Raw genomic sequence first — 72,089 nt, 5'->3', positions numbered from 1 at the left:
ATAGTTCCTATGAAATCTAACAAGCATGTCTACGACATCCATGGTTTATTTTAGAATTTTTAAAAAGGTCAAAATGGGGGTTAAGTAAATTTCCTTGTTAATTTACGGATTTTACTCGTTTTTGACCCTTTTTCTTTCACTAAAAAGGGCTTAAAGTGGTCGAGGCTTGTCGAATCAAAGCATGTAATAGTTCCTATGAAATCTAACAAGCATATATTCGACTTCCAAGGTTGATTTTATCATTTTCAAACACGGACAAAATGAGGGTTAAGTGAATTTCCTTGTTAATTTACGGATTTTACTCGTTTTTTACCCTTTTTAAGTCACTAAAAAGGTCATAAAGTGGCATAGCCTTATCGAATCGAAGCATGTAATAGTTCCTATAAAATATAACAAGCATATATTCGAATTCCATGGTTGATTTTATCATTTTCAAAAATGGACAAAATGAGGGTTAAGTGAATTTCCTTGTTAATTTACGGATTTTACTCGTTTTTGACCCTTTTTAATTCACTAAAAAGGTCATAAAGTGGCCAAGCCTTATCGAATCGAAGCATGTAATAGTTCCTATGAAATCTAACAAGCATATCTACGACATCCATGGTTTATTTTAGAATTTTTAAAAAGGTCAAAATGGGGGTTAAGTAAATTTCCTTGTTAATTTACGGATTTGACTCATTTTTGACCCTTTTTCTTTCACTAAAAAGGTCATAAAGTGCCCATAGTTCCTAGGAAATCTAACAAGCATATCTACGACATCCACATGGTTTATTTTAGAATTTTTTAAAAAGGCCAAAATGGGGGTTAAGTGAATTGCCTTGTTAATTTACGGATATTACTCGTTTTTGACCTTTTTTCTTTCACTAAAAAGGGCTTAAAGTGGTCGAGGCTTGTCGAATCGAAGCATGTAATAGTTCCTATGAAATCTAACAAGCATATATTCGACTTCCAAGGTTGATTTTATCATTTTCAAACACAGACAAAATGAGGGTTAAGTGAATTTCCTTGTTAATTTACGGATTTTACTCGTTTTTGATCCTTTTTAATTCACTAAAAAGGTCATAAAGTGGCCTAGCCTTATCAAATCGAAGCATGTAATAGTTCCTATGAAATCTAACAAGCATGTCTACGACATCCATGGTTTATTTTAGAATTTTTAAAAAGGTCAAAATGGGGGTTAAGTAAATTTCCTTGTTAATTTACGGATTTTACTCGTTTTTGACCCTTTTTCTTTCACTAAAAAGGGCTTAAAGTGGTCGAGGCTTGTCGAATCAAAGCATGTAATAGTTCCTATGAAATCTAACAAGCATATATTCGACTTCCAAGGTTGATTTTATCATTTTCAAACACGGACAAAATGAGGGTTAAGTGAATTTCCTTGTTAATTTACGGATTTTACTCGTTTTTTACCCTTTTTAAGTCACTAAAAAGGTCATAAAGTGGCATAGCCTTATCGAATCGAAGCATGTAATAGTTCCTATAAAATATAACAAGCATATATTCGAATTCCATGGTTGATTTTATCATTTTCAAAAATGGACAAAATGAGGGTTAAGTGAATTTCCTTGTTAATTTACGGATTTTACTCGTTTTTGACCCTTTTTAATTCACTAAAAAGGTCATAAAGTGGCCAAGCCTTATCGAATCGAAGCATGTAATAGTTCCTATGAAATCTAACAAGCATATCTACGACATCCATGGTTTATTTTAGAATTTTTAAAAAGGTCAAAATGGGGGTTAAGTAAATTTCCTTGTTAATTTACGGATTTGACTCATTTTTGACCCTTTTTCTTTCACTAAAAAGGTCATAAAGTGCCCATAGTTCCTAGGAAATCTAACAAGCATATCTACGACATCCACATGGTTTATTTTAGAATTTTTTAAAAAGGCCAAAATGGGGGTTAAGTGAATTGCCTTGTTAATTTACGGATATTACTCGTTTTTGACCTTTTTTCTTTCACTAAAAAGGGCTTAAAGTGGTCGAGGCTTGTCGAATCGAAGCATGTAATAGTTCCTATGAAATCTAACAAGCATATATTCGACTTCCAAGGTTGATTTTATCATTTTCAAACACAGACAAAATGAGGGTTAAGTGAATTTCCTTGTTAATTTACGGATTTTACTCGTTTTTGATCCTTTTTAATTCACTAAAAAGGTCATAAAGTGGCCTAGCCTTATCAAATCGAAGCATGTAATAGTTCCTATGAAATCTAACAAGCATGTCTACGACATCCATGGTTTATTTTAGAATTTTTAAAAAGGTCAAAATGGGGGTTAAGTAAATTTCCTTGTTAATTTACGGATTTTACTCGTTTTTGACCCTTTTTCTTTCACTAAAAAGGTCATCAAGTGCCCTACCCTTATCGAATCGAAGCATGTAATAGTTCCTATGAAATCTAACAAGCATATATTCGACTTCCAAGGTTGATTTTATCATTTTCAAACACGGACAAAATGAGGGTTAAGTGAATTTCCTTGTTAATTTACGGATTTTACTCGTTTTTGACCCTTTTTAAGTCACTAAAAAGGTCATAAAGTGGCCTAGCCTTATCGAATCGAAGCATGTAATAGTTCCTATGAAATCTAACAAGCATATATTCGAATTCCAAGGTTGATTTTATCATTTTCAAAAATGGACAAAATGAGGGTTAAGTGTATTTCCTTGTTAATTTACAGACTTTACTCGTTTTTGACCCTTTTTCTTTCACTAAAAAGGTCATAAAGTGGCCTAGCCTTATCGAATCGAATCATGTAATAGTTCCTAAGAAATCTAACAAGCATATCTACGACATCCACGGTTTAGTTTAGAATTTTTTAAAAAGGCCAAAATGGGGGTTAAGTGAATTTCCTTGTTAATTTACGGATTTTACTCGTTTTTAACCTTTTTTCTTTCACTAAAAAGGGCTTAAAGTGGTCGAGGTTGTCGAATCGAAGCATGTAATAGTTCCTATGAAATCTAACAAGCATATATTCGACTTCCAAGGTTGATTTTATCATTTTCAAACACAGACAAAATGAGGGTTAAGTGAATTTCCTTGTTAATTTACGGATTTTACTCGTTTTTGATCCTTTTTAATTCACTAAAAAGGTCATAAAGTGGCCTAGCCTTATCAAATCGAAGCATGTAATAGTTCCTATGAAATCTAACAAGCATGTCTACGACATCCATGGTTTATTTTAGAATTTTTAAAAAGGTCAAAATGGGGGTTAAGTAAATTTCCTTGTTAATTTACGGATTTTACTCGTTTTTGACCCTTTTTCTTTCACTAAAAAGGGCTTAAAGTGGTCGAGGCTTGTCGAATCAAAGCGTGTAATAGTTCCTATGAAATCTAACAAGCATATATTCGACTTTCAAGGTTGATTTTATCATTTTCAAACACGGACAAAATGAGGGTTAAGTGAATTTCCTTGTTAATTTACGGATTTTACTCGTTTTTGACCCTTTTTAAGTCACTAAAAAGGTCATAAAGTGGCCTAGCCTTATCAAATCGAAGCATGTAATAGTTCCTATGAAATCTAACAAGCATGTCTACGACATCCATGGTTTATTTTAGAATTTTTAAAAAGGTCAAAATGGGGGTTAAGTAAATTTCCTTGTTAATTTACGGATTTTACTCGTTTTTGACCCTTTTTCTTTCACTAAAAAGGTCATAAAGTGCCCTACCCTTATCGAATCGAAGCATGTAATAGTTCCTAGGAAATCTAACAAGCATATCTACGACATCCATATGGTTTATTTTAGAATTTTTTAAAATGGCCAAAATGGGGGTTAAGTGAATTGCCTTGTTAATTTACGGATTTTACTCGTTTTTGACCTTTTTTCTTTCACTAAAAAGGGCTTAAAGTGGTCGAGGCTTGCCGAATCGAAGCATGTAATAGTTCCTATGAAATCTAACAAGCATTTATTCGACTTCCAAGGTTGATTTTATCATTTTCAAACACGGACAAAATGATGGTTAAGTGAATTTCCTTGTTAATATACAAATTTTACTCGTTTTTGACCCTTTTTAATTCACTAAAAAGGTCATAAAGTGGCCTAGCCTTATCGAATCGAAGAATGTAATAGTTCCTATGAAATCTAACAAGCATATCTACGACATCCATAGTTTATTTTAGAATTTTTTAAAAAGGCCAAAATGGGGGTTAAGTGAATTTCCTTGTTAAGTTACGGATTTTACTCGTTTTTGACTTTTTTTCTTTCACTAAAAAGGGCTTAAAGTGGTCGAGGCTTGTCGAATCAAAGCATGTAATAGTTCCTATGAAATCTAACAAGCATATATTCGACTTCCAAGGTTGATTTTATCATTTTCAAACACGGACAAAATGAGGGTTAAGTGAATTTCCTTGTTAATTTACGGATTTTACTCGTTTTTGACCCTTTTTAAGTCACTAAAAAGGTCATAAAGTGGCATAGCCTTATCGAATCGAAGCATGTAATAGTTCCTATAAAATATAACAAGCATATATTCGAATTCCATGGTTGACTTTATCATTTTCAAAAATGGACAAAATGAGGGTTAAGTGAATTTCCTTGTTAATTTACGGATTTTACTCGTTTTTGACCCTTTTTAATTCACTAAAAAGGTCATAAAGTGGCCTAGCCTTATCGAATCGAAGCATGTAATAGTTCCTATGAAATCTAACAAGCATATCTACGACATCCATGGTTTATTTTAGAATTTTTAAAAAGGTCAAAATGGGGGTTAAGTAAATTTCCTTGTTAATTTACGGATTTGACTCATTTTTGACCCTTTTTCTTTCACTAAAAAGGTCATAAAGTGCCCATAGTTCCTAGGAAATCTAACAAGCATATCTACGACATCCACATGGTTTATTTTAGAATTTTTTAAAATGGCCAAAATGGGGGTTAAGTGAATTGCCTTGTTAATTTACGGATTTTACTCGTTTTTGACCTTTTTTCTTTCACTAAAAAGGGATTAAAGTGGTCGAGGCTTGTCGAATCGAAGCATGTAATAGTTCCTATGAAATCTAACAAGCATATATTCGACTTCCAAGGTTGATTTTATCATTTTCAAACACGGACAAAATGAGGGTTAAGTGAATTTCCTTGTTAATTTACGGATTTTACTCGTTTTTGACCCTTTTTAATTCACTAAAAAGGTCATAAAGTGGCCTAGCCTTATCGAATCGAAGCATGTAATAGTTCCTATGAAATCTAACAAGCATATCTACGACATCCATGGTTTATTTTAGAATTTTTAAAAAGGTCAAAATGGGGGTTAAGTAAATTTCCTTGTTAATTTACGGATTTTACTCGTTTTTGACCCTTTTTCTTTCACTAAAAAGGTCATAAAGTGGCCTAGCCTTATCGAATCGAATCATGTAATAGTTCCTAAGAAATCTAACAAGCATATCTACGACATCCACGGTTTAGTTTAGAATTTTTTAAAAAGGCCAAAATGGGGGTTAAGTGAATTTCCTTGTTAATTTACGGATTTTACTCGTTTTTAACCTTTTTTCTTTCACTAAAAAGGGCTTAAAGTGGTCGAGGTTGTCGAATCGAAGCATGTAATAGTTCCTATGAAATCTAACAAGCATATATTCGACATCCAAGGTTGTTTTTATCATTTTCAAACACGGGCAAAATGAGGGTTAAGTGAATTTCCTTGTTAATTTACGGATTTTACTCGTTTTGACCCTTTTTAATTCACTAAAAAGGTCATAAAGTGGCCTAGCCTTATCGAATCGAAGCATGTAATAGTTCCTATGAAATCTAACAAGCATATCTACGACATCCATGGTTTATTTTAGAATTTTTAAAAAGGTCAAAATGGGGGTTAAGTAAATTTCCTTGTTAATTTACGGATTTTACTCGTTTTTGACCCTTTTTCTTTCACTAAAATGGTCATAAAGTGCCCTAGCCTTATCGAATCGAAGCATGTAATAGTTCCTAGGAAATCTAACAAGCATATCTACGACATCCATATGGTTTATTTTAGAATTTTTTAAAATGGCCAAAATGGGGGTTAAGTGAATTGCCTTGTTAATTTACGGATTTTACTCGTTTTTGACCTTTTTTCTTTCACTAAAAAGGGCTTAAAGTGGTCGAGGCTTGCAGAATCGAAGCATGTAATAGTTCCTGTGAAATCTAACAAGCATTTATTCGACTTCCAAGGTTGATTTTATCATTTTCAAACACGGTCAAAATGATGGTTAAGTGAGTTTCCTTGTTAATATACAGATTTTACTCATTTTTGACCCTTTTTAATTCACTAAAAAGGTCATAAAGTGGCCTAGCCTTATCGAATCGAAGAATGTAATAGTTCCTATGAAATCTAACAAGCATATCTACGACATCCATATGGTTTATTTTAGAATTTTTTAAAATGGCAAAAATGGGGGTTAAGTGAATTTCCTTGTTAAGTTACGGATTTTACTCGTTTTTGACTTTTTTTCTTTCACTAAAAAGGGCTTAAAGTGGTCGAGGCTTGTCGAATCAAAGCATGTAATAGTTCCTATGAAATCTAACAAGCATATATTCGACTTCCAAGGTTGATTTTATCATTTTCAAACACGGACAAAATGAGGGTTAAGTGAATTTCCTTGTTAATTTACGGATTTTACTCGTTTTTGACCCTTTTTAAGTCACTAAAAAGGTCATAAAGTGGCATAGCCTTATCGAATCGAAGCATGTAATAGTTCCTATAAAATATAACAAGCATATATTCGAATTCCATGGTTGACTTTATCATTTTCAAAAATGGACAAAATGAGGGTTAAGTGAATTTCCTTGTTAATTTACGGATTTTACTCGTTTTTGACCCTTTTTAATTCACTAAAAAGGTCATAAAGTGGCCTAGCCTTATCGAATCGAAGCATGTAATAGTTCCTATGAAATCTAACAAGCATATCTACGACATCCATGGTTTATTTTAGAATTTTTAAAAAGGTCAAAATGGGGGTTAAGTAAATTTCCTTGTTAATTTACGGATTTGACTCATTTTTGACCCTTTTTCTTTCACTAAAAAGGTCATAAAGTGCCCATAGTTCCTAGGAAATCTAACAAGCATATCTACGACATCCACATGGTTTATTTTAGAATTTTTTAAAATGGCCAAAATGGGGGTTAAGTGAATTGCCTTGTTAATTTACGGATTTTACTCGTTTTTGACCTTTTTTCTTTCACTAAAAAGGGCTTAAAGTGGTCGAGGCTTGTCGAATCGAAACATGTAATAGTTCCTATGAAATCTAACAAGCATATATTCGACTTCCAAGGTTGATTTTATCATTTTCAAACACGGACAAAATGAGGGTTAAGTGAATTTCCTTGTTAATTTACGGATTTTACTCGTTTTTGACCCTTTTTAATTCACTAAAAAGGTCATAAAGTGGCCTAGCCTTATCGAATTGAAGCATGTAATAGTTCCTATGAAATCTAACGAGCATGTCTACGACATCCATGGTTTATTTTAGAATTTTTAAAAAGGTCAAAATGGGGGTTAAGTAAATTTCCTTGTTAATTTACGGATTTTACTCGTTTTTGACCCTTTTTCTTTCTCTAAAAAGGGCTTAAAGTGGTCGAGGCTTGTCGAATCAAAGCATGTAATAGTTCCTATGAAATCTAACAAGCATATATTCGACTTCCAAGGTTGATTTTATCATTTTCAAACACGGACAAAATGAGGGTTAAGTGAATTTCCTTGTTAATTTACGGATTTTACTCGTTTTTGACCCTTTTTAAGTCACCAAAAAGGTCATAAAGTGGCCTAGCCTTATCGAATCGAAGCATGTAATAGTTCCTATGAAATCTAACAAGCATATATTCGAATTCCAAGGTTGATTTTATCATTTTAAAAAATGGACAAAATGAGGGTTAAGTGTATTTCCTTGTTAATTTACGGATTTTACTCGTTTTTGACCCTTTTTAATTCACTAAAAAGGTCATAAAGTGGCCTAGCCTTATCGAATCGAAGCATGTAATAGTTCCTATGAAATCTAACAAGCATATCTACGACATCCATGGTTTATTTTAGAATTTTTAAAAAGGTCAAAATGGGGGTTAAGTAAATTTCCTTGTTAATTTACGGATTTTACTCGTTTTTGACCCTTTTTCTTTCACTAAAAAGGTCATAAAGTGCCCTAGCCTTATCGAATCGAAGCATGTAATAGTTCCTAGGAAATCTAACAAGCATATCTACGACATCCATATGGTTTATTTTAGAATTTTTTAAAATGGCCAAAATGGGGGTTAAGTGAATTGCCTTGTTAATTTACGGATTTTACTCGTTTTTGACCTTTTTTCTTTCACTAAAAAGGGCTTAAAGTGGTCGAGGCTTGCAGAATCGAAGCATGTAATAGTTCCTATGAAATCTAACAAGCATTTATTCGACTTCCAAGGTTGATTTTATCATTTTCAAACACGGTCAAAATGATGGTTAAGTGAATTTCCTTGTTAATATACAGATTTTACTCATTTTTGACCCTTTTTAATTCACTAAAAAGGTCATAAAGTGGCCTAGCCTTATCGAATCGAAGAATGTAATAGTTCCTATGAAATCTAACAAGCATATCTACGACATCCATATGGTTTATTTTAGAATTTTTTAAAATGGCAAAAATGGGGGTTAAGTGAATTTCCTTGTTAAGTTACGGATTTTACTCGTTTTTGACTTTTTTTCTTTCACTAAAAAGGGCTTAAAGTGGTCGAGGCTTGTCGAATCAAAGCATGTAATAGTTCCTATGAAATCTAACAAGCATATATTCGACTTCCAAGGTTGATTTTATCATTTTCAAACACGGACAAAATGAGGGTTAAGTGAATTTCCTTGTTAATTTACGGATTTTACTCGTTTTTGACCCTTTTTAAGTCACTAAAAAGGTCATAAAGTGGCATAGCCTTATCGAATCGAAGCATGTAATAGTTCCTATAAAATATAACAAGCATATATTCGAATTCCATGGTTGACTTTATCATTTTCAAAAATGGACAAAATGAGGGTTAAGTGAATTTCCTTGTTAATTTACGGATTTTACTCGTTTTTGACCCTTTTTAATTCACTAAAAAGGTCATAAAGTGGCCTAGCCTTATCGAATCGAAGCATGTAATAGTTCCTATGAAATCTAACAAGCATATCTACGACATCCATGGTTTATTTTAGAATTTTTAAAAAGGTCAAAATGGGGGTTAAGTAAATTTCCTTGTTAATTTACGGATTTGACTCATTTTTGACCCTTTTTCTTTCACTAAAAAGGTCATAAAGTGCCCATAGTTCCTAGGAAATCTAACAAGCATATCTACGACATCCACATGGTTTATTTTAGAATTTTTTAAAATGGCCAAAATGGGGGTTAAGTGAATTGCCTTGTTAATTTACGGATTTTACTCGTTTTTGACCTTTTTTCTTTCACTAAAAAGGGCTTAAAGTGGTCGAGGCTTGTCGAATCAAAACATGTAATAGTTCCTATGAAATCTAACAAGCATATATTCGACTTCCAAGGTTGATTTTATCATTTTCAAACACGGACAAAATGAGGGTTAAGTGAATTTCCTTGTTAATTTACGGATTTTACTCGTTTTTGACCCTTTTTAATTCACTAAAAAGGTCATAAAGTGGCCTAGCCTTATCGAATCGAAGCATGTAATAGTTCATATGAAATCTAACAAGCATGTCTACGACATCCATGGTTTATTTTAGAATTTTTAAAAAGGTCAAAATGGGGGTTAAGTAAATTTCCTTGTTAATTTACGGATTTTACTCGTTTTTGACCCTTTTTCTTTCACTAAAAAGGGCTTAAAGTGGTCGAGGCTTGTCGAATCAAAGCATGTAATAGTTCCTATGAAATCTAACAAGCATATATTCGACTTCCAAGGTTGATTTTATCATTTTCAAACACGGACAAAATGAGGGTTAAGTGAATTTCCTTGTTAATTTACGGATTTTACTCGTTTTTGACCCTTTTTAAGTCACCAAAAAGGTCATAAAGTGGCCTAGCCTTATCGAATCGAAGCATGTAATAGTTCCTATGAAATCTAACAAGCATATATTCGAATTCCAAGGTTGATTTTATCATTTTAAAAAATGGACAAAATGAGGGTTAAGTGTATTTCCTTGTTAATTTACGGATTTTACTCGTTTTTGACCCTTTTTAATTCACTAAAAAGGTCATAAAGTGGCCTAGCCTTATCGAATCGAAGCATGTAATAGTTCCTATGAAATCTAACAAGCATATCTACGACATCCATGGTTTATTTTAGAATTTTTAAAAAGGTCAAAATGGGGGTTAAGTAAATTTCCTTGTTAATTTACGGATTTTACTCGTTTTTGACCCTTTTTCTTTCACTAAAAAGGTCATAAAGTGCCCTAGCCTTATCGAATCGAAGCATGTAATAGTTCCTAGGAAATCTAACAAGCATATCTACGACATCCATATGGTTTATTTTAGAATTTTTTAAAATGGCCAAAATGGGGGTTAAGTGAATTGCCTTGTTAATTTACGGATTTTACTCGTTTTTGACCTTTTTTCTTTCACTAAAAAGGGCTTAAAGTGGTCGAGGCTTGCAGAATCGAAGCATGTAATAGTTCCTATGAAATCTAACAAGCATTTATTCGACTTCCAAGGTTGATTTTATCATTTTCAAACACGGTCAAAATGATGGTTAAGTGAATTTCCTTGTTAATATACAGATTTTACTCATTTTTGACCCTTTTTAATTCACTAAAAAGGTCATAAAGTGGCCTAGCCTTATCGAATCGAAGAATGTAATAGTTCCTATGAAATCTAACAAGCATATCTACGACATCCATATGGTTTATTTTAGAATTTTTTAAAATGGCAAAAATGGGGGTTAAGTGAATTTCCTTGTTAAGTTACGGATTTTACTCGTTTTTGACTTTTTTTCTTTCACTAAAAAGGGCTTAAAGTGGTCGAGGCTTGTCGAATCAAAGCATGTAATAGTTCCTATGAAATCTAACAAGCATATATTCGACTTCCAAGGTTGATTTTATCATTTTCAAACACGGACAAAATGAGGGTTAAGTGAATTTCCTTGTTAATTTACGGATTTTACTCGTTTTTGACCCTTTTTAAGTCACTAAAAAGTTCATAAAGTGGCATAGCCTTATCGAATCGAAGCATGTAATAGTTCCTATAAAATATAACAAGCATATATTCGAATTCCATGGTTGACTTTATCATTTTCAAAAATGGACAAAATGAGGGTTAAGTGAATTTCCTTGTTAATTTACGGATTTTACTCGTTTTTGACCCTTTTTAATTCACCAAAAAGGTCATAAAGTGGCCTAGCCTTATCGAATCGAAGCATGTAATAGTTCCTATGAAATCTAACAAGCATATCTACGACATCCATGGTTTATTTTAGAATTTTTAAAAAGGTCAAAATGGGGGTTAAGTAAATTTCCTTGTTAATTTACGGATTTGACTCATTTTTGACCCTTTTTCTTTCACTAAAAAGGTCATAAAGTGCCCATAGTTCCTAGGAAATCTAACAAGCATATCTACGACATCCACATGGTTTATTTTAGAATTTTTTAAAATGGCCAAAATGGGGGTTAAGTGAATTGCCTTGTTAATTTACGGATTTTACTCGTTTTTGACCTTTTTTCTTTCACTAAAAAGGGCTTAAAGTGGTCGAGGCTTGTCGAATCAAAACATGTAATAGTTCCTATGAAATCTAACAAGCATATATTCGACTTCCAAGGTTGATTTTATCATTTTCAAACACGGACAAAATGAGGGTTAAGTGAATTTCCTTGTTAATTTACGGATTTTACTCGTTTTTGACCCTTTTTAATTCACTAAAAAGGTCATAAAGTGGCCTAGCCTTATCGAATCGAAGCATGTAATAGTTCATATGAAATCTAACAAGCATGTCTACGACATCCATGGTTTATTTTAGAATTTTTAAAAAGGTCAAAATGGGGGTTAAGTAAATTTCCTTGTTAATTTACGGATTTTACTCGTTTTTGACCCTTTTTCTTTCACTAAAAAGGGCTTAAAGTGGTCGAGGCTTGTCGAATCAAAGCATGTAATAGTTCCTATGAAATCTAACAAGCATATATTCGACTTCCAAGGTTGATTTTATCATTTTCAAACACGGACAAAATGAGGGTTAAGTGAATTTCCTTGTTAATTTACGGATTTTACTCGTTTTTGACCCTTTTTAAGTCACCAAAAAGGTCATAAAGTGGCCTAGCCTTATCGAATCGAAGCATGTAATAGTTCCTATGAAATCTAACAAGCATATATTCGAATTCCAAGGTTGATTTTATCATTTTAAAAAATGGACAAAATGAGGGTTAAGTGTATTTCCTTGTTAATTTACGGATTTTACTCGTTTTTGACCCTTTTTAATTCACTAAAAAGGTCATAAAGTGGCCTAGCCTTATCGAATCGAAGCATGTAATAGTTCCTATGAAATCTAACAAGCATATCTACGACATCCATGGTTTATTTTAGAATTTTTAAAAAGGTCAAAATGGGGGTTAAGTAAATTTCCTTGTTAATTTACGGATTTTACTCGTTTTTGACCCTTTTTCTTTCACTAAAAAGGTCATAAAGTGCCCTAGCCTTATCGAATCGAAGCATGTAATAGTTCCTAGGAAATCTAACAAGCATATCTACGACATCCATATGGTTTATTTTAGAATTTTTTAAAATGGCCAAAATGGGGGTTAAGTGAATTGCCTTGTTAATTTACGGATTTTACTCGTTTTTGACCTTTTTTCTTTCACTAAAAAGGGCTTAAAGTGGTCGAGGCTTGCAGAATCGAAGCATGTAATAGTTCCTATGAAATCTAACAAGCATTTATTCGACTTCCAAGGTTGATTTTATCATTTTCAAACACGGTCAAAATGATGGTTAAGTGAATTTCCTTGTTAATATACAGATTTTACTCATTTTTGACCCTTTTTAATTCACTAAAAAGGTCATAAAGTGGCCTAGCCTTATCGAATCGAAGAATGTAATAGTTCCTATGAAATCTAACAAGCATATCTACGACATCCATATGGTTTATTTTAGAATTTTTTAAAATGGCAAAAATGGGGGTTAAGTGAATTTCCTTGTTAAGTTACGGATTTTACTCGTTTTTGACTTTTTTTCTTTCACTAAAAAGGGCTTAAAGTGGTCGAGGCTTGTCGAATCAAAGCATGTAATAGTTCCTATGAAATCTAACAAGCATATATTCGACTTCCAAGGTTGATTTTATCATTTTCAAACACGGACAAAATGAGGGTTAAGTGAATTTCCTTGTTAATTTACGGATTTTACTCGTTTTTGACCCTTTTTAAGTCACTAAAAAGTTCATAAAGTGGCATAGCCTTATCGAATCGAAGCATGTAATAGTTCCTATAAAATATAACAAGCATATATTCGAATTCCATGGTTGACTTTATCATTTTCAAAAATGGACAAAATGAGGGTTAAGTGAATTTCCTTGTTAATTTACGGATTTTACTCGTTTTTGACCCTTTTTAATTCACCAAAAAGGTCATAAAGTGGCCTAGCCTTATCGAATCGAAGCATGTAATAGTTCCTATGAAATCTAACAAGCATATCTACGACATCCATGGTTTATTTTAGAATTTTTAAAAAGGTCAAAATGGGGGTTAAGTAAATTTCCTTGTTAATTTACGGATTTGACTCATTTTTGACCCTTTTTCTTTCACTAAAAAGGTCATAAAGTGCCCATAGTTCCTAGGAAATCTAACAAGCATATCTACGACATCCACATGGTTTATTTTAGAATTTTTTAAAATGGCCAAAATGGGGGTTAAGTGAATTGCCTTGTTAATTTACGGATTTTACTCGTTTTTGACCTTTTTTCTTTCACTAAAAAGGGCTTAAAGTGGTCGAGGCTTGTCGAATCGAAACATGTAATAGTTCCTATGAAATCTAACAAGCATATATTCGACTTCCAAGGTTGATTTTATCATTTTCAAACACGGACAAAATGAGGGTTAAGTGAATTTCCTTGTTAATTTACGGATTTTACTCGTTTTTGACCCTTTTTAATTCACTAAAAAGGTCATAAAGTGGCCTAGCCTTATCGAATCGAAGCATGTAATAGTTCCTATGAAATCTAACAAGCATGTCTACGACATCCATGGTTTATTTTAGAATTTTTAAAAAGGTCAAAATGGGGGTTAAGTAAATTTCCTTGTTAATTTACGGATTTTACTCGTTTTTGACCCTTTTTCTTTCTCTAAAAAGGGCTTAAAGTGGTCGAGGCTTGTCGAATCAAAGCATGTAATAGTTCCTATGAAATCTAACAAGCATATATTCGACTTCCAAGGTTGATTTTATCATTTTCAAACACGGACAAAATGAGGGTTAAGTGAATTTCCTTGTTAATTTACGGATTTTACTCGTTTTTGACCCTTTTTAAGTCACCAAAAAGGTCATAAAGTGGCCTAGCCTTATCGAATCGAAGCATGTAATAGTTCCTATGAAATCTAACAAGCATATATTCGAATTCCAAGGTTGATTTTATCATTTTAAAAAATGGACAAAATGAGGGTTAAGTGTATTTCCTTGTTAATTTACAGACTTTACTCGTTTTTGACACTTTTTCTTTCACTAAAAAGGTCATAAAGTGGCCTAGCCTTATCGAATCGAATCATGTAATAGTTCCTAAGAAATCTAACAAGCATATCTACGACATCCACGGTTTAGTTTAGAATTTTTTAAAAAGGCCAAAATGGGGGTTAAGTGAATTTCCTTGTTAATTTACGGATTTTACTCGTTTTTAACTTTTTTTCTTTCACTAAAAAGGGCTTAAAGTGGTCGAGGTTGTCGAATCGAAGCATGTAATAATTCCTATGAAATCTAACAAGCATATATTCGACTTCCAAGGTTGATTTTATCATTTTCAAACACGGACAAGATGAGGGTTAAGTGAATTTCCTTGTTAATTTACGGATTTTACTCGTTATTGACCCTTTTTAATTCACTAAAAAGGTCATAAAGTGGCCTAGCCGTATCGAATCGAAGCATGTAATAGTTCCTATGAAATCTAACAAGCATATCTACGACATCCATGGTTTATTTTAGAATTTTTAAAAAGGTCAAAATGGGGGTTAAGTAAATTTCCTTGTTAATTTACGGATTTTACTCGTTTTTGACCCTTTTTCTTTCACTAAAAAGGTCATAAAGTGCCCTACCCTTATCGAATCGAAGCATGTAATAGTTCCTAGGAAATCTAACAAGCATATCTACGACATCCATATGGTTTATTTTAGAATTTTTTAAAATGGCCAAAATGGGGGTTAAGTGAATTGCCTTGTTAATTTACGGATTTTACTCGTTTTTGACCTTTTTTCTTTCACTAAAAAGGGCTTAAAGTGGTCGAGGCTTGCCGAATCGAAGCATGTAATAGTTCCTATGAAATCTAACAAGCATTTATTCGACTTCCAAGGTTGATTTTATCATTTTCAAACACGGACAAAATGATGGTTAAGTGAATTTCCTTGTTAATATACAGATTTTACTCGTTTTTGACCCTTTTTAATTCACTAAAAAGGTCATAAAGTGGCCTAGCCTTATCGAATCGAAGAATGTAATAGTTCCTATGAAATCTAACAAGCATATCTACGACATCCATATGGTTTATTTTAGAATTTTTTAAAATGGCAAAAATGGGGGTTAAGTGAATTTCCTTGTTAAGTTACGGATTTTACTCGTTTTTGACTTTTTTTCTTTCACTAAAAAGGGCTTAAAGTGGTCGAGGCTTGTCGAATCAAAGCATGTAATAGTTCCTATGAAATCTAACAAGCATATATTCGACTTCCAAGGTTGATTTTATCATTTTCAAACACGGACAAAATGAGGGTTAAGTGAATTTCCTTGTTAATTTACGGATTTTACTCGTTTTTGACCCTTTTTAAGTCACTAAAAAGTTCATAAAGTGGCATAGCCTTATCGAATCGAAGCATGTAATAGTTCCTATAAAATATAACAAGCATATATTCGAATTCCATGGTTGACTTTATCATTTTCAAAAATGGACAAAATGAGGGTTAAGTGAATTTCCTTGTTAATTTACGGATTTTACTCGTTTTTGACCCTTTTTAATTCACCAAAAAGGTCATAAAGTGGCCTAGCCTTATCGAATCGAAGCATGTAATAGTTCCTATGAAATCTAACAAGCATATCTACGACATCCATGGTTTATTTTAGAATTTTTAAAAAGGTCAAAATGGGGGTTAAGTAAATTTCCTTGTTAATTTACGGATTTGACTCATTTTTGACCCTTTTTCTTTCACTAAAAAGGTCATAAAGTGCCCATAGTTCCTAGGAAATCTAACAAGCATATCTACGACATCCACATGGTTTATTTTAGAATTTTTTAAAATGGCCAAAATGGGGGTTAAGTGAATTGCCTTGTTAATTTACGGATTTTACTCGTTTTTGACCTTTTTTCTTTCACTAAAAAGGGCTTAAAGTGGTCGAGGCTTGTCGAATCAAAACATGTAATAGTTCCTATGAAATCTAACAAGCATATATTCGACTTCCAAGGTTGATTTTATCATTTTCAAACACGGACAAAATGAGGGTTAAGTGAATTTCCTTGTTAATTTACGGATTTTACTCGTTTTTGACCCTTTTTAATTCACTAAAAAGGTCATAAAGTGGCCTAGCCTTATCGAATCGAAGCATGTAATAGTTCATATGAAATCTAACAAGCATGTCTACGACATCCATGGTTTATTTTAGAATTTTTAAAAAGGTCAAAATGGGGGTTAAGTAAATTTCCTTGTTAATTTACGGATTTTACTCGTTTTTGACCCTTTTTCTTTCACTAAAAAGGGCTTAAAGTGGTCGAGGCTTGTCGAATCAAAGCATGTAATAGTTCCTATGAAATCTAACAAGCATATATTCGACTTCCAAGGTTGATTTTATCATTTTCAAACACGGACAAAATGAGGGTTAAGTGAATTTCCTTGTTAATTTACGGATTTTACTCGTTTTTGACCCTTTTTAAGTCACCAAAAAGGTCATAAAGTGGCCTAGCCTTATCGAATCGAAGCATGTAATAGTTCCTATGAAATCTAACAAGCATATATTCGAATTCCAAGGTTGATTTTATCATTTTAAAAAATGGACAAAATGAGGGTTAAGTGTATTTCCTTGTTAATTTACGGATTTTACTCGTTTTTGACCCTTTTTAATTCACTAAAAAGGTCATAAAGTGGCCTAGCCTTATCGAATCGAAGCATGTAATAGTTCCTATGAAATCTAACAAGCATATCTACGACATCCATGGTTTATTTTAGAATTTTTAAAAAGGTCAAAATGGGGGTTAAGTAAATTTCCTTGTTAATTTACGGATTTTACTCGTTTTTGACCCTTTTTCTTTCACTAAAAAGGTCATAAAGTGCCCTAGCCTTATCGAATCGAAGCATGTAATAGTTCCTAGGAAATCTAACAAGCATATCTACGACATCCATATGGTTTATTTTAGAATTTTTTAAAATGGCCAAAATGGGGGTTAAGTGAATTGCCTTGTTAATTTACGGATTTTACTCGTTTTTGACCTTTTTTCTTTCACTAAAAAGGGCTTAAAGTGGTCGAGGCTTGCAGAATCGAAGCATGTAATAGTTCCTATGAAATCTAACAAGCATTTATTCGACTTCCAAGGTTGATTTTATCATTTTCAAACACGGTCAAAATGATGGTTAAGTGAATTTCCTTGTTAATATACAGATTTTACTCATTTTTGACCCTTTTTAATTCACTAAAAAGGTCATAAAGTGGCCTAGCCTTATCGAATCGAAGAATGTAATAGTTCCTATGAAATCTAACAAGCATATCTACGACATCCATATGGTTTATTTTAGAATTTTTTAAAATGGCAAAAATGGGGGTTAAGTGAATTTCCTTGTTAAGTTACGGATTTTACTCGTTTTTGACTTTTTTTCTTTCACTAAAAAGGGCTTAAAGTGGTCGAGGCTTGTCGAATCAAAGCATGTAATAGTTCCTATGAAATCTAACAAGCATATATTCGACTTCCAAGGTTGATTTTATCATTTTCAAACACGGACAAAATGAGGGTTAAGTGAATTTCCTTGTTAATTTACGGATTTTACTCGTTTTTGACCCTTTTTAAGTCACTAAAAAGTTCATAAAGTGGCATAGCCTTATCGAATCGAAGCATGTAATAGTTCCTATAAAATATAACAAGCATATATTCGAATTCCATGGTTGACTTTATCATTTTCAAAAATGGACAAAATGAGGGTTAAGTGAATTTCCTTGTTAATTTACGGATTTTACTCGTTTTTGACCCTTTTTAATTCACCAAAAAGGTCATAAAGTGGCCTAGCCTTATCGAATCGAAGCATGTAATAGTTCCTATGAAATCTAACAAGCATATCTACGACATCCATGGTTTATTTTAGAATTTTTAAAAAGGTCAAAATGGGGGTTAAGTAAATTTCCTTGTTAATTTACGGATTTGACTCATTTTTGACCCTTTTTCTTTCACTAAAAAGGTCATAAAGTGCCCATAGTTCCTAGGAAATCTAACAAGCATATCTACGACATCCACATGGTTTATTTTAGAATTTTTTAAAATGGCCAAAATGGGGGTTAAGTGAATTGCCTTGTTAATTTACGGATTTTACTCGTTTTTGACCTTTTTTCTTTCACTAAAAAGGGCTTAAAGTGGTCGAGGCTTGTCGAATCGAAACATGTAATAGTTCCTATGAAATCTAACAAGCATATATTCGACTTCCAAGGTTGATTTTATCATTTTCAAACACGGACAAAATGAGGGTTAAGTGAATTTCCTTGTTAATTTACGGATTTTACTCGTTTTTGACCCTTTTTAATTCACTAAAAAGGTCATAAAGTGGCCTAGCCTTATCGAATCGAAGCATGTAATAGTTCCTATGAAATCTAACAAGCATGTCTACGACATCCATGGTTTATTTTAGAATTTTTAAAAAGGTCAAAATGGGGGTTAAGTAAATTTCCTTGTTAATTTACGGATTTTACTCGTTTTTGACCCTTTTTCTTTCTCTAAAAAGGGCTTAAAGTGGTCGAGGCTTGTCGAATCAAAGCATGTAATAGTTCCTATGAAATCTAACAAGCATATATTCGACTTCCAAGGTTGATTTTATCATTTTCAAACACGGACAAAATGAGGGTTAAGTGAATTTCCTTGTTAATTTACGGATTTTACTCGTTTTTGACCCTTTTTAAGTCACCAAAAAGGTCATAAAGTGGCCTAGCCTTATCGAATCGAAGCATGTAATAGTTCCTATGAAATCTAACAAGCATATATTCGAATTCCAAGGTTGATTTTATCATTTTAAAAAATGGACAAAATGAGGGTTAAGTGTATTTCCTTGTTAATTTACAGACTTTACTCGTTTTTGACACTTTTTCTTTCACTAAAAAGGTCATAAAGTGGCCTAGCCTTATCGAATCGAATCATGTAATAGTTCCTAAGAAATCTAACAAGCATATCTACGACATCCACGGTTTAGTTTAGAATTTTTTAAAAAGGCCAAAATGGGGGTTAAGTGAATTTCCTTGTTAATTTACGGATTTTACTCGTTTTTAACTTTTTTTCTTTCACTAAAAAGGGCTTAAAGTGGTCGAGGTTGTCGAATCGAAGCATGTAATAATTCCTATGAAATCTAACAAGCATATATTCGACTTCCAAGGTTGATTTTATCATTTTCAAACACGGACAAGATGAGGGTTAAGTGAATTTCCTTGTTAATTTACGGATTTTACTCGTTATTGACCCTTTTTAATTCACTAAAAAGGTCATAAAGTGGCCTAGCCGTATCGAATCGAAGCATGTAATAGTTCCTATGAAATCTAACAAGCATATCTACGACATCCATGGTTTATTTTAGAATTTTTAAAAAGGTCAAAATGGGGGTTAAGTAAATTTCCTTGTTAATTTACGGATTTTACTCGTTTTTGACCCTTTTTCTTTCACTAAAAAGGTCATAAAGTGCCCTACCCTTATCGAATCGAAGCATGTAATAGTTCCTAGGAAATCTAACAAGCATATCTACGACATCCATATGGTTTATTTTAGAATTTTTTAAAATGGCCAAAATGGGGGTTAAGTGAATTGCCTTGTTAATTTACGGATTTTACTCGTTTTTGACCTTTTTTCTTTCACTAAAAAGGGCTTAAAGTGGTCGAGGCTTGCCGAATCGAAGCATGTAATAGTTCCTATGAAATCTAACAAGCATTTATTCGACTTCCAAGGTTGATTTTATCATTTTCAAACACGGACAAAATGATGGTTAAGTGAATTTCCTTGTTAATATACAGATTTTACTCGTTTTTGACCCTTTTTAATTCACTAAAAAGGTCATAAAGTGGCCTAGCCTTATCGAATCGAAGAATGTAATAGTTCCTATGAAATCTAACAAGCATATCTACGACATCCATAGTTTATTTTAGAATTTTTTAAAAAGGCCAAAATGGGGGTTAAGTGAATTTCCTTGTTAAGTTACGGATTTTACTCGTTTTTGACTTTTTTTCTTTCACTAAAAAGGGCTTAAAGTGGTCGAGGCTTGTCGAATCAAAGCATGTAATAGTTCCTATGAAATCTAACAAGCATATATTCGACTTCCAAGGTTGATTTTATCATTTTCAAACACGGACAAAATGAGGGTTAAGTGAATTTCCTTGTTAATTTACGAATTTTACTCGTTTTTGACCCTTTTTAAGTCATTAAAAAGGTCATAAAGTGGCATAGCCTTATCGAATTGAAGCATGTAATAGTTCCTATGAAATCTAACAAGCATGTCTACGACATCCATGGTTTATTTTAGAATTTTTAAAAAGGTCAAAATGGGGGTTAAGTAAATTTCCTTGTTAATTTACGGATTTTACTCGTTTTTGACCCTTTTTCTTTCTCTAAAAAGGGCTTAAAGTGGTCGAGGCTTGTCGAATCAAAGCATGTAATAGTTCCTATGAAATCTAACAAGCATATATTCGACTTCCAAGGTTGATTTTATCATTTTCAAACACGGACAAAATGAGGGTTAAGTGAATTTCCTTGTTAATTTACGGATTTTACTCGTTTTTGACCCTTTTTAAGTCACCAAAAAGGTCATAAAGTGGCCTAGCCTTATCGAATCGAAGCATGTAATAGTTCCTATGAAATCTAACAAGCATATATTCGAATTCCAAGGTTGATTTTATCATTTTAAAAAATGGACAAAATGAGGGTTAAGTGTATTTCCTTGTTAATTTACGGATTTTACTCGTTTTTGACCCTTTTTAATTCACTAAAAAGGTCATAAAGTGGCCTAGCCTTATCGAATCGAAGCATGTAATAGTTCCTATGAAATCTAACAAGCATATCTACGACATCCATGGTTTATTTTAGAATTTTTAAAAAGGTGAAAATGGGGGTTAAGTAAATTTCCTTGTTAATTTACGGATTTTACTCGTTTTTGACCCTTTTTCTTTCACTAAAAAGGTCATAAAGTGCCCTAGCCTTATCGAATCGAAGCATGTAATAGTTCCTAGGAAATCTAACAAGCATATCTACGACATCCATATGGTTTATTTTAGAATTTTTTAAAATGGCCAAAATGGGGGTTAAGTGAATTGCCTTGTTAATTTACGGATTTTACTCGTTTTTGACCTTTTTTCTTTCACTAAAAAGGGCTTAAAGTGGTCGAGGCTTGCAGAATCGAAGCATGTAATAGTTCCTATGAAATCTAACAAGCATTTATTCGACTTCCAAGGTTGATTTTATCATTTTCAAACACGGTCAAAATGATGGTTAAGTGAATTTCCTTGTTAATATACAGATTTTACTCGTTTTTGACCCTTTTTAATTCACTAAAAAGGTCATAAAGTGGCCTAGCCTTATCGAATCGAAGAATGTAATAGTTCCTATGAAATCTAACAAGCATATCTACGACATCCATAGTTTATTTTAGAATTTTTTAAAAAGGCCAAAATGGGGGTTAAGTGAATTTCCTTGTTAAGTTACGGATTTTACTCGTTTTTGACTTTTTTTCTTTCACTAAAAAGGGCTTAAAGTGGTCGAGGCTTGTCGAATCAAAGCATGTAATAGTTCCTATGAAATCTAACAAGCATATATTCGACTTCCAAGGTTGATTTTATCATTTTCAAACACGGACAAAATGAGGGTTAAGTGAATTTCCTTGTTAATTTACGGATTTTACTCGTTTTTGACCCTTTTTAAGTCATTAAAAAGGTCATAAAGTGGCATAGCCTTATCGAATTGAAGCATGTAATAGTTCCTATGAAATCTAACAAGCATGTCTACGACATCCATGGTTTATTTTAGAATTTTTAAAAAGGTCAAAATGGGGGTTAAGTAAATTTCCTTGTTAATTTACGGATTTTACTCGTTTTTGACCCTTTTTCTTTCTCTAAAAAGGGCTTAAAGTGGTCGAGGCTTGTCGAATCAAAGCATGTAATAGTTCCTATGAAATCTAACAAGCATATATTCGACTTCCAAGGTTGATTTTATCATTTTCAAACACGGACAAAATGAGGGTTAAGTGAATTTCCTTGTTAATTTACGGATTTTACTCGTTTTTGACCCTTTTTAAGTCACCAAAAAGGTCATAAAGTGGCCTAGCCTTATCGAATCGAAGCATGTAATAGTTCCTATGAAATCTAACAAGCATATATTCGAATTCCAAGGTTGATTTTATCATTTTAAAAAATGGACAAAATGAGGGTTAAGTGTATTTCCTTGTTAATTTACGGATTTTACTCGTTTTTGACCCTTTTTAATTCACTAAAAAGGTCATAAAGTGGCCTAGCCTTATCGAATCGAAGCATGTAATAGTTCCTATGAAATCTAACAAGCATATCTACGACATCCATGGTTTATTTTAGAATTTTTAAAAAGGTCAAAATGGGGGTTAAGTAAATTTCCTTGTTAATTTACGGATTTTACTCGTTTTTGACCCTTTTTCTTTCACTAAAAAGGTCATAAAGTGCCCTAGCCTTATCGAATCGAAGCATGTAATAGTTCCTAGGAAATCTAACAAGCATATCTACGACATCCATATGGTTTATTTTAGAATTTTTTAAAATGGCCAAAATGGGGGTTAAGTGAATTGCCTTGTTAATTTACGGATTTTACTCGTTTTTGACCTTTTTTCTTTCACTAAAAAGGGCTTAAAGTGGTCGAGGCTTGCAGAATCGAAGCATGTAATAGTTCCTATGAAATCTAACAAGCATTTATTCGACTTCCAAGGTTGATTTTATCATTTTCAAACACGGTCAAAATGATGGTTAAGTGAATTTCCTTGTTAATATACAGATTTTACTCGTTTTTGACCCTTTTTAATTCACTAAAAAGGTCATAAAGTGGCCTAGCCTTATCGAATCGAAGAATGTAATAGTTCCTATGAAATCTAACAAGCATATCTACGACATCCATAGTTTATTTTAGAATTTTTTAAAAAGGCCAAAATGGGGGTTAAGTGAATTTCCTTGTTAAGTTACGGATTTTACTCGTTTTTGACTTTTTTTCTTTCACTAAAAAGGGCTTAAAGTGGTCGAGGCTTGTCGAATCAAAGCATGTAATAGTTCCTATGAAATCTAACAAGCATATATTCGACTTCCAAGGTTGATTTTATCATTTTCAAACACGGACAAAATGAGGGTTAAGTGAATTTCCTTGTTAATTTACGGATTTTACTCGTTTTTGACCCTTTTTAAGTCATTAAAAAGGTCATAAAGTGGCATAGCCTTATCGAATTGAAGCATGTAATAGTTCCTATGAAATCTAACAAGCATGTCTACGACATCCATGGTTTATTTTAGAATTTTTAAAAAGGTCAAAATGGGGGTTAAGTAAATTTCCTTGTTAATTTACGGATTTTACTCGTTTTTGACCCTTTTTCTTTCTCTAAAAAGGGCTTAAAGTGGTCGAGGCTTGTCGAATCAAAGCATGTAATAGTTCCTATGAAATCTAACAAGCATATATTCGACTTCCAAGGTTGATTTTATCATTTTCAAACACGGACAAAATGAGGGTTAAGTGAATTTCCTTGTTAATTTACGGATTTTACTCGTTTTTGACCCTTTTTAAGTCACCAAAAAGGTCATAAAGTGGCCTAGCCTTATCGAATCGAAGCATGTAATAGTTCCTATGAAATCTAACAAGCATATATTCGAATTCCAAGGTTGATTTTATCATTTTAAAAAATGGACAAAATGAGGGTTAAGTGTATTTCCTTGTTAATTTACGGATTTTACTCGTTTTTGACCCTTTTTAATTCACTAAAAAGGTCATAAAGTGGCCTAGCCTTATCGAATCGAAGCATGTAATAGTTCCTATGAAATCTAACAAGCATATCTACGACATCCATGGTTTATTTTAGAATTTTTAAAAAGGTCAAAATGGGGGTTAAGTAAATTTCCTTGTTAATTTACGGATTTTACTCGTTTTTGACCCTTTTTCTTTCACTAAAAAGGTCATAAAGTGCCCTAGCCTTATCGAATCGAAGCATGTAATAGTTCCTAGGAAATCTAACAAGCATATCTACGACATCCATATGGTTTATTTTAGAATTTTTTAAAATGGCCAAAATGGGGGTTAAGTGAATTGCCTTGTTAATTTACGGATTTTACTCGTTTTTGACCTTTTTTCTTTCACTAAAAAGGGCTTAAAGTGGTCGAGGCTTGCAGAATCGAAGCATGTAATAGTTCCTATGAAATCTAACAAGCATTTATTCGACTTCCAAGGTTGATTTTATCATTTTCAAACACGGTCAAAATGATGGTTAAGTGAATTTCCTTGTTAATATACAGATTTTACTCATTTTTGACCCTTTTTAATTCACTAAAAAGGTCATAAAGTGGCCTAGCCTTATCGAATCGAAGAATGTAATAGTTCCTATGAAATCTAACAAGCATATCTACGACATCCATATGGTTTATTTTAGAATTTTTTAAAATGGCAAAAATGGGGGTTAAGTGAATTTCCTTGTTAAGTTACGGATTTTACTCGTTTTTGACTTTTTTTCTTTCACTAAAAAGGGCTTAAAGTGGTCGAGGCTTGTCGAATCAAAGCATGTAATAGTTCCTATGAAATCTAACAAGCATATATTCGACTTCCAAGGTTGATTTTATCATTTTCAAACACGGACAAAATGAGGGTTAAGTGAATTTCCTTGTTAATTTACGGATTTTACTCGTTTTTGACCCTTTTTAAGTCACTAAAAAGGTCATAAAGTGGCATAGCCTTATCGAATCGAAGCATGTAATAGTTCCTATAAAATATAACAAGCATATATTCGAATTCCATGGTTGACTTTATCATTTTCAAAAATGGACAAAATGAGGGTTAAGTGAATTTCCTTGTTAATTTACGGATTTTACTCGTTTTTGACCCTTTTTAATTCACCAAAAAGGTCATAAAGTGGCCTAGCCTTATCGAATCGAAGCATGTAATAGTTCCTATGAAATCTAACAAGCATATCTACGACATCCATGGTTTATTTTAGAATTTTTAAAAAGGTCAAAATGGGGGTTAAGTAAATTTCCTTGTTAATTTACGGATTTGACTCATTTTTGACCCTTTTTCTTTCACTAAAAAGGTCATAAAGTGCCCATAGTTCCTAGGAAATCTAACAAGCATATCTACGACATCCACATGGTTTATTTTAGAATTTTTTAAAATGGCCAAAATGGGGGTTAAGTGAATTGCCTTGTTAATTTACGGATTTTACTCGCTTTTGACCTTTTTTCTTTCACTAAAAAGGGCTTAAAGTGGTCGAGGCTTGTCGAATCGAAACATGTAATAGTTCCTATGAAATCTAACAAGCATATATTCGACTTCCAAGGTTGATTTTATCATTTTCAAACACGGACAAAATGAGGGTTAAGTGAATTTCCTTGTTAATTTACGGATTTTACTCGTTTTTGACCCTTTTTAATTCACTAAAAAGGTCATAAAGTGGCCTAGCCTTATCGAATCGAAGCATGTAATAGTTCCTATGAAATCTAACAAGCATGTCTACGACATCCATGGTTTATTTTAGAATTTTTAAAAAGGTCAAAATGGGGGTTAAGTAAATTTCCTTGTTAATTTACGGATTTTACTCGTTTTTGACCCTTTTTCTTTCTCTAAAAAGGGCTTAAAGTGGTCGAGGCTTGTCGAATCAAAGCATGTAATAGTTCCTATGAAATCTAACAAGCATATATTCGACTTCCAAGGTTGATTTTATCATTTTCAAACACGGACAAAATGAGGGTTAAGTGAATTTCCTTGTTAATTTACGGATTTTACTCGTTTTTGACCCTTTTTAAGTCACCAAAAAGGTCATAAAGTGGCCTAGCCTTATCGAATCGAAGCATGTAATAGTTCCTATGAAATCTAACAAGCATATATTCGAATTCCAAGGTTGATTTTATCATTTTAAAAAATGGACAAAATGAGGGTTAAGTGTATTTCCTTGTTAATTTACAGACTTTACTCGTTTTTGACACTTTTTCTTTCACTAAAAAGGTCATAAAGTGGCCTAGCCTTATCGAATCGAATCATGTAATAGTTCCTAAGAAATCTAACAAGCATATCTACGACATCCACGGTTTAGTTTAGAATTTTTTAAAAAGGCCAAAATGGGGGTTAAGTGAATTTCCTTGTTAATTTACGGATTTTACTCGTTTTTAACTTTTTTTCTTTCACTAAAAAGGGCTTAAAGTGGTCGAGGTTGTCGAATCGAAGCATGTAATAGTTCCTATGAAATCTAACAAGCATATATTCGACTTCCAAGGTTGATTTTATCATTTTCAAACACGGACAAGATGAGGGTTAAGTGAATTTCCTTGTTAATTTACGGATTTTACTCGTTATTGACCCTTTTTAATTCACTAAAAAGGTCATAAAGTGGCCTAGCCGTATCGAATCGAAGCATGTAATAGTTCCTATGAAATCTAACAAGCATATCTACGACATCCATGGTTTATTTTAGAATTTTTAAAAAGGTCAAAATGGGGGTTAAGTAAATTTCCTTGTTAATTTACGGATTTTACTCGTTTTTGACCCTTTTTCTTTCACTAAAAAGGTCATAAAGTGCCCTACCCTTATCGAATCGAAGCATGTAATAGTTCCTAGGAAATCTAACAAGCATATCTACGACATCCATATGGTTTATTTTAGAATTTTTTAAAATGGCCAAAATGGGGGTTAAGTGAATTGCCTTGTTAATTTACGGATTTTACTCGTTTTTGACCTTTTTTCTTTCACTAAAAAGGGCTTAAAGTGGTCGAGGCTTGCCGAATCGAAGCATGTAATAGTTCCTATGAAATCTAACAAGCATTTATTCGACTTCCAAGGTTGATTTTATCATTTTCAAACACGGACAAAATGATGGTTAAATGAATTTCCTTGTTAATATACAGATTTTACTCGTTTTTGACCCTTTTTAATTCACTAAAAAGGTCATAAAGTGGCCTAGCCTTATCGAATCGAAGAATGTAATAGTTCCTATGAAATCTAACAAGCATATCTACGACATCCATAGTTTATTTTAGAATTTTTTAAAAAGGCCAAAATGGGGGTTAAGTGAATTTCCTTGTTAAGTTACGGATTTTACTCGTTTTTGACTTTTTTTCTTTCACTAAAAAGGGCTTAAAGTGGTCGAGGCTTGTCGAATCAAAGCATGTAATAGTTCCTATGAAATCTAACAAGCATATATTCGACTTCCAAGGTTGATTTTATCATTTTCAAACACGGACAAAATGAGGGTTAAGTGAATTTCCTTGTTAATTTACGGATTTTACTCGTTTTTGACCCTTTTTAAGTCATTAAAAAGGTCATAAAGTGGCATAGCCTTATCGAATCGAAGCATGTAATAGTTCCTATAAAATATAACAAGCATATATTCGAATTCCATGGTTGATTTTATCATTTTCAAAAATGGACAAAATGAGGGTTAAGTGAATTTCCTTGTTAATTTACGGATTTTACTCGTTTTTGACCCTTTTTAATTCACTAAAAAGGTCATAAAGTGGCCTAGCCTTATCGAATCGAAGCATGTAATAGTTCCTATGAAATCTAACAAGCACATCTACGACATCCATGGTTTATTTTAGAAATTTTAAAAAGGTCAAAATGGGGGTTAAGTAAATTTCCTTGTTAATTTACGGATTTGACTCATTTTTGACCCTTTTTCTTTCACTAAAAAGGACATAAAGTGCCCATAGTTCCTAGGAAATCTAACAAGCATATCTACGACATCCACATGGTTTATTTTAGAATTTTTTAAAATGGCCAAAATGGGGGTTAAGTGAATTGCCTTGTTAATTTACGGATTTTACTCGTTTTTGACGTTTTTTCTTTCACTAAAAAGGTCTTAAAGTGGTCGAGGCTTGTCGAATCGAAGCATGTAATAGTTCCTATGAAATCTAACAAGCATATATTCGACTTCCAAGGTTGATTTTATCATTTTCAAACACGGACAAAATGAGGGTTAAGTGAATTTCCTTGTTAATTTACGGATTTTACTCGTTTTTGACCCTTTTTAATTCACTAAAAAGGTCATAAAGTGGCCTAGCCTTATCGAATCGAAGCATGTAATAGTTCCTATGAAATCTAACAAGCATGTCTACGACATCCATGGTTTATTTTAGAATTTTTAAAAAGGTCAAAATGGGGGTTAAGTAAATTTCCTTGTTAATTTACGGATTTTACTCGTTTTTGACCCTTTTTCTTTCACTAAAAAGGTCATCAAGTGCCCTACCCTTATCGAATCGAAGCATGTAATAGTTCCTATGAAATCTAACAAGCATATATTCGACTTCCAAGGTTGATTTTATCATTTTCAAACACGGACAAAATGAGGGTTAAGTGAATTTCCTTGTTAATTTACGGATTTTACTCGTTTTTGACCCTTTTTAAGTCACTAAAAAGGTCATAAAGTGGCCTAGCCTTATCGAATCGAAGCATGTAATAGTTCCTATGAAATCTAACAAGCATATATTCGAATTCCAAGGTTGATTTTATCATTTTCAAAAATGGACAAAATGAGGGTTAAGTGTATTTCCTTGTTAATTTACAGACTTTACTCGTTTTTGACCCTTTTTCTTTCACTAAAAAGGTCATAAAGTGGCCTAGCCTTATCGAATCGAATCATGTAATAGTTCCTAAGAAATCTAACAAGCATATCTACGACATCCACGGTTTAGTTTATAATTTTTTAAAAAGGCCAAAATGGGGTTTAAGTGAATTTCCTTGTTAATTTACGGATTTTACTCGTTTTTAACCTTTTTTCTTTCACTAAAAAGGGCTTAAAGTGGTCGAGGTTGTCGAATCGAAGCATGTAATAGTTCCTATGAAATCTAACAAGCATATATTCGACTTCCAAGGTTGATTTTATCATTTTCAAACACGGACAAGATGAGGGTTAAGTGAATTTCCTTGTTAATTTACGGATTTTACTCGTTATTGACCCTTTTTAATTCACTAAAAAGGTCATAAAGTGGCCTAGCCGTATCGAATCGAAGCATGTAATAGTTCCTATGAAATCTAACAAGCATATCTACGACATCCATGGTTTATTTTAGAATTTTTAAAAAGGTCAAAATGGGGGTTAAGTAAATTTCCTTGTTAATTTACGGATTTTACTCGTTTTTGACCCTTTTTCTTTCACTAAAAAGGTCATAAAGTGCCCTACCCTTATCGAATCGAAGCATGTAATAGTTCCTAGGAAATCTAACAAGCATATCTACGACATCCATATGGTTTATTTTAGAATTTTTTAAAATGGCCAAAATGGGGGTTAAGTGAATTGCCTTGTTAATTTACGGATTTTACTCGTTTTTGACCTTTTTTCTTTCACTAAAAAGGGCTTAAAGTGGTCGAGGCTTGCCGAATCGAAGCATGTAATAGTTCCTATGAAATCTAACAAGCATTTATTCGACTTCCAAGGTTGATTTTATCATTTTCAAACACGGAAAAATGAGGGTTAAGTGAATTTCCTTGTTAATATACAGATTTTACTCGTTTTTGACCCTTTTTAATTCACTAAAAAGGTCATAAAGTGGCCTAGCCTCATCGAATCGAAGAATGTAATAGTTCCTATGAAATCTAACAAGCATATCTACGACATCCATAGTTTATTTTAGAATTTTTTAAAAAGGCCAAAATGGGGGTTAAGTGAATTTCCTTGTTAAGTTACGGATTTTACTCGTTTTTGACTTTTTTTCTTTCACTAAAAAGGGCTTAAAGTGGTCGAGGCTTGTCGAATGAAAGCATGTAATAGTTCCTATGAAATCTAACAAGCATATATTCGACTTCCAAGGTTGATATTATCATTTTCAAACACGGACAAAATGAGGGTTAAGTGAATTTCCTTGTTAATTTACGGATTTTACTCGTTTTTGACCCTTTTTAAGTCACTAAAAAGGTCATAAAGTGGCATAGCCTTAACGAATCGAAGCATGTAATAGTTCCTATGAAATCTAACAAGCACATCTACGACATCCATGGTTTATTTTAGAAATTTTAAAAAGGTCAAAATGGGGGTTAAGTAAATTTCCTTGTTAATTTACGGATTTGACTCATTTTTGACCCTTTTTCTTTCACTAAAAAGGTCATAAAGTGCCCATAGTTCCTAGGAAATCTAACAAGCATATCTACGACATCCACATGGTTTATTTTAGAATTTTTTAAAATGGCCAAAATGGGGGTTAAGTGAATTTCCTTGTTAATTTACGGATTTTACTCGTTTTTGACCTTTTTTCTTTCACTAAAAAGGGCTTAAAGTGGTCGAGGCTTGTCGAATCAAAGCATGTAATAGTTCCAATGAAATCTAACAAGCATATATTCGACTTCCAAGGTTGATTTTATCATTTTCAAACACGGACAAAATGAGGGTTAAGTGAATTTCCTTGTTAATTTACGGATTTTACTCGTTTTTGACCCTTTTTAATTCACTAAAAAGGTCATAAAGTGGCCTAGCCTTATCAAATCGAAGCATGTAATAGTTCCTATGAAATCTAACAAGCATGTCTACGACATCCATGGTTTATTTTAGAATTTTTAAAAAGGTCAAAATGGGGGTTAAGTAAATTTCCTTGTTAATTTACGGATTTTACTCGTTTTTGACCCTTTTTCTTTCACTAAAAAGGTCATCAAGTGCCCTACCCTTATCGAATCGAAGCATGTAATAGTTCCTATGAAATCTAACAAGCATATATTCGACTTCCAAGGTTGATTTTATCATTTTCAAACACGGACAAAATGAGGGTTAAGTGAATTTCCTTGTTAATTTACGGATTTTACTCGTTTTTGACCCTTTTTAAGTCACTAAAAAGGTCATAAAGTGGCCTAGCCTTATCGAATCGAAGCATGTAATAGTTCCTATGAAATCTAACAAGCATATATTCGAATTCCAAGGTTGATTTTATCATTTTCAAAAATGGACAAAATGAGGGTTAAGTGTATTTCCTTGTTAATTTACAGACTTTACTCGTTTTTGACCCTTTTTCTTTCACTAAAAAGGTCATAAAGTGGCCTAGCCTTATCGAATCGAATCATGTAATAGTTCCTAAGAAATCTAACAAGCATATCTACGACATCCACGGTTTAGTTTAGAATTTTTTAAAAAGGCCAAAATGGGGTTTAAGTGAATTTCCTTGTTAATTTACGGATTTTACTCGTTTTTAACCTTTTTTCTTTCACTAAAAAGGGCTTAAAGTGGTCGAGGTTGTCGAATCGAAGCATGTAATAGTTCCTATGAAATCTAACAAGCATATATTCGACTTCCAAGGTTGATTTTATCATTTTCAAACACGGACAAGATGAGGGTTAAGTGAATTTCCTTGTTAATTTACGGATTTTACTCGTTATTGACCCTTTTTAATTCACTAAAAAGGTCATAAAGTGGCCTAGCCGTATCGAATCGAAGCATGTAATAGTTCCTATGAAATCTAACAAGCACATCTACGACATCCATGGTTTATTTTAGAAATTTTAAAAAGGTCAAAATGGGGGTTAAGTAAATTTCCTTGTTAATTTACGGATTTGACTCATTTTTGACCCTTTTTCTTTCACTAAAAAGGTCATAAAGTGCCCATAGTTCCTAGGAAATCTAACAAGCATATCTACGACATCCACATGGTTTATTTTAGAATTTTTTAAAATGGCCAAAATGGGGGTTAAGTGAATTTCCTTGTTAATTTACGGATTTTACTCGTTTTTGACCTTTTTTCTTTCACTAAAAAGGGCTTAAAGTGGTCGAGGCTTGTCGAATCAAAGCATGTAATAGTTCCAATGAAATCTAACAAGCATATATTCGACTTCCAAGGTTGATTTTATCATTTTCAAACACGGACAAAATGAGGGTTAAGTGAATTTCCTTGTTAATTTACGGATTTTACTCGTTTTTGACCCTTTTTAATTCACTAAAAAGGTCATAAAGTGGCCTAGCCTTATCAAATCGAAGCATGTAATAGTTCCTATGAAATCTAACAAGCATGTCTACGACATCCATGGTTTATTTTAGAATTTTTAAAAAGGTCAAAATGGGGGTTAAGTAAATTTCCTTGTTAATTTACGGATTTTACTCGTTTTTGACCCTTTTTCTTTCACTAAAAAGGTCATCAAGTGCCCTACCCTTATCGAATCGAAGCATGTAATAGTTCCTATGAAATCTAACAAGCATATATTCGACTTCCAAGGTTGATTTTATCATTTTCAAACACGGACAAAATGAGGGTTAAGTGAATTTCCTTGTTAATTTACGGATTTTACTCGTTTTTGACCCTTTTTAAGTCACTAAAAAGGTCATAAAGTGGCCTAGCCTTATCGAATCGAAGCATGTAATAGTTCCTATGAAATCTAACAAGCATATATTCGAATTCCAAGGTTGATTTTATCATTTTCAAAAATGGACAAAATGAGGGTTAAGTGTATTTCCTTGTTAATTTACAGACTTTACTCGTTTTTGACCCTTTTTCTTTCACTAAAAAGGTCATAAAGTGGCCTAGCCTTATCGAATCGAATCATGTAATAGTTCCTAAGAAATCTAACAAGCATATCTACGACATCCACGGTTTAGTTTAGAATTTTTTAAAAAGGCCAAAATGGGGTTTAAGTGAATTTCCTTGTTAATTTACGGATTTTACTCGTTTTTAACCTTTTTTCTTTCACTAAAAAGGGCTTAAAGTGGTCGAGGTTGTCGAATCGAAGCATGTAATAGTTCCTATGAAATCTAACAAGCATATATTCGACTTCCAAGGTTGATTTTATCATTTTCAAACACGGACAAGATGAGGGTTAAGTGAATTTCCTTGTTAATTTACGGATTTTACTCGTTATTGACCCTTTTTAATTCACTAAAAAGGTCATAAAGTGGCCTAGCCGTATCGAATCGAAGCATGTAATAGTTCCTATGAAATCTAACAAGCATATCTACGACATCCATGGTTTATTTTAGAATTTTTAAAAAGGTCAAAATGGGGGTTAAGTAAATTTCCTTGTTAATTTACGGATTTTACTCGTTTTTGACCCTTTTTCTTTCACTAAAAAGGTCATAAAGTGCCCTACCCTTATCGAATCGAAGCATGTAATAGTTCCTAGGAAATCTAACAAGCATATCTACGACATCCATATGGTTTATTTTAGAATTTTTTAAAATGGCCAAAATGGGGGTTAAGTGAATTGCCTTGTTAATTTACGGATTTTACACGTTTTTGACCTTTTTTCTTTCACTAAAAAGGGCTTAAAGTGGTCGAGGCTTGCCGAATCGAAGCATGTAATAGTTCCTATGAAATCTAACAAGCATTTATTCGACTTCCAAGGTTGATTTTATCATTTTCAAACACGGAAAAATGAGGGTTAAGTGAATTTCCTTGTTAATATACAGATTTTACTCGTTTTTGACCCTTTTTAATTCACTAAAAAGGTCATAAAGTGGCCTAGCCTCATCGAATCGAAGAATGTAATAGTTCCTATGAAATCTAACAAGCATATCTACGACATCCATAGTTTATTTTAGAATTTTTTAAAAAGGCCAAAATGGGGGTTAAGTGAATTTCCTTGTTAAGTTACGGATTTTACTCGTTTTTGACTTTTTTTCTTTCACTAAAAAGGGCTTAAAGTGGTCGAGGCTTGTCGAATCAAAGCATGTAATAGTTCCTATGAAATCTAACAAGCATATATTCGACTCCCAAGGTTGATTTTATCATTTTCAAACACGGACAAAATGAGGGTTAAGTGAATTTCCTTGTTAATTTACGGATTTTACTCGTTTTTGACCCTTTTTAAGTCACTAAAAAGGTCATAAAGTGGCATAGCCTTATCGAATCGAAGCATGTAATAGTTCCTATAAAATATAACAAGCATATATTCGAATTCCATGGTTGATTTTATCATTTCCAAAAATGGACAAAATGAGGGTTAAGTGAATTTCCTTGTTAATTTACGGATTTTACTCGTTTTTGACCCTTTTTAATTCACTAAAAAGGTCATAAAGTGGCCTAGCCTTATCGAATCGAAGCATGTAATAGTTCCTATCAAATCTAACAAGCACATCTACGACATCCATGGTTTATTTTAGAAATTTTAAAAAGGTCAAAATGGGGGTTAAGTAAATTTCCTTGTTAATTTACGGATTTGACTCATTTTTGACCCTTTTTCTTTCACTAAAAAGGTCATAAAGTGCCCATAGTTCCTAGGAAATCTAACAAGCATATCTACGACATCCACATGGTTTATTTTAGAATTTTTTAAAATGGCCAAAATGGGGGTTAAGTGAATTGCCTTGTTAATTTACGGATTTTACTCGTTTTTGACCTTTTTTCTTTCACTAAAAAGGGCTTAAAGTGGTCGAGGCTTGTCGAATCGAAGCATGTAATATTTCCTATGAAATCTAACAAGCATATATTCGACTTCCAAGGTTGATTTTATCATTTTCAAACACGGACAAAATGAGGGTTAAGTGAATTTCCTTGTTAATTTACGGATTTTACTCGTTTTTGACCCTTTTTAATTCACTAAAAAGGTCATAAAGTGGCCTAGCCTTATCGAATCGAAGCATGTAATAGTTCCTATGAAATCTAACAAGCATGTCTACGACATCCATGGTTTATTTTAGAATTTTTAAAAAGGTCAAAATGGGGGTTAAGTAAATTTCCTTGTTAATTTACGGATTTTACTCGTTTTTGACCCTTTTTCTTTCACTAAAAAGGGCTTAAAGTGGTCGAGGCTTGTCGAATCAAAGCATGTAATAGTTCCTATGAAATCTAACAAGCATATATTCGACTTCCAAGGTTGATTTTATCATTTTCAAACACGGACAAAATGAGGGTTAAGTGAATTTCCTTGTTAATTTACGGATTTTACTCGTTTTTGACCCTTTTTAAGTCACTAAAAAGGTCATAAAGTGGCCTAGCCTTATCGAATCGAAGCATGTAATAGTTCCTATGAAATCTAACAAGCATATATTCGAATTCCAAGGTTGATTTTATCATTTTCAAAAATGGACAAAATGAGGGTTAAGTGTATTTCCTTGTTAATTTACGGACTTTACTCTTTTTTGACCCTTTTTCTTTCACTAAAAAGGTCATAAAGTGGCCTAGCCTTATCGAATCGAATCATGTAATAGTTCCTAAGAAATCTAACAAGCATATCTACGACATCCATGGTTTAGTTTAGAATTTTTTAAAAAGGCCAAAATGGGGGTTAAGTGAATTTCCTTGTTAATTTACGGATTTTACTCGTTTTTAACCTTTTTTCTTTCACTAAAAAGGGCTTAAAGTGGTCGAGGTTGTCGAATCGAAGCATGTAATAGTTCCTATGAAATCTAACAAGCATATATTCGACTTCCAAGGTTGATTTTATCATTTTCAAACACGGACAAGATGAGGGTTAAGTGAATTTCCTTGTTAATTTACGGATTTTACTCGTTTTTGACCCTTTTCAATTCACTAAAAAGGTCATAAAGTGGCCTAGCCTTATCAAATCGAAGCATGTAATAGTTCCTATGAAATCTAACAAGCATATCTACGACATCCATGGTTTATTTTAGAATTTTTAAAAAGGTCAAAATGGGGGTTAAGTAAATTTCCTTGTTAATTTACGGATTTTACTCGTTTTTGACCCTTTTTCTTTCACTAAAAAGGTCATAAAGTGCCCTAGCCTTATTGAATCGAAGCATGTAATAGTTCCTAGGAAATCTAACAAGCATATCTACGACATCCATATGGTTTATTTTAGAATTTTTTAAAATGGCCAAAATGGGGGTTAAGTGAATTGCCTTGTTAATTTACGGATTTTACTCGTTTTTGACCTTTTTTCTTTCACTAAAAAGGGCTTAAAGTGGTCGAGGCTTGCCGAATCGAAGCATGTAATAGTTCCTATGAAATCTAACAAGCATTTATTCGACTTCCAAGGTTGATTTTATCATTTTCAAACACGGACAAAATGATGGTTAAGTGAATTTCCTTGTTAATATACAGATTTTACTCGTTTTTGACCCTTTTTAATTCACTAAAAAGGTCATAAAGTGGCCTAGCCTTATCGAATCGAAGAATGTAATAGTTCCTATGAAATCTAACAAGCATATCTACGACATCCATGGTTTATTTTAGAATTTTTTAAAAAGGCCAAAATGGGGGTTAAGTGAATTTCCTTGTTAAGTTACGGATTTTACTCGTTTTTGACTTTTTTTCTTTCACTAAAAAGGGCTTAAAGTGGTCGAGGCTTGTCGAATCAAAGCATGTAATAGTTCCTATGAAATCTAACAAGCATATATTCGACTTCCAAGGTTGATTTTATCATTTTCAAACACGGACAAAATGAGGGTTAAGTGAATTTCCTTGTTAATTTACGGATTTTACTCGTTTTTGACCCTTTTTAAGTCACTAAAAAGGTCATAAAGTGGCATAGACTTATCGAATCGAAGCATGTAATAGTTCCTATAAAATATAACAAGCATATATTCGAATTCCATGGTTGATTTTATCATTTTCAAAATTGGACAAAATGAGGGTTAAGTGAATTTCCTTGTTAATTTACGGATTTTACTCGTTTTTGACCCTTTTTAATTCACTAAAAAGGTCATAAAGTGGCCTAGCCTTATCGAATCGAAGCATGTAATAGTTCCTATGAAATCTAACAAGCATATCTACGACATCCATGGTTTATTTTAGAATTTTTTAAAATGGCCAAAATGGGGGTTAAGTGAATTGCCTTGTTAATTTACGGATTTTACTCGTTTTTGACCTTTTTTCTTTCACTAAAAAGGGCTTAAAGTGGTCGAGGCTTGTCGAATCGAAACATGTAATAGTTCCTATGAAATCTAACAAGCATATATTCGTCTTCCAAGGTTGATTTTATCATTTTCAAACACGGACAAAATGAGGGTTAAGTGAATTTCCTTGTTAATTTACGGATTTTACTCGTTTTTGACCCTTTTTAATTCACTAAAAAGGTCATAAAGTGGCCTAGCCTTATCGAATCGAAGCATGTAATAGTTCCTATGAAATCTAACAAGAATGTCTACGACATCCATGGTTTATTTTAGAATTTTTAAAAAGGTCAAAATGGGGGTTAAGTAAATTTCCTTGTTAATTTACGGATTTTACTCGTTTTTGACCCTTTTTCTTTCACTAAAAAGGGGTTAAAGTGGTCGAGGCTTGTCGAATCAAAGCATGTAATAGTTCCTATGAAATCTAACAAGCATATATTCGACTTCCAAGGTTGATTTTATCATTTTCAAACACGGACAAAATGAGGGTTAAGTGAATTTCCTTGTTAATTTACGGACTTTACTCGTTTTTGACCCTTTTTCTTTCACTAAAAAGGTCATAAAGTGGCCTAGCCTTATCGAATCGAATCATGTAATAGTTCCTAAGAAATCTAACAAGCATATCTACGACATCCATGGTTTAGTTTAGAATTTTTTAAAAAGGCCAAAATGGGGGTTAAGTGAATTTCCTTGTTCATTTACGGATTTTACTCGTTTTTAACCTTTTTTCTTTCACTAAAAAGGGCTTAAAGTGGTCGAGGTTGTCGAATCGAAGCATGTAATAGTTCCTATGAAATCTAACAAGCATATATTCGACTTCCAAGGTTGATTTTATCATTTTCAAACACGGACAAGATGAGGGTTAAGTGAATTTCCTTGTTAATTTACGGATTTTACTCGTTTTTGACCCTTTTCAATTCACTAAAAAGGTCATAAAGTGGCCTAGCCTTATCGAATCGAAGCATGTAATAGTTCCTATGAAATCTAACAAGCATATATTCGAATTCCAAGGTTGATTTTATCATTTTCAAAAATGGGCAAAATGAGGGTTAAGTGTATTTCCTTGTTAATTTACGGACTTTACTCGTTTTTGACACTTTTTCTTTCACTAAAAAGGTCATAAAGTGGCCTAGCCTTATCGAATCGAATCATGTAATAGTTCCTAAGAAATCTAACAAGCATATCTACGACATCCATGGTTTAGTTTAGAATTTTTTAAAAAGGCCAAAATGGGGGTTAAGTGAATTTCGTTGTTCATTTACGGATTTTACTCGTTTTTAACCTTTTTTCTTTCACTAAAAAGGGCTTAAAGTGGTCGAGGTTGTCGAATCGAAGCATGTAATAGTTCCTATGAAATCTAACAAGCATATATTCGACTTCCAAGGTTGATTTTATCATTTTCAAACACGGACAAGATGAGGGTTAAGTGAATTTCCTTGTTAATTTACGGATTTTACTCGTTTTTGACCCTTTTCAATTCACTAAAAAGGTCATAAAGTGGCCTAGCCTTATCGAATCGAAGCATGTAATAGTTCCTATGAAATCTAACAAGCATATCTACGACATCCATGGTTTATTTTAGAATTTTTAAAAAGGTCAAAATGGGGGTTAAGTAAATTTCCTTGTTAATTTACGGATTTTACTCGTTTTTGACCCTTTTTCTTTCACTAAAAAGGTCATAAAGTGCCCTAGCCTTATTGAATCGAAGCATGTAATAGTTCCTAGGAAATCTAACAAGCATATCTACGACATCCATATGGTTTATTTTAGAATTTTTTAAAATGGCCAAAATGGGGGTTAAGTGAATTGCCTTGTTAATTTACGGATTTTACTCGTTTTTGACCTTTTTTCTTTCACTAAAAAGGGCTTAAAGTGGTCGAGGCTTGCCGAATCGAAGCATGTAATAGTTCCTATGAAATCTAACAAGCATTTATTCGACTTCCAAGGTTGATTTTATCATTTTCAAACACGGACAAAATGATGGTTAAGTGAATTTCCTTGTTAATATACAGATTTTACTCGTTTTTGACCCTTTTTAATTCACTAAAAAGGTCTTAAAGTGGCCTAGCCTTATCGAATCGAAGAATGTAATAGTTCCTATGAAATCTAACAAGCATATCTACGACATCCATGGTTTATTTTAGAATTTTTTAAAAAGGCCAAAATGGGGGTTAAGTGAATTTCCTTGTTAAGTTACGGATTTTACTCGTTTTTGACTTTTTTTCTTTCACTAAAAAGGGCTTAAAGTGGTCGAGGCTTGTCGAATCAAAGCATGTAATAGTTCCTATGAAATCTAACAAGCATATATTCGACTTCCAAGGTTGATTTTATCATTTTCAAACACGGACAAAATGAGGGTTAAGTGAATTTCCTTGTTAATTTACGGATTTTACTAGTTTTTGACCCTTTTTAAGTCACTAAAAAGGTCATAAAGTGGCATAGCCTTATCGAATCGAAGCATGTAATAGTTCCTATAAAATATAACAAGCATATATTCGAATTCCATGGTTGATTTTATCATTTTCAAAAATGGACAAAATGAGGGTTAAGTGAATTTCCTTGTTAATTTACGGATTTTACTCGTTTTTGACCCTTTTTAATTCACTAAAAAGGTCATAAAGTGGCCTAGCCTTATCGAATCGAAGCATGTAATAGTTCCTATGAAATCTAACAAGCATATATTCGACTTCCAAGGTTGATTTTATCATTTTCAAACACGGACAAGATGAGGGTTAAGTGAATTTCCTTGTTAATTTACGGATTTTACTCGTTTTTGACCCTTTTCAATTCACTAAAAAGGTCATAAAGTGGCCTAGCCTTATCGAATCGAAGCATGTAATAGTTCCTATGAAATCTAACAAGCATATCTACGACATCCATGGTTTATTTTAGAATTTTTAAAAAGGTCAAAATGGGGGTTAAGTAAATTTCCTTGTTAATTTACGGATTTTACTCGTTTTTGACCCTTTTTCTTTCACTAAAAAGGTCATAAAGTGCCCTAGCCTTATTGAATCGAAGCATGTAATAGTTCCTAGGAAATCTAACAAGCATATCTACGACATCCATATGGTTTATTTTAGAATTTTTTAAAATGGCCAAAATGGGGGTTAAGTGAATTGCCTTGTTAATTTACGGATTTTACTCGTTTTTGACCTTTTTTCTTTCACTAAAAAGGGCTTAAAGTGGTCGAGGCTTGCCGAATCGAAGCATGTAATAGTTCCTATGAAATCTAACAAGCATTTATTCGACTTCCAAGGTTGATTTTATCATTTTCAAACACGGACAAAATGATGGTTAAGTGAATTTCCTTGTTAATATACAGATTTTACTCGTTTTTGACCCTTTTTAATTCACTAAAAAGGTCTTAAAGTGGCCTAGCCTTATCGAATCGAAGAATGTAATAGTTCCTATGAAATCTAACAAGCATATCTACGACATCCATGGTTTATTTTAGAATTTTTTAAAAAGGCCAAAATGGGGGTTAAGTGAATTTCCTTGTTAAGTTACGGATTTTACTCGTTTTTGACTTTTTTTCTTTCACTAAAAAGGGCTTAAAGTGGTCGAGGCTTGTCGAATCAAAGCATGTAATAGTTCCTATGAAATCTAACAAGCATATATTCGACTTCCAAGGTTGATTTTATCATTTTCAAACACGGACAAAATGAGGGTTAAGTGAATTTCCTTGTTAATTTACGGATTTTACTCGTTTTTGACCCTTTTTAAGTCACTAAAAAGGTCATAAAGTGGCATAGCCTTATCGAATCGAAGCATGTAATAGTTCCTATAAAATATAACAAGCATATATTCGAATTCCATGGTTGATTTTATCATTTTCAAAAATGGACAAAATGAGGGTTAAGTGAATTTCCTTGTTAATTTACGGATTTTACTCGTTTTTGACCCTTTTTAATTCACTAAAAAGGTCATAAAGTGGCCTAGCCTTATCGAATCGAAGCATGTAATAGTTCCTATGAAATCTAACAAGCATATCTACGACATCCATGGTTTATTTTAGAAATTTTAAAAAGGTCAAAATGGGGGTTAAGTAAATTTCCTTGTTAATTTACGGATTTGACTCATTTTTGACCCTTTTTCTTTCACTAAAAAGGTCATAAAGTGCCCATAGTTCCTAGGAAATCTAACAAGCATATCTACGACATCCACATGGTTTATTTTAGAATTTTTTAAAATGGCCAAAATGGGGGTTAAGTGAATTGCCTTGTTAATTTACGGATTTTACTCGTTTTTGACCTTTTTTCTTTCACTAAAAAGGGCTTAAAGTGGTCGAGGCTTGTCGAATCGAAACATGTAATAGTTCCTATGAAATCTAACAAGCATATATTCGACTTCCAAGGTTGATTTTATCATTTTCAAACACGGACAAAATGAGGGTTAAGTGAATTTCCTTGTTAATTTACGGATTTTACTCGTTTTTGACCCTTTTTAATTCACTAAAAAGGTCATAAAGTGGCCTAGCCTTATCGAATCGAAGCATGTAATAGTTCCTATGAAATCTAACAAGCATGTCTACGACATCCATATGGTTTATTTTAGAATTTTTAAAAAGGTCAAAATGGGGGTTAAGTAAATTTCCTTGTTAATTTACGGATTTTACTCGTTTTTGACCCTTTTTCTTTCACTAAAAAGGGCTTAAAGTGGTCGAGGTTGTCGAATCGAAGCATGTAATAGTTCCTATGAAATCTAACAAGCATATATTCGACTTCCAAGGTTGATTTTATCATTTTCAAACACGGACAAAATGAGGGTTAAGTGACTTTCCTTGTTAATTTACGGATTTTACTCGTTTTTGACCCTTTTTAAGTCACTAAAAAGGTCATAAAGTGGCCTAGCCTTATCGAATCGAAGCATGTAATAGTTCCTATGAAATCTAACAAGCATATATTCGAATTCCAAGGTTGATTTTATCATTTTCAAAAATGGGCAAAATGAGGGTTAAGTGTATTTCCTTGTTAATTTACGGACTTTACTCGTTTTTGACCCTTTTTCTTTCACTAAAAAGGTCATAAAGTGGCCTAGCCTTATCGAATCGAATCATGTAATAGTTCCTAAGAAATCTAACAAGCATATCTACGACATCCATGGTTTAGTTTAGAATTTTTTAAAAAGGCCAAAATGGGGGTTAAGTGAATTTCCTTGTTCATTTACGGATTTTACTCGTTTTTAACCTTTTTTCTTTCACTAAAAAGGGCTTAAAGTGGTCGAGGTTGTCGAATCGAAGCATGTAATAGTTCCTATGAAATCTAACAAGCATATATTCGACTTCCAAGGTTGATTTTATCATTTTCAAACACGGACAAGATGAGGGTTAAGTGAATTTCCTTGTTAATTTACGGATTTTACTCGTTTTTGACCCTTTTCAATTCACTAAAAAGGTCATAAAGTGGCCTAGCCTTATCGAATCGAAGCATGTAATAGTTCCTATGAAATCTAACAAGCATATCTACGACATCCATGGTTTATTTTAGAATTTTTAAAAAGGTCAAAATGGGGGTTAAGTAAATTTCCTTGTTAATTTACGGATTTTACTCGTTTTTGACCCTTTTTCTTTCACTAAAAAGGTCATAAAGTGCCCTAGCCTTATTGAATCGAAGCATGTAATAGTTCCTAGGAAATCTAACAAGCATATCTACGACATCCATATGGTTTATTTTAGAATTTTTTAAAATGGCCAAAATGGGGGTTAAGTGAATTGCCTTGTTAATTTACGGATTTTACTCGTTTTTGACCTTTTTTCTTTCACTAAAAAGGGCTTAAAGTGGTCGAGGCTTGCCGAATCGAAGCATGTAATAGTTCCTATGAAATCTAACAAGCATTTATTCGACTTCCAAGGTTGATTTTATCATTTTCAAACACGGACAAAATGATGGTTAAGTGAATTTCCTTGTTAATATACAGATTTTACTCGTTTTTGACCCTTTTTAATTCACTAAAAAGGTCTTAAAGTGGCCTAGCCTTATCGAATCGAAGAATGTAATAGTTCCTATGAAATCTAACAAGCATATCTACGACATCCATGGTTTATTTTAGAATTTTTTAAAAAGGCCAAAATGGGGGTTAAGTGAATTTCCTTGTTAAGTTACGGATTTTACTCGTTTTTGACTTTTTTTCTTTCACTAAAAAGGGCTTAAAGTGGTCGAGGCTTGTCGAATCAAAGCATGTAATAGTTCCTATGAAATCTAACAAGCATATATTCGACTTCCAAGGTTGATTTTATCATTTTCAAACACGGACAAAATGAGGGTTAAGTGAATTTCCTTGTTAATTTACGGATTTTACTCGTTTTTGACCCTTTTTAAGTCACTAAAAAGGTCATAAAGTGGCATAGCCTTATCGAATCGAAGCATGTAATAGTTCCTATAAAATATAACAAGCATATATTCGAATTCCATGGTTGATTTTATCATTTTCAAAAATGGACAAAATGAGGGTTAAGTGAATTTCCTTGTTAATTTACGGATTTTACTCGTTTTTGACCCTTTTTAATTCACTAAAAAGGTCATAAAGTGGCCTAGCCTTATCGAATCGAAGCATGTAATAGTTCCTATGAAATCTAACAAGCATATCTACGACATCCATGGTTTATTTTAGAAATTTTAAAAAGGTCAAAATGGGGGTTAAGTAAATTTCCTTGTTAATTTACGGATTTGACTCATTTTTGACCCTTTTTCTTTCACTAAAAAGGTCATAAAGTGCCCATAGTTCCTAGGAAATCTAACAAGCATATCTACGACATCCACATGGTTTATTTTAGAATTTTTTAAAATGGCCAAAATGGGGGTTAAGTGAATTGCCTTGTTAATTTACGGATTTTACTCGTTTTTGACCTTTTTTCTTTCACTAAAAAGGGCTTAAAGTGGTCGAGGCTTGTCGAATCGAAACATGTAATAGTTCCTATGAAATCTAACAAGCATATATTCGACTTCCAAGGTTGATTTTATCATTTTCAAACACGGACAAAATGAGGGTTAAGTGAATTTCCTTGTTAATTTACGGATTTTACTCGTTTTTGACCCTTTTTAATTCACTAAAAAGGTCATAAAGTGGCCTAGCCTTATCGAATCGAAGCATGTAATAGTTCCTATGAAATCTAACAAGCATGTCTACGACATCCATATGGTTTATTTTAGAATTTTTAAAAAGGTCAAAATGGGGGTTAAGTAAATTTCCTTGTTAATTTACGGATTTTACTCGTTTTTGACCCTTTTTCTTTCACTAAAAAGGGCTTAAAGTGGTCGAGGTTGTCGAATCGAAGCATGTAATAGTTCCTATGAAATCTAACAAGCATATATTCGACTTCCAAGGTTGATTTTATCATTTTCAAACACGGACAAGATGAGGGTTAAGTGAATTTCCTTGTTAATTTACGGATTTTACTCGTTATTGACCCTTTTTAATTCACTAAAAAGGTCATAAAGTGGCCTAGCCGTATCGAATCGAAGCATGTAATAGTTCCTATGAAATCTAACAAGCATATCTACGACATCCATGGTTTATTTTAGAATTTTTAAAAAGGTCAAAATGGGGGTTAAGTAAATTTCCTTGTTAATTTACGGATTTTACTCGTTTTTGACCCTTTTTCTTTCACTAAAAAGGTCATAAAGTGCCCTACCCTTATCGAATCGAAGCATGTAATAGTTCCTAGGAAATCTAACAAGCATATCTACGACATCCATATGGTTTATTTTAGAATTTTTTAAAATGGCCAAAATGGGGGTTAAGTGAATTGCCTTGTTAATTTACGGATTTTACTCGTTTTTGACCTTTTTTCTTTCACTAAAAAGGGCTTAAAGTGGTCGAGGCTTGCCGAATCGAAGCATGTAATAGTTCCTATGAAATCTAACAAGCATTTATTCGACTTCCAAGGTTGATTTTATCATTTTCAAACACGGAAAAATGAGGGTTAAGTGAATTTCCTTGTTAATATACAGATTTTACTCGTTTTTGACCCTTTTTAATTCACTAAAAAGGTCATAAAGTGGCCTAGCCTCATCGAATCGAAGAATGTAATAGTTCCTATGAAATCTAACAAGCATATCTACGACATCCATAGTTTATTTTAGAATTTTTTAAAAAGGCCAAAATGGGGGTTAAGTGAATTTCCTTGTTAAGTTACGGATTTTACTCGTTTTTGACTTTTTTTCTTTCACTAAAAAGGGCTTAAAGTGGTCGAGGCTTGTCGAATCAAAGCATGTAATAGTTCCTATGAAATCTAACAAGCATATATTCGACTTCCAAGGTTGATTTTATCATTTTCAAACACGGACAAAATGAGGGTTAAGTGAATTTCCTTGTTAATTTACGGATTTTACTCGTTTTTGACCCTTTTTAAGTCACTAAAAAGGTCATAAAGTGGCATAGCCTTATCGAATCGAAGCATGTAATAGTTCCTATAAAATATAACAAGCATATATTCGAATTCCATGGTTGATTTTATCATTTCCAAAAATGGACAAAATGAGGGTTAAGTGAATTTCCTTGTTAATTTACGGATTTTACTCGTTTTTGACCCTTTTTAATTCACTAAAAAGGTCATAAAGTGGCCTAGCCTTATCGAATCGAAGCATGTAATAGTTCCTATGAAATCTAACAAGCACATCTACGACATCCATGGTTTATTTTAGAAATTTTAAAAAGGTCAAAATGGGGGTTAAGTAAATTTCCTTGTTAATTTACGGATTTGACTCATTTTTGACCCTTTTTCTTTCACTAAAAAGGTCATAAAGTGCCCATAGTTCCTAGGAAATCTAACAAGCATATCTACGACATCCACATGGTTTATTTTAGAATTTTTTAAAATGGCCAAAATGGGGGTTAAGTGAATTGCCTTGTTAATTTACGGATTTTACTCGTTTTTGACCTTTTTTCTTTCACTAAAAAGGGCTTAAAGTGGTCGAGGCTTGTCGAATCGAAGCATGTAATAGTTCCTATGAAATCTAACAAGCATATATTCGACTTCCAAGGTTGATTTTATCATTTTCAAACACGGACAAAATGAGGGTTAAGTGAATTTCCTTGTTAATTTACGGATTTTACTCGTTTTTGACCCTTTTTAATTCACTAAAAAGGTCATAAAGTGGCCTAGCCTTATCGAATCGAAGCATGTAATAGTTCCTATGAAATCTAACAAGCATGTCTACGACATCCATGGTTTATTTTAGAATTTTTAAAAAGGTCAAAATGGGGGTTAAGTAAATTTCCTTGTTAATTTACGGATTTTACTCGTTTTTGACCCTTTTTCTTTCACTAAAAAGGGCTTAAAGTGGTCGAGGCTTGTCGAATCAAAGCATGTAATAGTTCCTATGAAATCTAACAAGCATATATTCTACTTCCAAGGTTGATTTTATCATTTTCAAACACGGACAAAATGAGGGTTAAGTGAATTTCCTTGTTAATTTACGGATTTTACTCGTTTTTGACCCTTTTTAAGTCACTAAAAAGGTCATAAAGTGGCCTAGCCTTATCGAATCGAAGCATGTAATAGTTCCTATGAAATCTAACAAGCATATATTCGAATTCCAAGGTTGATTTTATCATTTTCAAAAATGGACAAAATGAGGGTTAAGTGTATTTCCTTGTTAATTTACGGACTTTACTCGTTTTTGACCCTTTTTCTTTCACTAAAAAGGTCATAAAGTGGCCTAGCCTTATCGAATCGAATCATGTAATAGTTCCTAAGAAATCTAACAAGCATATCTACGACATCCATGGTTTAGTTTAGAATTTTTTAAAAAGGCCAAAATGGGGGTTAAGTGAATTTCCTTGTTAATTTACGGATTTTACTCGTTTTTAACCTTTTTTCTTTCACTAAAAAGGGCTTAAAGTGGTCGAGGTTGTCGAATCGAAGCATGTAATAGTTCCTATGAAATCTAACAACATTATATTCGACTTCCAAGGTTGATTTTATCATTTTCAAACACGGACAAGATGAGGGTTAAGTGAATTTCCTTGTTAATTTACGGATTTTACTCGTTTTTGACCCTTTTCAATTCACTAAAAAGGTCATAAAGTGGCCTAGCCTTATCGAATCGAAGCATGTAATAGTTCCTATGAAATCTAACAAGCATATCTACGACATCCATGGTTTATTTTAGAATTTTTAAAAAGGTCAAAATGGGGGTTAAGTAAATTTCCTTGTTAATTTACGGATTTTACTCGTTTTTGACCCTTTTTCTTTCACTAAAAAGGTCATAAAGTGCCCTAGCCTTATTGAATCGAAGCATGTAATAGTTCCTAGGAAATCTAACAAGCATATCTACGACATCCATATGGTTTATTTTAGAATTTTTTAAAATGGCCAAAATGGGGGTTAAGTGAATTGCCTTGTTAATTTACAGATTTTACTCGTTTTTGACCTTTTTTCTTTCACTAAAAAGGGCTTAAAGTGGTCGAGGCTTGCCGAATCGAAGCATGTAATAGTTCCTATGAAATCTAACAAGCATTTATTCGACTTCCAAGGTTGATTTTATCATTTTCAAACACGGACAAAATGATGGTTAAGTGAATTTCCTTGTTAATATACAGATTTTACTCGTTTTTGACCCTTTTTAATTCACTAAAAAGGTCATAAAGTGGCCTAGCCTTATCGAATCGAAGAATGTAATAGTTCCTATGAAATCTAACAAGCATATCTACGACATCCATGGTTTATTTTAGAATTTTTTAAAAAGGCCAAAATGGGGGTTAAGTGAATTTCCTTGTTAAGTTACGGATTTTACTCGTTTTTGACTTTTTTTCTTTCACTAAAAAGGGCTTAAAGTGGTCGAGGCTTGTCGAATCAAAGCATGTAATAGTTCCTATGAAATCTAACAAGCATATATTCGACTTCCAAGGTTGATTTTATCATTTTCAAACACGGACAAAATGAGGGTTAAGTGAATTTCCTTGTTAATTTACGGATTTTACTCGTTTTTGACCCTTTTTAAGTCACTAAAAAGGTCATAAAGTGGCATAGCCTTATCGAATCGAAGCATGTAATAGTTCCTATAAAATATAACAAGCATATATTCGAATTCCATGGTTGATTTTATCATTTTCAAAAATGGACAAAATGAGGGTTAAGTGAATTTCCTTGTTAATTTACGGATTTTACTCGTTTTTGACCCTTTTTAATTCACTAAAAAGGTCATAAAGTGGCCTAGCCTTATCGAATCGAAGCATGTAATAGTTCCTATGAAATCTAACAAGCATATCTACGACATCCATGGTTTATTTTAGAAATTTTAAAAAGGTCAAAATGGGGGTTAAGTAAATTTCCTTGTTAATTTACGGATTTGACTCATTTTTGACCCTTTTTCTTTCACTAAAAAGGTCATAAAGTGCCCATAGTTCCTAGGAAATCTAACAAGCATATCTACGACATCCACATGGTTTATTTTAGAATTTTTTAAAATGGCCAAAATGGGGGTTAAGTGAATTGCCTTGTTAATTTACGGATTTTACTCGTTTTTGACCTTTTTTCTTTCACTAAAAAGGGCTTAAAGTGGTCGAGGCTTGTCGAATCGAAACATGTAATAGTTCCTATGAAATCTAACAAGCATATATTCGACTTCCAAGGTTGATTTTATCATTTTCAAACACGGACAAAATGAGGGTTAAGTGAATTTCCTTGTTAATTTACGGATTTTACTCGTTTTTGACCCTTTTTAATTCACTAAAAAGGTCATAAAGTGGCCTAGCCTTATCGAATCGAAGCATGTAATAGTTCCTATGAAATCTAACAAGCATGTCTACGACATCCATATGGTTTATTTTAGAATTTTTAAAAAGGTCAAAATGGGGGTAAAGTAAATTTCCTTGTTAATTTACGGATTTTACTCGTTTTTGACCCTTTTTGTTTCACTAAAAAGGGCTTAAAGTGGTCGAGGCTTGTCGAATCAAAGCATGTAATAGTTCCTATGAAATCTAACAAGCATATATTCGACTTCCAAGGTTGATTTTATCATTTTCAAACACGGACAAAATGAGGGTTAAGTGAATTTCCTTGTTAATTTACGGATTTTACTCGTTTTTGACCCTTTTTAAGTCACTAAAAAGGTCATAAAGTGGCCTAGCCTTATCGAATCGAAGCATGTAATAGTTCCTATAAAATATAACAAGCATATATTCGAATTCCATGGTTGATTTTATCATTTTCAAAAATGGACAAAATGAGGGTTAAGTGAATTTCCTTGTTAATTTACTGATTTTACTCGTTTTTGACCCTTTTTAATTCACTAAAAAGGTCATAAAGTGGCCTAGCCTTATTGAATCGAAGCATGTAATAGTTCCTATGAAATCTAACAAGCATATCTACGACATCCATGGTTTAGTTTAGAATTTTTTAAAAAGGCCAAAATGGGGGTTAAGTAAATTTCCTTGTTAATTTACGGATTTTACTCGTTTTTGACCCTTTTTAATTCACTAAAAAGGTCATAAAGTGGCCTAGCCTTATCGAATCGAAGCATGTAATAGTTCCTATGAAATCTAACAAGCATGTCTACGACATCCATATGGTTTATTTTAGAATTTTTAAAAAGGTCAAAATGGGGGTAAAGTAAATTTCCTTGTTAATTTACGGATTTTACTCGTTTTTGACCCTTTTTGTTTCACTAAAAAGGGCTTAAAGTGGTCGAGGCTTGTCGAATCAAAGCATGTAATAGTTCCTATGAAATCTAACAAGCATATATTCGACTTCCAAGGTTGATTTTATCATTTTCAAACACGGACAAAATGAGGGTTAAGTGAATTTCCTTGTTAATTTACGGATTTTACTCGTTTTTGACCCTTTTTAAGTCACTAAAAAGATCATAAAGTGGCCTAGCCTTATCGAGTCGAAGCATGTAATAGTTCCTATGAAATCTAACAAGCATATATTCGAATTACAAGGTTGATTTTATCATTTTCAAAAATGGACAAAATGAGGGTTAAGTGTATTTCCTTGTTAATTTACGGACTTTACTCGTTTTTGACCCTTTTTCTTTCACTAAAAAGGTCATAAAGTGGCCCAGCCTTATCAAATCGAAGCATGTAATAGTTCCTATGAAATCTAACAAGCATATCTACGACATCCATGGTTTATTTTAGAATTTTTAAAAAGGTCAAAATGGGGGTTAAGTAAATTTCCTTGTTAATTTACGGATTTTACTCGTTTTTGACCCTTTTTCTTTCACTAAAAAGGTCATAAAGTGCCCTAGCCTTATTGAATCGAAGCATGTAATAGTTCCTAGGAAATCTAACAAGCATATCTACGACATCCATATGGTTTATTTTAGAATTTTTTAAAATGGCCAAAATGGGGGTTAAGTGAATTGCCTTTTAATTTACGGATTTTACTCGTTTTTGACAATTTTTCTTTCACTAAAAAGGGCTTAAAGTGGTCGAGGCTTGCCGAATCGAAGCATGTAATAGTTCCTATGAAATCTAACAAGCATTTATTCGACTTCCAAGGTTGATTTTATCATTTTCAAACACGGACAAAATGATGGTTAAGTGAATTTCCTTGTTAATATACAGATTTTACTCGTTTTTGACCCTTTTTAATTCACTAAAAAGGTCATAAAGTGGCCTAGCCTTATCGAATCGAAGAATGTAATAGTTCCTATGAAATCTAACAAGCATATCTACGACATCCATGGTTTATTTTAGAATTTTTTAAAAAGGCCAAAATGGGGGTTAAGTGAATTTCCTTGTTAAGTTACGGATTTTACTCGTTTTTGACTTTTTTTCTTTCACTAAAAAGGGCTTAAAGTGGTCGAGGCTTGTCGAATCAAAGCATGTAATAGTTCCTATGAAATCTAACAAGCATATATTCGACTTCCAAGGTTGATTTTATCATTTTCAAACACGGACAAAATGAGGGTTAAGTGAATTTCCTTGTTAATTTACGGATTTTACTCGTTTTTGACCCTTTTTAAGTCACTAAAAAGGTCATAAAGTGGCCTAGCCTTATCGAATCGAAGCATGTAATAGTTCCTATGAAATCTAACAAGCATGTCTACGACATCCATGGTTTATTTTAGAATTTTTAAAAAGGTCAAAATGGGGGTTAAGTAAATTTCCTTGTTAATTTACGGATTTTACTCGTTTTTGACCCTTTTTCCTTCACTAAAAAGGGCTTAAAGTGGTCGAGGCTTGTCGAATCAAAGCATGTAATAGTTCCTATGAAATCTAACAAGCATATATTCGACTTCCAAGGTTGATTTTATCATTTTCAAACACGGACAAAATGAGGGTTAAGTGAATTTCCTTGTTAATTTACGGATTTTACTCGTTTTTGACCCTTTTTAAGTCACTAAAAAGGTCATAAAGTGGCCTAGCCTTATCGAGTCGAAGCATGTAATAGTTCCTATGAAATCTAACAAGCATATCTACGACATCCATGGTTTAGTTTAGAATTTTTTAAAAAGGCCAAAATGGGGGTTAAGTGAATTTCCTTGTTAATTTACGGATTTTACTCGTTTTTGACCCTTTTTAATTCACTAAAAAGGTCATAAAGTGGCCTAGCCTTATCGAATCGAAGCATGTAATAGTTCCTATGAAATCTAACAAGCATGTCTACGACATCCATATGGTTTATTTTAGAATTTTTAAAAAGGTCAAAATGGGGGTAAAGTAAATTTCCTTGTTAATTTACGGATTTTACTCGTTTTTGACCCTTTTTGTTTCACTAAAAAGGGCTTAAAGTGGTCGAGGCTTGTCGAATCAAAGCATGTAATAGTTCCTATGAAATCTAACAAGCATATATTCGACTTCCAAGGTTGATTTTATCATTTTCAAACACGGACAAAATGAGGGTTAAGTGAATTTCCTTGTTAATTTACGGATTTTACTCGTTTTTGACCCTTTTTAAGTCACTAAAAAGATCATAAAGTGGCCTAGCCTTATCGAGTCGAAGCATGTAATAGTTCCTATGAAATCTAACAAGCATATATTCGAATTACAAGGTTGATTTTATCATTTTCAAAAATGGACAAAATGAGGGTTAAGTGTATTTCCTTGTTAATTTACGGACTTTACTCGTTTTTGACCCTTTTTCTTTCACTAAAAAGGTCATAAAGTGGCCTAGCCTTATCGAATCGAAGCATGTAATAGTTCCTATGAAATCTAACAAGCATATCTACGACATCCATGGTTTATTTTAGAATTTTTAAAAAGGTCAAAATGGGGGTTAAGTAAATTTCCTTGTTAATTTACGGATTTTACTCGTTTTTGACCCTTTTTCTTTCACTAAAAAGGTCATAAAGTGCCCTAGCCTTATTGAATCGAAGCATGTAATAGTTCCTAGGAAATCTAACAAGCATATCTACGACATCCATATGGTTTATTTTAGAATTTTTTAAAATGGCCAAAATGGGGGTTAAGTGAATTGCCTTGTTAATTTACGGATTTTACTCGTTTTTGACAATTTTTCTTTCACTAAAAAGGGCTTAAAGTGGTCGAGGCTTGCCGAATCGAAGCATGTAATAGTTCCTATGAAATCTAACAAGCATTTATTCGACTTCCAAGGTTGATTTTATCATTTTCAAACACGGACAAAATGATGGTTAAGTGAATTTCCTTGTTAATATACAGATTTTACTCGTTTTTGACCCTTTTTAATTCACTAAAAAGGTCATAAAGTGGCCTAGCCTTATCGAATCGAAGAATGTAATAGTTCCTATGAAATCTAACAAGCATATCTACGACATCCATGGTTTATTTTAGAATTTTTTAAAAAGGCCAAAATGGGGGTTAAGTGAATTTCCTTGTTAAGTTACGGATTTTACTCGTTTTTGACTTTTTTTCTTTCACTAAAAAGGGCTTAAAGTGGTCGAGGCTTGTCGAATCAAAGCATGTAATAGTTCCTATGAAATCTAACAAGCATATATTCGACTTCCAAGGTTGATTTTATCATTTTCAAACACGGACAAAATGAGGGTTAAGTGAATTTCCTTGTTAATTTACGGATTTTACTCGTTTTTGACCCTTTTTAATTCACTAAAAAGGTCATAAAGTGGCCTAGCCTTATCGAATCGAAGAATGTAATAGTTCCTATGAAATCTAACAAGCATATCTACGACATCCATGGTTTATTTTAGAATTTTTTAAAAAGGCCAAAATGGGGGTTAAGTGAATTTCCTTGTTAAGTTACGGATTTTACTCGTTTTTGACTTTTTTTCTTTCACTAAAAAGGGCTTAAAGTGGTCGAGGCTTGTCGAATCAAAGCATGTAATAGTTCCTATGAAATCTAACAAGCATATATTCGACTTCCAAGGTTGATTTTATCATTTTCAAACACGGACAAAATGAGGGTTAAGTGAATTTCCTTGTTAATTTACGGATTTTACTCGTTTTTGACCCTTTTTAAGTCACTAAAAAGGTCATAAAGTGGCATAGCCTTATCGAATCGAAGCATGTAATAGTTCCTATAAAATATAACAAGCATATATTCGAATTCCATGGTTGATTTTATCATTTTCAAAAATGGACAAAATGAGGGTTAAGTGAATTTCCTTGTTAATTTACGGATTTTACTCGTTTTTGACCCTTTTTAATTCACTAAAAAGGTCATAAAGTGGCCTAGCCTTATCGAATCGAAGCATGTAATAGTTCCTATGAAATCTAACAAGCATATCTACGACATCCATGGTTTATTTTAGAAATTTTAAAAAGGTCAAAATGGGGGTTGAGTAAATTTCCTTGTTAATTTACGGATTTGACTCATTTTTGACCCTTTTTCTTTCACTAAAAAGGTCATAAAGTGCCCATAGTTCCTAGGAAATCTAACAAGCATATCTACGACATCCACATGGTTTATTTTAGAATTTTTTAAAATGGCCAAAATGGGGGTTAAGTGAATTGCCTTGTTAATTTACGGATTTTACTCGTTTTTGACCTTTTTTCTTTCACTAAAAAGGGCTTAAAGTGGTCGAGGCTTGTCGAATCGAAGCATGTAATAGTTCCTATGAAATCTAACAAGCATATATTCGACTTCCAAGGTTGATTTTATCATTTTCAAACACGGACAAAATGAGGGTTAAGTGAATTTCCTTGTTAATTTACGGATTTTACTCGTTTTTGACCCTTTTTAATTCACTAAAAAGGTCATAAAGTGGCCTAGCCTTATCGAATCGAAGAATGTAATAGTTCCTATGAAATCTAACAAGCATATCTACGACATCCATGGTTTATTTTAGAATTTTTTAAAAAGGCCAAAATGGGGGTTAAGTGAATTTCCTTGTTAAGTTACGGATTTTACTCGTTTTTGACTTTTTTTCTTTCACTAAAAAGGGCTTAAAGTGGTCGAGGCTTGTCGAATCAAAGCATGTAATAGTTCCTATGAAATCTAACAAGCATATATTCGACTTCCAAGGTTGATTTTATCATTTTCAAACACGGACAAAATGAGGGTTAAGTGAATTTCCTTGTTAATTTACGGATTTTACTCGTTTTTGACCCTTTTTAAGTCACTAAAAAGGTCATAAAGTGGCATAGCCTTATCGAATCGAAGCATGTAATAGTTCCTATAAAATATAACAAGCATATATTCGAATTCCATGGTTGATTTTATCATTTTCAAAAATGGACAAAATGAGGGTTAAGTGAATTTCCTTGTTAATTTACGGATTTTACTCGTTTTTGACCCTTTTTAATTCACTAAAAAGGTCATAAAGTGGCCTAGCCTTATCGAATCGAAGCATGTAATAGTTCCTATGAAATCTAACAAGCATATCTACGACATCCATGGTTTATTTTAGAAATTTTAAAAAGGTCAAAATGGGGGTTGAGTAAATTTCCTTGTTAATTTACGGATTTGACTCATTTTTGACCCTTTTTCTTTCACTAAAAAGGTCATAAAGTGCCCATAGTTCCTAGGAAATCTAACAAGCATATCTACGACATCCACATGGTTTATTTTAGAATTTTTTAAAATGGCCAAAATGGGGGTTAAGTGAATTGCCTTGTTAATTTACGGATTTTACTCGTTTTTGACCTTTTTTCTTTCACTAAAAAGGGCTTAAAGTGGTCGAGGCTTGTCGAATCGAAGCATGTAATAGTTCCTATGAAATCTAACAAGCATATATTCGACTTCCAAGGTTGATTTTATCATTTTCAAACACGGACAAAATGAGGGTTAAGTGAATTTCCTTGTTAATTTACGGATTTTACTCGTTTTTGACCCTTTTTAATTCACTAAAAAGGTCATAAAGTGGCCTAGCCTTATCGAATCGAAGCATGTAATAGTTCCTATGAAATCTAACAAGCATGTCTACGACATCCATGGTTTATTTTAGAATTTTTAAAAAGGTCAAAATGGGGGTTAAGTAAATTTCCTTGTTAATTTACGGATTTTACTCGTTTTTGACCCTTTTTCTTTCACTAAAAAGGGCTTAAAGTGGTCGAGGCTTGTCGAATCAAAGCATGTAATAGTTCCTATGAAATCTAACAAGCATATATTCGACTTCCAAGGTTGATTTTATCATTTTCAGACACGGACAAAATGAGGGTTAAGTGAATTTCCTTGTTAATTTACGGATTTTACTCGTTTTTGATCCTTTTTAAGTCACTAAAAAGGTCATAAAGTGGCCTAGCCTTATCGAATCGAAGCATGTAATAGTTCCTATGAAATCTAACAAGCATATATTCGAATTCCAAGGTTGATTTTATCATTTTCAAAAATGGACAAAATGAGGGTTAAGTGTATTTCCTTGTTAATTTACGGACTTTACTCGTTTTTGACCCTTTTTCTTTCACTAAAAAGGTCATAAAGTGGCCTAGCTTTATCGAATCGAATCATGTAATAGTTCCTATGAAATCTAACAAGCATATCTACGACATCCATGGTTTAGTTTAGAATTTTTTAAAAAGGCCAAAATGGGGGTTAAGTGAATTTCCTTGTTAATTTACGGATTTTACTCGTTTTTGACCCTTTTTAATTCACTAAAAAGGTCATAAAGTGGCCTAGCCTTATCGAATCGAAGCATGTAATAGTTCCTATGAAATCTAACAAGCATATCTACGACATCCATGGTTTATTTTAGAAATTTTAAAAAGGTCAAAATGGGGGTTAAGTAAATTTCCTTGTTAATTTACGGATTTGACTCATTTTTGACCCTTTTTCTTTCACCAAAAAGGTCATAAAGTGCCCATAGTTCCTAGGAAATCTAACAAGCATATCTACGACATCCACATGGTTTATTTTAGAATTTTTTAAAATGGCCAAAATGGGGGTTAAGTGAATTGCCTTGTTAATTTACGGATTTTACTCGTTTTTGACCTTTTTTCTTTCACTAAAAAGGGCTTAAAGTGGTCGAGGCTTGTCGAATCGAAGCATGTAATAGTTCCTATGAAATCTAACAAGCATATATTCGACTTCCAAGGTTGATTTTATCATTTTCAAACACGGACAAAATGAGGGTTAAGTGAATTTCCTTGTTAATTTACGGATTTTACTCGTTTTTGACCCTTTTTAATTCACTAAAAAGGTCATAAAGTGGCCTAGCCTTATCGAATCGAAGCATGTAATAGTTCCTATGAAATCTAACAAGCATGTCTACGACATCCATGGTTTATTTTAGAATTTTTAAAAAGGTCAAAATGGGGGTTAAGTAAATTTCCTTGTTAATTTACGGATTTTACTCGTTTTTGACCCTTTTTCTTTCACTAAAAAGGGCTTAAAGTGGTCGAGGCTTGTCGAATCAAAGCATGTAATAGTTCCTATGAATTCTAACAAGCATATATTCGACTTCCAAGGTTGATTTTATCATTTTCAAACACGGACAAAATGAGGGTTAAGTGAATTTCCTTGTTAATTTACGGATTTTACTCGTTTTTGATCCTTTTTAAGTCACTAAAAAGGTCATAAAGTGGCCTAGCCTTATCGAATCGAAACATGTAATAGTTCCTATGAAATCTAACAAGCATATATTCGAATTCCAAGGTTGATTTTATCAATTTCAAAAATGGACAAAATGAGGGTTAAGTGTATTTCCTTGTTAATTTACGGACTTTACTCGTTTTTGACCCTTTTTCTTTCACTAAAAAGGTCATAAAGTGGCCTAGCCTTATCGAATCGAATCATGTAATAGTTCCTAAGAAATCTAACAAGCATATCTACGACATCCATGGTTTAGTTTAGAATTTTTTAAAAAGGCCAAAATGGGGGTTAAGTGAATTTCCTTGTTAATTTACGGATTTTACTCGTTTTTAACCTTTTTTCTTTCACTAAAAAGGGCTTTAAGTGGTCGAGGTAGTCGAATCGAAGCATGTAATAGTTCCTATGAAATCTAACAAGAATATATTCGACTTCCAAGGTTGATTTTATCATTTTCAAACACGGACAAGATGAGGGTTAAGTGAATTTCCTTGTTAATTTACGGATTTTACTCGTTTTTTACCCTTTTTAATTCACTAAAAAGGTCATAAAGTGGCCTAGCCTTATCGAATCGAAGCATGTAATAGTTCCTATGAAATCTAACAAGCATATCTACGACATCCATGGTTTATTTTAGAATTTTTAAAAAGGTCAAAATGGGGGTTAAGTAAATTTCCTTGTTAATTTACGGATTTTACTCGTTTTTAACCTTTTTTCTTTCACTAAAAAGGGCTTTAAGTGGTCGAGGCTTGCCGAATCGAAGCATGTAATAGTTCCTATGAAATCTAACAAGCATTTATTCGACTTTCAAGGTTGATTTTATCATTTTCAAACACGGACAAAATGATGGTTAAGTGAATTTCCTTGTTAATATACAGATTTTACTCGTTTTTGACCCTTTTTAATTCACTAAAAAGGTCATAAAGTGGCCTAGCCTTATCGTAATATACAGATTTTACTCGTTTTTGACCCTTTTTAATTCACTAAAAAGGTCATAAAGTTGCCTAGCCTTATCGAATCGAAGAATGTAATAGTTCCTATGAAATCTAACAAGCATATCTACGACATCCATGGTTTATTTTAGAATTTTTTAAAAAGGCCAAAATGGGGGTTAAGTGAATTTCCTTGTTAAGTTACGGATTTTACTCGTTTTTGACTTTTTTTCTTTCACTAAAAAGGGCTTAAAGTGGTCGAGGCTTGTCGAATCAAAGCATGTAATAGTTCCTATGAAATCTAACAAGCATATATTCGACTTCCAAGGTTGATTTTATCATTTTCAAACACGGACAAAATGAGGGTTAAGTGAATTTCCTTGTTAATTTACGGATTTTACTCGTTTTTGACCCTTTTTAAGTCACTAAAAAGGTCATAAAGTGGCCTAGCCTTATCGAATCGAAGCATGTAATAGTTCCTATAAAATATAACAAGCATATATTCAAATTCCATGGTTGATTTTATCATTTTCAAAAATGGACAAAATGAGGGTTAAGTGAATTTCCTTGTTAATTTACTGATTTTACTCGTTTTTGACCCTTTTTAATTCACTAAAAAGGTCATAAAGTGGCCTAGCCTTATTGAATCGAAGCATGTAATAGTTCCTATGAAATCTAACAAGCATATCTACGACATCCATGGTTTAGTTTAGAATTTTTTAAAAAGGCCAAAATGGGGGTTAAGTGAATTTCCTTGTTAATTTACGGATTTTACTCGTTTTTGACCCTTTTTAATTCACTAAAAAGGTCATAAAGTGGCCTAGCCTTATCGAATCGAAGCATGTAATAGTTCCTATGAAATCTAACAAGCATATCTACGACATCCATGGTTTATTTTAGAAATTTTAAAAAGGTCAAAATGGGGGTTAAGTAAATTTCCTTGTTAATTTACGGATTTGACTCATTTTTGACCCTTTTTCTTTCACTAAAAAGGTCATAAAGTGCCCATAGTTCCTAGGAAATCTAACAAGCATATCTACGATATCCACATGGTTTATTTTAGAATTTTTTTAAAATGGCCAAAATGGGGGTTAAGTGAATTGCCTTGTTAATTTACGGATTTTACTCGTTTTTGACCTTTTTTCTTTCACTAAAAAGGGCTTAAAGTGGTCGAGGCTTGTCGAATCGAAGCATGTAATAGTTCCTATGAAATCTAACAAGCATATATTCGACTTCCAAGGTTGATTTTATCATTTTCAAACACGGACAAAATGAGGGTTAAGTGAATTTCCTTGTTAATTTACGGATTTTACTCGTTTTTGACCCTTTTTAATTCACTAAAAAGGTCATAAATTGGCCTAGCCTTATCGAATCGAAGCATGTAATAGTTCCTATGAAATCTAACAAGCATGTCTACGACATCCATGGTTTATTTTAGAATTTTTAAAAAGGTCAAAATGGGGGTTAAGTAAATTTCCTTGTTAATTTACAGATTTTACTCGTTTTTGACCCTTTTTCTTTCACTAAAAAGGGCTTAAAGTGGTCGAGGCTTGTCGAATCAAAGCATGTAATAGTTCCTATGAATTCTAACAAGCATATATTCGACTTCCAAGGTTGATTTTATCATTTTCAAACACAGACAAAATGAGGGTTAAGTGAATTTCCTTGTTAATTTACGGATTTTACTCGTTTTTGATCCTTTTTAAGTCACTAAAAAGGTCATAAAGTGGCCTAGCCTTATCGAATCGAAGCATGTAATAGTTCCTATGAAATCTAACAAGCATATATTCGAATTCCAAGGTTGATTTTATCATTTTCAAAAATGGACAAAATGAGGGTTAAGTGTATTTCCTTGTTAATTTACGGACTTTACTCGTTTTTGACCCTTTTTCTTTCACTAAAAAGGTCATAAAGTGGCCTAGCCTTATCGAATCGAATCATGTAATAGTTCCTAAGAAATCTAACAAGCATATCTACGACATCCATGGTTTAGTTTAGAATTTTTTAAAAAGGCCAAAATGGGGGTTAAGTGAATTTCCTTGTTAATTTACGGATTTTACTCGTTTTTAACCTTTTTTCTTTCACTAAAAAGGGCTTTAAGTGGTCGAGGTAGTCGAATCGAAGCATGTAATAGTTCCTATGAAATCTAACAAGAATATATTCGACTTCCAAGGTTGATTTTATCATTTTCAAACACGGACAAGATGAGGGTTAAGTGAAATTCCTTGTTAATTTACGGATTTTACTCGTTTTTTACCCTTTTTAATTCACTAAAAAGGTCATAAAGTGGCCTAGCCTTATCGAATCGAAGCATGTAATAGTTCCTATGAAATCTAACAAGCATATCTACGACATCCATGGTTTATTTTAGAATTTTTAAAAAGGTCAAAATGGGGGTTAAGTAAATTTCCTTGTTAATTTACGGATTTTACTCGTTTTTAACCTTTTTTCTTTCACTAAAAAGGGCTTTAAGTGGTCGAGGCTTGCCGAATCGAAGCATGTAATAGTTCCTATGAAATCTAACAAGCATTTATTCGACTTTCAAGGTTGATTTTATCATTTTCAAACACGGACAAAATGATGGTTAAGTGAATTTCCTTGTTAATATACAGATTTTACTCGTTTTTGACCCTTTTTAATTCACTAAAAAGGTCATAAAGTGGCCTAGCCTTATCGTAATATACAGATTTTACTCATTTTTGACCCTTTTTAATTCACTAAAAAGGTCATAAAGTTGCCTAGCCTTATCGAATCGAAGAATGTAATAGTTCCTATGAAATCTAACAAGCATATCTACGACATCCATGGTTTATTTTAGAATTTTTTAAAAAGGCCAAAATGGGGGTTAAGTGAATTTCCTTGTTAAGTTACGGATTTTACTCGTTTTTGACTTTTTTTCTTTCACTAAAAAGGGCTTAAAGTGGTCGAGGCTTGTCGAATCAAAGCATGTAATAGTTCCTATGAAATCTAACAAGCATATATTCGACTTCCAAGGTTGATTTTATCATTTTCAAACACGGACAAAATGAGGGTTAAGTGAATTTCCTTGTTAATTTACGGATTTTACTCGTTTTTGACCCTTTTTAAGTCACTAAAAAGGTCATAAAGTGGCCTAGCCTTATCGAATCGAAGCATGTAATAGTTCCTATAAAATATAACAAGCATATATTCGAATTCCATGGTTGATTTTATCATTTTCAAAAATGGACAAAATGAGGGTTAAGTGAATTTCCTTGTTAATTTACTGATTTTACTCGTTTTTGACCCTTTTTAATTCACTAAAAAGGTCATAAAGTGGCCTAGCCTTATTGAATCGAAGCATGTAATAGTTCCTATGAAATCTAACAAGCATATCTACGACATCCATGGTTTAGTTTAGAATTTTTTAAAAAGGCCAAAATGGGGGTTAAGTGAATTTCCTTGTTAATTTACGGATTTTACTCGTTTTTGACCCTTTTTAATTCACTAAAAAGGTCATAAAGTGGCCTAGCCTTATCGAATCGAAGCATGTAATAGTTCCTATGAAATCTAACAAGCATATCTACGACATCCATGGTTTATTTTAGAAATTTTAAAAAGGTCAAAATGGGGGTTAAGTAAATTTCCTTGTTAATTTACGGATTTGACTCATTTTTGACCCTTTTTCTTTCACTAAAAAGGTCATAAAGTGCCCATAGTTCCTAGGAAATCTAACAAGCATATCTACGACATCCACATGGTTTATTTTAGAATTTTTTTAAAATGGCCAAAATGGGGGTTAAGTGAATTGCCTTGTTAATTTACGGATTTTACTCGTTTTTGACCTTTTTTCTTTCACTAAAAAGGGCTTAAAGTGGTCGAGGCTTGTCGAATCGAAGCATGTAATAGTTCCTATGAAATCTAACAAGCATATATTCGACTTCCAAGGTTGATTTTATCATTTTCAAACACGGACAAAATGAGGGTTAAGTGAATTTCCTTGTTAATTTACGGATTTTACTCGTTTTTGACCCTTTTTAATTCACTAAAAAGGTCATAAATTGGCCTAGCCTTATCGAATCGAAGCATGTAATAGTTCCTATGAAATCTAACAAGCATGTCTACGACATCCATGGTTTATTTTAGAATTTTTAAAAAGGTCAAAATGGGGGTTAAGTAAATTTCCTTGTTAATTTACAGATTTTACTCGTTTTTGACCCTTTTTCTTTCACTAAAAAGGGCTTAAAGTGGTCGAGGCTTGTCGAATCAAAGCATGTAATAGTTCCTATGAATTCTAACAAGCATATATTCGACTTCCAAGGTTGATTTTATCATTTTCAAACACAGACAAAATGAGGGTTAAGTGAATTTCCTTGTTAATTTACGGATTTTACTCGTTTTTGATCCTTTTTAAGTCACTAAAAAGGTCATAAAGTGGCCTAGCCTTATCGAATCGAAGCATGTAATAGTTCCTATGAAATCTAACAAGCATATATTCGAATTCCAAGGTTGATTTTATCATTTTCAAAAATGGACAAAATGAGGGTTAAGTGTATTTCCTTGTTAATTTACGGACTTTACTCGTTTTTGACCCTTTTTCTTTCACTAAAAAGGTCATAAAGTGGCCTAGCCTTATCGAATCGAATCATGTAATAGTTCCTAAGAAATCTAACAAGCATATCTACGACATCCATGGTTTAGTTTAGAATTTTTTAAAAAGGCCAAAATGGGGGTTAAGTGAATTTCCTTGTTAATTTACGGATTTTACTCGTTTTTAACCTTTTTTCTTTCACTAAAAAGGGCTTTAAGTGGTCGAGGTAGTCGAATCGAAGCATGTAATAGTTCCTATGAAATCTAACAAGAATATATTCGACTTCCAAGGTTGATTTTATCATTTTCAAACACGGACAAGATGAGGGTTAAGTGAAATTCCTTGTTAATTTACGGATTTTACTCGTTTTTTACCCTTTTTAATTCACTAAAAAGGTCATAAAGTGGCCTAGCCTTATCGAATCGAAGCATGTAATAGTTCCTATGAAATCTAACAAGCATATCTACGACATCCATGGTTTATTTTAGAATTTTTAAAAAGGTCAAAATGGGGGTTAAGTAAATTTCCTTGTTAATTTACGGATTTTACTCGTTTTTAACCTTTTTTCTTTCACTAAAAAGGGCTTTAAGTGGTCGAGGCTTGCCGAATCGAAGCATGTAATAGTTCCTATGAAATCTAACAAGCATTTATTCGACTTTCAAGGTTGATTTTATCATTTTCAAACACGGACAAAATGATGGTTAAGTGAATTTCCTTGTTAATATACAGATTTTACTCGTTTTTGACCCTTTTTAATTCACTAAAAAGGTCATAAAGTGGCCTAGCCTTATCGTAATATACAGATTTTACTCGTTTTTGACCCTTTTTAATTCACTAAAAAGGTCATAAAGTTGCCTAGCCTTATCGAATCGAAGAATGTAATAGTTCCTATGAAATCTAACAAGCATATCTACGACATCCATGGTTTATTTTAGAATTTTTTAAAAAGGCCAAAATGGGGGTTAAGTGAATTTCCTTGTTAAGTTACGGATTTTACTCGTTTTTGACTTTTTTTCTTTCACTAAAAAGGGCTTAAAGTGGTCGAGGCTTGTCGAATCAAAGCATGTAATAGTTCCTATGAAATCTAACAAGCATATATTCGACTTCCAAGGTTGATTTTATCATTTTCAAACACGGACAAAATGAGGGTTAAGTGAATTTCCTTGTTAATTTACGGATTTTACTCGTTTTTGACCCTTTTTAAGTCACTAAAAAGGTCATAAAGTGGCCTAGCCTTATCGAATCGAAGCATGTAATAGTTCCTATAAAATATAACAAGCATATATTCGAATTCCATGGTTGATTTTATCATTTTCAAAAATGGACAAAATGAGGGTTAAGTGAATTTCCTTGTTAATTTACTGATTTTACTCGTTTTTGACCCTTTTTAATTCACTAAAAAGGTCATAAAGTGGCCTAGCCTTATTGAATCGAAGCATGTAATAGTTCCTATGAAATCTAACAAGCATATCTACGACATCCATGGTTTAGTTTAGAATTTTTTAAAAAGGCCAAAATGGGGGTTAAGTGAATTTCCTTGTTAATTTACGGATTTTACTCGTTTTTGACCCTTTTTAATTCACTAAAAAGGTCATAAAGTGGCCTAGCCTTATCGAATCGAAGCATGTAATAGTTCCTATGAAATCTAACAAGCATATCTACGACATCCATGGTTTATTTTAGAAATTTTAAAAAGGTCAAAATGGGGGTTAAGTAAATTTCCTTGTTAATTTACGGATTTGACTCATTTTTGACCCTTTTTCTTTCACTAAAAAGGTCATAAAGTGCCCATAGTTCCTAGGAAATCTAACAAGCATATCTACGACATCCACATGGTTTATTTTAGAATTTTTTTAAAATGGCCAAAATGGGGGTTAAGTGAATTGCCTTGTTAATTTACGGATTTTACTCGTTTTTGACCTTTTTTCTTTCACTAAAAAGGGCTTAAAGTGGTCGAGGCTTGTCGAATCGAAGCATGTAATAGTTCCTATGAAATCTAACAAGCATATATTCGACTTCCAAGGTTGATTTTATCATTTTCAAACACGGACAAAATGAGGGTTAAGTGAATTTCCTTGTTAATTTACGGATTTTACTCGTTTTTGACCCTTTTTAATTCACTAAAAAGGTCATAAATTGGCCTAGCCTTATCGAATCGAAGCATGTAATAGTTCCTATGAAATCTAACAAGCATGTCTACGACATCCATGGTTTATTTTAGAATTTTTAAAAAGGTCAAAATGGGGGTTAAGTAAATTTCCTTGTTAATTTACGGATTTTACTCGTTTTTGACCCTTTTTCTTTCACTAAAAAGGGCTTAAAGTGGTCGAGGCTTGTCGAATCAAAGCATGTAATAGTTCCTATGAATTCTAACAAGCATATATTCGACTTCCAAGGTTGATTTTATCATTTTCAAACACAGACAAAATGAGGGTTAAGTGAATTTCCTTGTTAATTTACGGATTTTACTCGTTTTTGATCCTTTTTAAGTCACTAAAAAGGTCATAAAGTGGCCTATCCTTATCGAATCGAAGCATGTAATAGTTCCTATGAAATCTAACAAGCATATATTCGAATTCCAAGGTTGATTTTATCATTTTCAAAAATGGACAAAATGAGGGTTAAGTGTATTTCCTTGTTAATTTACGGACTTTACTCGTTTTTGACCCTTTTTCTTTCACTAAAAAGGTCATAAAGTGGCCTAGCCTTATCGAATCGAATCATGTAATAGTTCCTAAGAAATCTAACAAGCATATCTACGACATCCATGGTTTAGTTTAGAATTTTTTAAAAAGGCCAAAATGGGGGTTAAGTGAATTTCCTTGTTAATTTACGGATTTTACTCGTTTTTAACCTTTTTTCTTTCACTAAAAAGGGCTTTAAGTGGTCGAGGTAGTCGAATCGAAGCATGTAATAGTTCCTATGAAATCTAACAAGAATATATTCGACTTCCAAGGTTGATTTTATCATTTTCAAACACGGACAAGATGAGGGTTAAGTGAAATTCCTTGTTAATTTACGGATTTTACTCGTTTTTTACCCTTTTTAATTCACTAAAAAGGTCATAAAGTGGCCTAGCCTTATCGAATCGAAGCATGTAATAGTTCCTATGAAATCTAACAAGCATATCTACGACATCCATGGTTTATTTTAGAATTTTTAAAAAGGTCAAAATGGGGGTTAAGTAAATTTCCTTGTTAATTTACGGATTTTACTCGTTTTTAACCTTTTTTCTTTCACTAAAAAGGGCTTTAAGTGGTCGAGGCTTGCCGAATCGAAGCATGTAATAGTTCCTATGAAATCTAACAAGCATTTATTCGACTTTCAAGGTTGATTTTATCATTTTCAAACACGGACAAAATGATGGTTAAGTGAATTTCCTTGTTAATATACAGATTTTACTCGTTTTTGACCCTTTTTAATTCACTAAAAAGGTCATAAAGTGGCCTAGCCTTATCGTAATATACAGATTTTACTCGTTTTTGACCCTTTTTAATTCACTAAAAAGGTCATAAAGTTGCCTAGCCTTATCGAATCGAAGAATGTAATAGTTCCTATGAAATCTAACAAGCATATCTACGACATCCATGGTTTATTTTAGAATTTTTTAAAAAGGCCAAAATGGGGGTTAAGTGAATTTCCTTGTTAAGTTACGGATTTTACTCGTTTTTGACTTTTTTTCTTTCACTAAAAAGGGCTTAAAGTGGTCGAGGCTTGTCGAATCAAAGCATGTAATAGTTCCTATGAAATCTAACAAGCATATATTCGACTTCCAAGGTTGATTTTATCATTTTCAAACACGGACAAAATGAGGGTTAAGTGAATTTCCTTGTTAATTTACGGATTTTACTCGTTTTTGACCCTTTTTAAGTCACTAAAAAGGTCATAAAGTGGCCTAGCCTTATCGAATCGAAGCATGTAATAGTTCCTATAAAATATAACAAGCATATATTCGAATTCCATGGTTGATTTTATCATTTTCAAAAATGGACAAAATGAGGGTTAAGTGAATTTCCTTGTTAATTTACTGATTTTACTCGTTTTTGACCCTTTTTAATTCACTAAAAAGGTCATAAAGTGGCCTAGCCTTATTGAATCGAAGCATGTAATAGTTCCTATGAAATCTAACAAGCATATCTACGACATCCATGGTTTAGTTTAGAATTTTTTAAAAAGGCCAAAATGGGGGTTAAGTGAATTTCCTTGTTAATTTACGGATTTTACTCGTTTTTGACCCTTTTTAATTCACTAAAAAGGTCATAAAGTGGCCTAGCCTTATCGAATCGAAGCATGTAATAGTTCCTATGAAATCTAACAAGCATATCTACGACATCCATGGTTTATTTTAGAAATTTTAAAAAGGTCAAAATGGGGGTTAAGTAAATTTCCTTGTTAATTTACGGATTTGACTCATTTTTGACCCTTTTTCTTTCACTAAAAAGGTCATAAAGTGCCCATAGTTCCTAGGAAATCTAACAAGCATATCTACGACATCCACATGGTTTATTTTAGAATTTTTTTAAAATGGCCAAAATGGGGGTTAAGTGAATTGCCTTGTTAATTTACGGATTTTACTCGTTTTTGACCTTTTTTCTTTCACTAAAAAGGGCTTAAAGTGGTCGAGGCTTGTCGAATCGAAGCATGTAATAGTTCCTATGAAATCTAACAAGCATATATTCGACTTCCAAGGTTGATTTTATCATTTTCAAACACGGACAAAATGAGGGTTAAGTGAATTTCCTTGTTAATTTACGGATTTTACTCGTTTTTGACCCTTTTTAATTCACTAAAAAAGTCATAAATTGGCCTAGCCTTATCGAATCGAAGCATGTAATAGTTCCTATGAAATCTAACAAGCATGTCTACGACATCCATGGTTTATTTTAGAATTTTTAAAAAGGTCAAAATGGGGGTTAAGTAAATTTCCTTGTTAATTTACGGATTTTACTCGTTTTTGACCCTTTTTCTTTCACTAAAAAGGGCTTAAAGTGGTCGAGGCTTGTCGAATCAAAGCATGTAATAGTTCCTATGAATTCTAACAAGCATATATTCGACTTCCAAGGTTGATTTTATCATTTTCAAACACAGACAAAATGAGGGTTAAGTGAATTTCCTTGTTAATTTACGGATTTTACTCGTTTTTGATCCTTTTTAAGTCACTAAAAAGGTCATAAAGTGGCCTAGCCTTATCGAATCGAAGCATGTAATAGTTCCTATGAAATCTAACAAGCATATATTCGAATTCCAAGGTTGATTTTATCATTTTCAAAAATGGACAAAATGAGGGTTAAGTGTATTTCCTTGTTAATTTACGGACTTTACTCGTTTTTGACCCTTTTTCTTTCACTAAAAAGGTCATAAAGTGGCCTAGCCTTATCGAATCGAATCATGTAATAGTTCCTAAGAAATCTAACAAGCATATCTACGACATCCATGGTTTAGTTTAGAATTTTTTAAAAAGGCCAAAATGGGGGTTAAGTGAATTTCCTTGTTAATTTACGGATTTTACTCGTTTTTAACCTTTTTTCTTTCACTAAAAAGGGCTTTAAGTGGTCGAGGTAGTCGAATCGAAGCATGTAATAGTTCCTATGAAATCTAACAAGAATATATTCGACTTCCAAGGTTGATTTTATCATTTTCAAACACGGACAAGATGAGGGTTAAGTGAAATTCCTTGTTAATTTACGGATTTTACTCGTTTTTTACCCTTTTTAATTCACTAAAAAGGTCATAAAGTGGCCTAGCCTTATCGAATCGAAGCATGTAATAGTTCCTATGAAATCTAACAAGCATATCTACGACATCCATGGTTTATTTTAGAATTTTTAAAAAGGTCAAAATGGGGGTTAAGTAAATTTCCTTGTTAATTTACGGATTTTACTCGTTTTTAACCTTTTTTCTTTCACTAAAAAGGGCTTTAAGTGGTCGAGGCTTGCCGAATCGAAGCATGTAATAGTTCCTATGAAATCTAACAAGCATTTATTCGACTTTCAAGGTTGATTTTATCATTTTCAAACACGGACAAAATGATGGTTAAGTGAATTTCCTTGTTAATATACAGATTTTACTCGTTTTTGACCCTTTTTAATTCACTAAAAAGGTCATAAAGTGGCCTAGCCTTATCGTAATATACAGATTTTACTCGTTTTTGACCCTTTTTAATTCACTAAAAAGGTCATAAAGTTGCCTAGCCTTATCGAATCGAAGAATGTAATAGTTCCTATGAAATCTAACAAGCATATCTACGACATCCATGGTTTATTTTAGAATTTTTTAAAAAGGCCAAAATGGAGGTTAAGTGAATTTCCTTGTTAAGTTACGGATTTTACTCGTTTTTGACTTTTTTTCTTTCACTAAAAAGGGCTTAAAGTGGTTGAGGCTTGTCGAATCAAAGCATGTAATAGTTCCTATGAAATCTAACAAGCATATATTCGACTTCCAAGGTTGATTTTATCATTTTCAAACACGGACAAAATGAGGGTTAAGTGAATTTCCTTGTTAATTTACGGATTTTACTCGTTTTTGACCCTTTTTAAGTCACTAAAAAGGTCATAAAGTGGCCTAGCCTTATCGAATCGAAGCATGTAATAGTTCCTATAAAATATAACAAGCATATATTCGAATTCCATGGTTGATTTTATCATTTTCAAAAATGGACAAAATGAGGGTTAAGTGAATTTCCTTGTTAATTTACTGATTTTACTCGTTTTTGACCCTTTTTAATTCACTAAAAAGGTCATAAAGTGGCCTAGCCTTATTGAATCGAAGCATGTAATAGTTCCTATGAAATCTAACAAGCATATCTACGACATCCATGGTTTAGTTTAGAATTTTTTAAAAAGGCCAAAATGGGGGTTAAGTGAATTTCCTTGTTAATTTACGGATTTTACTCGTTTTTGACCCTTTTTAATTCACTAAAAAGGTCATAAAGTGGCCTAGCCTTATCGAATCGAAGCATGTAATAGTTCCTATGAAATCTAACAAGCATATCTACGACATCCATGGTTTATTTTAGAAATTTTAAAAAGGTCAAAATGGGGGTTAAGTAAATTTCCTTGTTAATTTACGGATTTGACTCATTTTTGACCCTTTTTCTTTCACTAAAAAGGTCATAAAGTGCCCATAGTTCCTAGGAAATCTAACAAGCATATCTACGACATCCACATGGTTTATTTTAGAATTTTTTTAAAATGGCCAAAATGGGGGTTAAGTGAATTGCCTTGTTAATTTACGGATTTTACTCGTTTTTGACCTTTTTTCTTTCACTAAAAAGGGCTTAAAGTGGTCGAGGCTTGTCGAATCGAAGCATGTAATAGTTCCTATGAAATCTAACAAGCATATATTCGACTTCCAAGGTTGATTTTATCATTTTCAAACACGGACAAAATGAGGGTTAAGTGAATTTCCTTGTTAATTTACGGATTTTACTCGTTTTTGACCCTTTTTAATTCACTAAAAAGGTCATAAATTGGCCTAGCCTTATCGAATCGAAGCATGTAATAGTTCCTATGAAATCTAACAAGCATGTCTACGACATCCATGGTTTATTTTAGAATTTTTAAAAAGGTCAAAATGGGGGTTAAGTAAATTTCCTTGTTAATTTACAGATTTTACTCGTTTTTGACCCTTTTTCTTTCACTAAAAAGGGCTTAAAGTGGTCGAGGCTTGTCGAATCAAAGCATGTAATAGTTCCTATGAATTCTAACAAGCATATATTCGACTTCCAAGGTTGATTTTATCATTTTCAAACACAGACAAAATGAGGGTTAAGTGAATTTCCTTGTTAATTTACGGATTTTACTCGTTTTTGATCCTTTTTAAGTCACTAAAAAGGTCATAAAGTGGCCTAGCCTTATCGAATCGAAGCATGTAATAGTTCCTATGAAATCTAACAAGCATATATTCGAATTCCAAGGTTGATTTTATCATTTTCAAAAATGGACAAAATGAGGGTTAAGTGTATTTCCTTGTTAATTTACGGACTTTACTCGTTTTTGACCCTTTTTCTTTCACTAAAAAGGTCATAAAGTGGCCTAGCCTTATCGAATCGAATCATGTAATAGTTCCTAAGAAATCTAACAAGCATATCTACGACATCCATGGTTTAGTTTAGAATTTTTTAAAAAGGCCAAAATGGGGGTTAAGTGAATTTCCTTGTTAATTTACGGATTTTACTCGTTTTTAACCTTTTTTCTTTCACTAAAAAGGGCTTTAAGTGGTCGAGGTAGTCGAATCGAAGCATGTAATAGTTCCTATGAAATCTAACAAGAATATATTCGACTTCCAAGGTTGATTTTATCATTTTCAAACACGGACAAGATGAGGGTTAAGTGAAATTCCTTGTTAATTTACGGATTTTACTCGTTTTTTACCCTTTTTAATTCACTAAAAAGGTCATAAAGTGGCCTAGCCTTATCGAATCGAAGCATGTAATAGTTCCTATGAAATCTAACAAGCATATCTACGACATCCATGGTTTATTTTAGAATTTTTAAAAAGGTCAAAATGGGGGTTAAGTAAATTTCCTTGTTAATTTACGGATTTTACTCGTTTTTAACCTTTTTTCTTTCACTAAAAAGGGCTTTAAGTGGTCGAGGCTTGCCGAATCGAAGCATGTAATAGTTCCTATGAAATCTAACAAGCATTTATTCGACTTTCAAGGTTGATTTTATCATTTTCAAACACGGACAAAATGATGGTTAAGTGAATTTCCTTGTTAATATACAGATTTTACTCGTTTTTGACCCTTTTTAATTCACTAAAAAGGTCATAAAGTGGCCTAGCCTTATCGTAATATACAGATTTTACTCGTTTTTGACCCTTTTTAATTCACTAAAAAGGTCATAAAGTTGCCTAGCCTTATCGAATCGAAGAATGTAATAGTTCCTATGAAATCTAACAAGCATATCTACGACATCCATGGTTTATTTTAGAATTTTTTAAAAAGGCCAAAATGGGGGTTAAGTGAATTTCCTTGTTAAGTTACGGATTTTACTCGTTTTTGACTTTTTTTCTTTCACTAAAAAGGGCTTAAAGTGGTCGAGGCTTGTCGAATCAAAGCATGTAATAGTTCCTATGAAATCTAACAAGCATATATTCGACTTCCAAGGTTGATTTTATCATTTTCAAACACGGACAAAATGAGGGTTAAGTGAATTTCCTTGTTAATTTACGGATTTTACTCGTTTTTGACCCTTTTTAAGTCACTAAAAAGGTCATAAAGTGGCCTAGCCTTATCGAATCGAAGCATGTAATAGTTCCTATAAAATATAACAAGCATATATTCGAATTCCATGGTTGATTTTATCATTTTCAAAAATGGACAAAATGAGGGTTAAGTGAATTTCCTTGTTAATTTACTGATTTTACTCGTTTTTGACCCTTTTTAATTCACTAAAAAGGTCATAAAGTGGCCTAGCCTTATTGAATCGAAGCATGTAATAGTTCCTATGAAATCTAACAAGCATATCTACGACATCCATGGTTTAGTTTAGAATTTTTTAAAAAGGCCAAAATGGGGGTTAAGTGAATTTCCTTGTTAA

Source organism: Medicago sativa, chromosome 1 (genome assembly GCF_051527215.1).
Source record: "Medicago sativa cultivar Bolivia chromosome 1, Bolivia_mono, whole genome shotgun sequence".
In the NCBI taxonomy this organism is placed as follows: domain Eukaryota; kingdom Viridiplantae; phylum Streptophyta; class Magnoliopsida; order Fabales; family Fabaceae; genus Medicago; species Medicago sativa.
This window is presented reverse-complemented; position numbering follows the sequence as displayed.